The sequence below is a fragment of the Diuraphis noxia genome, unplaced genomic scaffold, assembly GCF_037042655.1.
Source record: "Diuraphis noxia isolate RWA-SAM2 unplaced genomic scaffold, SU_Dnox_SAM2 contig0001, whole genome shotgun sequence".
NCBI lineage: Eukaryota > Metazoa > Arthropoda > Insecta > Hemiptera > Aphididae > Diuraphis > Diuraphis noxia.
The window spans coordinates 32,410,400-32,470,474 of NW_028301711.1; the positions used below are offsets into that span (position 1 = coordinate 32,410,400).

At 26.7% G+C, this 60,075-nt stretch overlaps 2 protein-coding genes across 3 annotated transcripts; one reads left to right on the top strand and one right to left on the bottom strand.

Annotated features, from left to right (window-relative positions):
• Nucleotides 1-14,586: 14,586 nt before the first annotated feature.
• Nucleotides 14,587-51,758, bottom strand: LOC107161354 (sodium-dependent dopamine transporter-like). 2 transcript variants are annotated; one of them, XM_089216946.1, is made up of 15 exons: nt 51,606-51,758; nt 25,250-25,702; nt 24,902-25,159; nt 24,691-24,825; nt 22,866-23,190; nt 19,800-19,933; nt 19,539-19,678; nt 19,359-19,462; nt 19,105-19,229; nt 18,892-19,004; nt 18,605-18,745; nt 18,408-18,507; nt 18,241-18,341; nt 16,930-17,097; nt 14,587-16,835 (listed from the first exon to the last, which is right to left on the bottom strand). In XM_089216946.1, exons 2-15 carry the CDS (start codon nt 25,686-25,688, stop codon nt 16,734-16,736), a joined length of 2,385 nt encoding a protein of 794 aa, XP_089073072.1. In that variant the 5' UTR covers nt 25,689-25,702; nt 51,606-51,758; the 3' UTR covers nt 14,587-16,733. The 2 variants fall into 2 exon arrangements, with proteins under 2 accessions (XP_089073072.1, XP_015363213.2); XM_015507727.2 differs by lacking the exon at nt 51,606-51,758 and adding an exon at nt 25,833-25,895.
• LOC149060562 (uncharacterized) lies at nt 31,752-40,408 on the top strand. Its single transcript, XM_089217306.1, has 7 exons — nt 31,752-33,376; nt 38,333-38,514; nt 38,605-38,775; nt 39,044-39,322; nt 39,437-39,684; nt 39,763-39,922; nt 40,008-40,408. The coding sequence occupies exons 2-7, from the start codon at nt 38,337-38,339 to the stop codon at nt 40,142-40,144; spliced, it is 1,173 nt and encodes a 390-aa protein (XP_089073432.1). The 5' UTR covers nt 31,752-33,376; nt 38,333-38,336; the 3' UTR covers nt 40,145-40,408.
• Nucleotides 51,759-60,075: the final 8,317 nt, after the last annotated feature.

Consider the following 60,075-nt stretch of genomic DNA (forward strand, 5'->3'; position numbering starts at 1 on the left):
ATTTATTATGGATCATCTTAAAAATAATGAATAATCTGCATTGCAGGTTTCAAGTATAGGTAATAAAAATATGTACACACAGTTATAATTTTGTAATATTATACAATAATGTACTCATTTTAAATATATGTGATTCTTGATATGATCTTTAAACAGAGTAAAAAAGAATAGCCAGGGGCGTATTTAGAAATGTCTTAAGGGGGGGGGGGCACAAACAAAAAGTTCAAATTTGCGTACATGGGGCGTAGAGTTGTAAAATTTCTCATATAATAAAAATAAGTATAAAATACGGCGAATGGGGGGGGGGGGGGCACGGGCCCCATGTGCCTCTCCCTTAAATACTCCCCTGGAATAACCAATAGGTTATTTGAAATACAATTATTATTTGAAATTTCATTTGAACAATGTTTATTTTTTAATTAAAGAATCCAGTTAAATATTTGTATATACACACATAGTAAATGAAACAAAGAACTTTAGCTAAACAGCGATTAAATTTAAAATATGTACTTTGGTACGATAAAAAATACTTTTAGTAACTTCTATTGCCATTATAATAACTGATGTCTTAAAACGACGACTATTCGTTTTACAATTCAAAATTTCTAAATATAATTTAATAAAAATAAAAAATCGGTATTCTTGTCTTATGTGGTTTACCACACGTTTTATGGTTCTATGCGTTATAAACGGTCTACCACATGTTTTTATATTTAATTAAAATATCAACAAACTTAACAAATAATAATAATAACAAAAATAATGTTATATAGTACAGTGAAACCTCCTTTAACGGACACCTCTCAATAGCGGACACCTCCAAATAACGGACGGAATTTTGGGAACGGTGAAATGTGTACTCACTGTATTTCCCCTCTTAATAGCAGACACCTCCAAATAGCGGACGACATTTAAGCGACCGAGAATGTCCGGTATTTAGAGGTTTCACTGTAAAACATAACTCAATTGTACACAAACGTATAAATCGAGCGCTGTTTTATACAGTAATACATTACTAAAATTACTTACATAATATAAAATATGATAATAATTTTTAAAAAAACAATTCCGGTAGACCACGAATATAATATATAATTCTTGGTACACAACATGAATACCAAATATTGTAACACTCCCTCCCCCCCACCCTCTATTACGATGTTAATCAACACAGTTTATCAATAATCATATAAGTATTAAGAATAATACATAATTGGTAATAAATGTTGTTACTATTATTATACATTATTAATAATTAATGATAACAACAACCTAGGTAAAAAATATTTTAAATATTTTAAATAAAATTATAAAATATTATTAAAATGTTTCAATATACTTTGTGTACAACAGCTTATGAGATAAAAATCAATTTGTATTACATTTAGTAAAATGTAATACACATAGAACAGTTATTATTACATTTTACATATTATAACATTTATTAAATATCATATTTTTTCAATAGTAGTGTTCGGTCAGCTCTTAACTTATACCCAAGTCAAAACACAAAAATAAAATTGTATTTAAGTATTTATGGAATTTATTTAATTATATTATATTCTTTAATATTAATAATATATTCACACATTCCCCACAACTTCGTGATCGCCATTATGATTTAAGGACAGTTTTAATAAAACTCGATATATACGCAACACTATACTTTTCGGCAAAATTAATTTTATTTTTTACTGTAAGGTAAGTGGAAAAAACCAACTGTAGACAATGTTATAGTTATGGTAACGGCATTAGGGGGTTAATATAAACCCCCTTCCAGAATAAAAAAAAAATCACGATTAAAAATATTTTAGTGTTTATAAAAGTTTAAAAAGCAAAGGAATATCAAATTATTGAAAATCCAAAAATTATCTATTATTTTAAATAGCTCTTTCACATTGTCTCACCAATTCAAAAAAATGTGTTAATATTTTGCAAACTAATTTATAGAATTTTTGTTGTTTTTTTTTGTGAATCTAAAATGTATTTGCCCAGAAAAGTGTTTAGTTTCTAATAAAAATGTTAGGCCTCAATAGCCTAAATAATGTTTTACTATGATGTAGGCAGTATGGATGTTTTTTATATATTCTAATTTTAAGTTGAACCAAACAATTCCGATTTCACATAATGTATACTTTCATGAGTTTCATCAAAAAATGTACTTGTTTATGAATAATAATAATAAATTAACCATTAATTAATGATAAATAGCAATTGGATTTCAGCCTTTTATTGGATATTATTGAGAAACTCAATCAATTAAATATATCATTATACAGAAAATATAAATTAATAACTGATGTATATGATCGAATCAAAGAATTTCATACAATAAATATTGTTTTATTGAATCTCAATTTAAAAAAAAAGCGGGTAAGTCGTGGATGTCGCTCTGCTGTACAGTAGGTTACTGTAATGGATGGGATTAAATTTGAATGCAATGATAGGTATCATTGTATTCGAAAAACGATTCTGAACGAAGATGATTTGTCAGTCTAGGATATAATATATTTAAATATTGTCATATATTCTATTTTGAAACAAATATTTTATTTTTCAATTAAGACGCATTTTGCATATGGCATGGTTAATCAATTAGTGTAGTCATCATAATTCATGATACCTTATATTATCATAGATATACATTATACATATACCTGGTTTAAGGATAAATCGTTATCATTACGCGATTTCATAAAAATTTAAAACTCAAACGCTCAAAATATTTTTCCTATAATGACACTTCAAATTTTCTCTATAGCTATTTGAAGCAAAACTTATGGAAAACTTCACTCAAAGAAATATCTTGTGTAGAATTAATAAAGTAGGTTTGTTAATTATTAACACACTAATTATTGTTGAAAATAAAAATATTTTGTTAATATAACAAACTGATTGTTCATTTAATAAAATCTTTGACAACTTCAATAAACTTAATTTGTTAATAATATGTATACAACATTTTTAACGAAACTACCAATATTTTATAATTTTAACAAATTGTTTTAGTTATTTTAATGAACCTTTTAGTCAATTCAATTGACCCTGATGTCTGTTTATTTCTATATATACACTCACTGAACATTTAACAGACATCCCTGTTAAAACAAAAAACATATCCATTGTCTTAATCAATTATTTTAAAGATTTATTATAGAACTATTTATAAGGTTTCTAATATTATGGAACATGGGTTTTTCTCATAAATCGTTGATAACCGATGGTCGGGCAGTCTCGGTTCGCGTCAACCGATCACAATGGCCCAATACAATTTACGTTTTCGTATTTCTTTCTTCTTTGTCATTTTTCACATGCACTCCGTGACCGATGTGACTATTTTGAAGTTATCATTTTAAATCATTGTTAATTAGTGACTTATTAATTAGTGTTTTATTATACAAGAGTAGTGAGTGCAAGACTTCAAGACAACTTTGACGTAACAAAGTTACGAACGTTAGTACGTTACTTAGTTGATCACTAACGACAATATTTAAGGTACGTATAAAATTCTATATTAAACTATATTATTACGATAGAGCCTAGAGGACACTAAATATACTCGTATAGTGATGTATAGAAAACATCGTCTGATACATTTAGTATAGGTATAATATATATTTTTTATAAGTTTTTTGTTTTTCATTGAACTCTCAAATTATAAATTAGTTCATTTACTTTGAATATAAGAAAACTTTGTCTATATCTATCATAATTTAGAATGATTTGTTTTATATGTAAAAATGATTTTCCGTTATTATCAACACTAGTGGGGCATTACAAAGTAATACATTTATTGAAGCCGTCAAGTACATATGAATGTACTGAAAATCAATGTACTCAAATGTTTCCTAATTTAAATAGTTTTAAAAAGCACATTATACGAAAACATACCATAGACAATCTAGAAGGTACTGTTCCCAAAAAATTAAAACTTAAAGAAGTTGAGAAATGTGGTGTAGAAGTTAACAATACGGTAATATCTCAAATATCTGATGAAATTAGTACTAATAACGCCCCCGTAGAAATAGATAATAATTGTACATTGGTGTGTGAAAATACATTACCTCCTAGTACAGTGATTAATATTGAGAATGCTATAAATTTAATTTATCAAGCCGGTATTAACTTAACAATGTCATTACACAATAACAGTAACTTCACAAGAAAAGATGTTGTGAATATACAGAAAGAATTTTCTCAAAGTTTATTTAAACCTATTGCTGATTTGTTGAAAAACGTTGTAAATGATGCAGTTAAAGACCCATTAATACTGTCTTCTTTTCATACTATTATTTCAGCTATTTCTACACCATTCAAACTATGCTATTCGGAATATATTTTAGATAAATGGTTAAAAAATAACAATCTATACTCTGATATTCAGCAGTTCACTATAAACAATGAAATCAATTTAGTTTCTTCTCTTGGTGAAACCAACTATAGTGAAAATATTACAAAAGGAATATTAATGCCAATACAATTCCAATTTAAATCATTTTTTGAGCATAACGATAATTTACTTAAAACATTAACAGAATATGAACATTTAACCAACACCTCAGATGACAAGGTTTTAGCACATTTTGTTCAGGGGGCGTTATGGAAAGATAAGATTGCTCCTTATCATAATAATATTGTAATACCATATTTTTTATATGTGGACGACTTTGAAGTAAATAACCCATTAAGTTCTCACTCTTCTTGCCATTCCATTTGTGCTATATATTATAGTTTCCCGTTAAGCGATCAATCTAAATTATGTAACATATTTATTGCAGCCTTACTGAAGTCAGTTGATATGAAACAATTTGGTAATGACCTATGCTTACAAAAATTAATTCATGAGTTAAATAAACTTGAAGTTGATGGTATACTTATTTCAACTAAAGAAGGTTTAAAAAATGTTCATTTTGTATTAGGTTTACTTGTTGGCGATAATTTAGGTTTGAATAATATTTTAGAGTTTAGCAAGTCATTTTCTGCAAATTACTTTTGCAGATTTTGCAAATAAAATAAAAGTGTTACTCAAAAGTCATCCGAAGAACCAATTGGTGTTAAATTTTATAACCTTAGATATAAATACAAACAATATTATGAATTTTGAACTACAAAATAATTTGCAAATATTCATGGTTTTGACGAATTTTTGTCATTATTTGAAATTCAAATGATAATAAAAATTTAATTTGAATTTCCGGTGGACAATTTTTTTTGTGATAAAGATTGACAAATTTGTAAGGAATCTTGTATTAAATTTTCAAATCTTAGGTATAAAAGGAAAATTTTTTATGAATTTCTAGAATAAAATAATTTACAAATTTATTTGTATTAATTTATTATTAATAATTAATTTATTTACTATATATTTCTTTTATTTTTCAACTGCTATTGTAAAAATATGTTAGGAGCCTTGTATTAAATTTTCAAATCTTAGATCTAAAAAGAAAAATTTTTATGAATTTCTATGTAAGATAATTTGAACATTGCCATAATTTTTACGTATTAAGTCAATATTTGAACTTCAAATGCTAATAAAAAAAAATTGTGCCTATGTATTTTTATAATTTTTTAATTACTATAAGAATAACTTATGAGGAACTTTTTATTCAATTTTCAAATATTTTGATAGGGCCAAAAAGTTGTTATCGACACTTCAAAAAAAAATTTTCAGACAAATTGAAAATTTCAGTCGTCTATAAATATCTCAAAAAAAGTCAAAATATTTTGAAAATTAAATCTTGTAAAGAAAATGCCAATCCTAATAACTGGTAAAATTTTCAAGTATCTAGGACTTATACTTTTTGAATAATAACAAATATTTAAAATCGTTTCAGGATAAATCGTTATCGTAACACTATTTCGTAAAATTTTAAACGCACTTAAAATTTGTCCTATAATTATGCTTCGAGTTGTCTCTATAACTACTTTAAAGGAAAAGTTATGGAAAACTTATTTTTTTATTTTTAATCCTTAGTTATAAACAAAAAAAATTTTATGATTTTCCAGCTTCAAAATTATTTGCAAATTTTCGCATTTTCGACAGATTCCGTAAAAATTTGAACTATAAACGCTTATAAAAAAAAATAGTGCCTATGTATTTTTATAATTTTTTGATTACTATAAGAATAACTTATGAGGAACTTTGTATTCAATTTTCAAGTATTTTGATAGGGCCAAAAAAATTTTATCGACCCTTCCAAAAAAATTTTCAGAAATATTGAAAATTTCAGTTGTCTATAAATATCTCAAAAAAAGTCAAAATATTTTGAAAATTAAATCATGTAAAGAAAATGCCAATATTAATAACTGGTAAAATTTTCAAGTATCTAGGACTCATACTTTTTGAATAATAACAAATATTTAAAATCGTTTCAGGATAAATCGTAATCGTTACGCTATTTCGTAAAAATTTAAAATTCAAACGCAATTAAAATTTTTCCTATAATGACGCTTCGAGTTTTCTCTATAGCTACTTGAAGGAAAACTTATGGAGAACTTAGTGTTGTATTTTTAATCCTTAGTTATAAACGCAAAAAATTTTATGATTTTTCAACTTCAAAATTACTTGCAAATTTTCGCGTTTTCGACAGATTTCGTAAAATTTTGAACTATAAAAGCTTATTAAAAAAAATTGTGACTTACGATTTTTAATTGCTACAATAAGAAAAACTCATAAGGAGCCTTGTATTAAATTTTCAAGTTTTTTTGGTCGTCCAACATTTTTTTACCGACACTTCAAAAAAAAATTCTCAAAAAAAGTGTAAATTTCAGTGGTCTATAAATAACTCAAAAAAAGTCAAAAATTTTTGAAAATTAAACTGTATATAGAGAACACTAACATAAACATTTGGTGAAAATTTCAAGTATTTAAAGTGATTATTTTTTGAATTACAACCATATAAAAAAATCGATTTGGTCGAAAACTGATTTTGCGTAAAAATTTCCGTTTTTCTGTCATTTTTTTTTTGTTTTTCTCGATTTTTTTGAAAACCGTTGGAAAATGTTCTCTTTTGACCTCTATAATGCACCAAGGATCTTCAATTTCACATCGGAAACCACCCCCAAAGTTTGAAATCGAAGCATTATTTCGACTAGTTATGCTGTACACAGACACAAAAAAAAAAAAAAAAAAAAAACACATCATTGTAAAATCAATACATTCATCACTTCGTTCAGAATCTAAAAAATGAAGCTCAACTCTTTCCATTATTAAATGAATTGAAAAATTCAGAGCATAAAAATTATATTAAATACGCAAAAGAAATAACAAAACATACAGCTACTTTTAAGATCCGTTCCTCAAGTTTATATAAATACGTGCAACACCTACATATTTTATGTTTGAAATGTATTCATCTCTTTTTCATGTTGATGTCGATTCGCTCCTAAAGTATTTACCATGTGGAATCAATTGACTACAATACAGTAATTATGAACTAAAACACAATTTTATGCAATCAAATTGAAATTTATGTAGCAAAAAAAAATTTCAATTATTTGAGAATTCTGGCAAAAAAAGTTGTAAATGCTTTTAGATAGATTTGCAAAAGTTAATTGAAAGAATTGAGAAACTATAAATGGTTCACTAATTAAATAAATTTAAATTGCAAACTATAATTATAACAAATAATAAATATAACAAATTATTATTATACTATTTATGTTTATATATATGTCATAGTATCTATTAATAATAATTTATCCTATTTTAAATTTTTACTCAAACATTTTTTTGAAATCTACAATGGAAAATGGAAATCGGTTCGTATTTTATTTGTTAAATTTTATGCATTTCCAAAGTGGTTTGCAAGATTATTTAGATTAAATAAACTGATTTTATAATAATTAAATATTAAAGAAATAAGAATAAATTCAACCGAGGATAAATAAATGAGTTACTTTAAACAATTAATAAAATAAGGAAAATACAAAATTGAAAAATATACTGATTTATTATTTATATTATTATTATAATGTGTTATGTATTGCATACTCTACAATATTACATTATATTATATTATATATTACATTATTGTATGGTTATGGTATATACTATATATCCACATCACTACAATAGTATGATAAAATATTGTAATGTAATAAATAATATTATTTTCAGTTTTAGTAAACAACTATTTTTTACAAGTAATATGCAATAAATGTACTATAATATAGTATTATAATATTATTATATTGTTGCAAAAAAATATTAGGGTATTCATATAATAATTAACGATTTGCTTGTAAAAAAATTTAATTTTCTGATTCATTCTTTAAACATACTTAATAATTCGCAACGATACGTTAAAACAACACATAAGTTCAGTTATTTGTTTATCGTAGTTTAAACATTTACATATTGTTGATAACTGTTAAGTAAAATGTAGTACCTACAAATGTACAATGGTCAATGAATATTGAACAATTATCTATTGGCTAATAGTTAAGTTTTCACAAACATATATAATGGAAAAACTAAGATCATGAAAATAAATTGAAATAATAATGAGAACTTTTAGATAAATCGTAAAAAGCATGAATTCTTGATTTTCATATTACAAATCGATGAAGAATAAGTAGGTAGATAAATACATCCAATAAATTAGTTTTTTTTTTTATTAATTGTTTGAGGCATCAACTGCATGGACATTAGCCGGCGTTACATATTTAATTTACATTAATTTCTTACATACTTGCTTAATTTCTACTTATTACCTATATATATAGATTTACATTTCAATCTACGTTAGAATATTCAAATCCGTTGACGCAGTTCTGTTAAGTTGACGAAATTGAAGAGTTTTTTGGTCGTCTCGGGAGTGGGTGATTAAATTAGTTTTATTTAATGCCGTATTAATTAATTTAAAATAATAAAAATAAAAAATTCAATAAACACAATAAAATATTAGTGCAAAAACACTAATTCAAACACAATATGATTTGTTTTCCGATAGTCTGTTCGAATCAAATAACAATAATAAGTAATATTACTATAATATTCGAATGAAAATCAACAAAAATAATAATTGTAATTGGATGAATTGATATAGGAACATTATTAAATTAACATAAAATCTACAATGACAGATAACCCGAGTTTTAATATTTTATAGATTAGAAACAATAAACTTGTCATGTTTTTCAATTTCAATCGAAATTCGCTACCAGGGATTCAGGAAGAACCTGCACTCAGAAAAGCGCGCGGCGAATATAGTCACGAATATTATTTTATGCGTCTTACAATACCAATAATAATAACACCTATAACGAATGTTAATAAATAATTATTATCATGGCGTATGGATATATATTGATTAGCGCATTTAGACTTTAGAGCAACGTCGAAAGTGATCTTCGATCCCAGCTGCTTCTGTGTCATGTGTACCATAGCCACTTACAATGTATGACACGAAAATAGAAAATATGTTCTATCTAATATAATTATTTTCTCGCCATTTAATCATATTTTCTGATCATCGATTGACAGTAATTATTTCCCTATACTTTGTATAGTTGTATATTACGCTTATAATAGAATTCAGAAGCTATACTATTACTCAAAACATATTATTTCCATGTCAATAACATTGAAAGCTTGATAAAAAGTTTTACGTAAGTTCTCAAAACAGTTCGAAAACATCCAAAATGTATATTCAGAATTTTTTATTATTTTATGCATTAATGCATTTGATAAATGCATATTATATAAATTACATAATATATTAATGTCGACTAAATTGGATGGTTTAACACAAAAAAAAAACCCTTCATAAATTTTATTATTTCGTTTTTCTTAGAAAATATCAATCATCGCCGAAACATAAAACTTTTCCCCATTACCTACATATTTAATATAATAATAATATTATCATAATACTACATAAATATTAACTATAAAAAATCTTTTAAAATTGAGGAAGCCACTGCCCAGTTTCCCCTCCGGATCGTTTTTACTCCATCGTTGTATGCGATTTATCATTGAATTCAAATTTTATACATCCATTTTAGTGAATCATCATGACGAAATTCAAAATGAGCCATGCTATATCATCGGCATTCTTTTTTTTTTAATTTCCGCAATATTGTTTCTATCAAAAGCGTAAGGTAGAATGTACATTGCGCATACAATTACAAATCACAGCTTAAGTACGAAAAAAATCATATTATACTAATAATTATTCGATTTCAACGTACTATCAGCTACCTTGTGTATTCAGTATTCGTGTACCTATAATAATATGTGAATAATGCATTTTAAAATACGTAAATTAAATAATGAAGTACACGAATGTAATATAAACATATATATATATTAAAGAACCTGGTATTCTATAGTATAATCTACAGTAGAAAGTGTTGAGGTACACTATAGAATAATTGGACAGAGTGATTTAATTAAATATTAAATGACTATACGGAATATAATGACGAAAGTAAAAATTAATGAATCATGGAAAAAAGTTCTTCATTTATTTTTTTTTCTAATGATATTAATTGTAATAATATCAACACAACTTTGGCGTTTTTGATCTTACCGTGTTGAACTTTCTTCAATATCCTGAATCAATTTTGTTTTAGAATTAAAAACACCAATTTCCTTATTTGTATTTGATTTTGAAGTTGTAACAATATTTGTCGGTTCTAAATGGCCTATGTTGCCGCTGGATAATTAATAATAAAAAATAAAAAAATATTTGTCGATTTTAAATTTTAAATTAAACGGGTGTTGTATAAAATATATAAGTTGGTAAGCTACCAACTTAAAAAAAAAAACCCACAAACAAATACACAAAAAATAATCCCTACCGTACCAACCCACACCCAATGGCCTATGTTGCCGCGAGTTCTCTCTAATAAAAAGAAAAAAAATAAGTAAACAAGATAAAATATATTATAGAACAGTTTAAATGTTTAGTAGCATTTGGTTTATTTTTAGGTTGTATCTTGTATGTATTTAACGGTAATTAAAGTTATGTGAATGCGTTTAATTTATTGTGATGTCTAAAAATGTTTTTAATTATTTTGTTATCTGTTAATAAATATAAATGTTTTCTTTTTTCGGTAAGGACTAATATCAACTATAAAATCAATTTTTATTTCATCGGATAATCACAGCACACGGATATTAACAAATGGCGATATTATTGATTATTAATTCTACTCCGTAAACATCTAAACTTGTGTGACTCTCGGACTCCGTGCCATTATGATAATAATATATGGATGATAATAAAATATATTGGCCTATATAAATATATAAGTGAAAATTATTGAGAAAAATACCACGAAAAACCCTTTCGTAAGCGAATATTAAGGATTTGGAATGTGTGTGAACGAAATTAATCACGTAATTTCAATGTTTTAAACGATTCTCGTTCTTGTCCGACAGAGGTACGTTGTAGTGTAAGTACGTGCTTACGTGCTCCAGGCCACACCTGCGAAATAATCGAAATTCGGTACCAGGAATTCAGAATGAAAACGGGCAGTCCGCGTGCGGTGAGTAGTTGTACGCCGCAGCCGAGTCGGTGTGCGGTACTGGTGCAGACGACGTAAAATTTGAATGCAAATGAGACTATTAATTATTATTATAATGATAATGTGATCGAAAGAGTTATGATTTTATGAATAATAAACGGAACAATGTCATTTTTAAAAATAAAAAACAATTGTTGCAGATGTTTCATCTTTGTTTTCACATTATTTTTTATCAGTTATTGACGATTTATTTCATTTTTCTTTTCTAGCGTGGAATATACTCACAAATTAACAACTAACGTAACTGCAATAGGTTTATCGTTTTGTAGTTTTATCGTAAAATAAGTTTGAATAGTACATTTAATAAGATCATATTTTTAAATCGATTTTAAAAGGAAAACAACAAGAGAAAATTACTCGAGAATATTACTCTAAAACGTATATAATTATAATTTATAATACATCGTGATCCCGCAACACTTTCGCGGTCACATTAGTAATGTACGGGTGGAAGTCGTTTCGGCTTTTCTTCTTCCAGTAGCAAAATACCAACTATAGAAAGCCTATTTTTGAAATCAAAACATTTAATGTGCGGTTTTGTACAATAAATTGTATACAAATAATATATAAATAATAATAATATATATATATATAAAATAATAATATATCGGCAAAATATTAAAATATTGTGCATCAGCTTATATTAATGTTTTTGAACCGATATCGTTCGAAATTTTAGTTATCGCATTGAACGGCTTGATGCAAAAATATGCTGAATAAAATATAATAACCGTTCTTGCAGGGATTAAAATTATGTGTAGTATGAAATTCCAAGTGTGTGATATCAAAATTAAAAAGTGTGTAATGATTGCCTGTAATACCTATAGTAACTTTTCTTACAGTTTTTTCTTCAATGAATCGACCATAGGTAATGTTTTCAAGTTCAAGACTTTTTATGTTTATGTGTATGGATTAAACACAATTTTGGGGTGGGGCAGATCCACCCCCACGTAAAGCTCCAAGTTTTATATTAAGTGTGTGATACGTAAAATAAATATATATGTTAGACTTAGCGTTCTTGTAAGTTGTAATATTATTATCATATAAAAAAGAGGACCCATATCGTTCAAGAATATAATACATTATTATTACAATATATTTGAAGCACACAATTAATAATTGACAGCGTTTAAATTGCTTAAAATCATTATACAAAGTTATTTTAAATAATATTTTTAAAAAAATCCAAAAATCTACATCTTAATATCCGTGTATTAAAACATACCTATATTATAAATTATAATATCGGAACAATATAAATATTATTTAAATTTTTACAGCAGTCCGTATAAATATTGGTAGATACTTGAATCGTTAGTAGCATCGTTGATACCCCCCCCCCCCCAACGGAAAAGCAGCATTTATTAGCCACCACTCTGGTGAATATACACAAATAATTACTGTACCGTCATTATTATCAATATTTTTTTTATTTTTTTTTACTTTCCATTTGTATCAATTTAAAAACATATTATATAACAATAGATAATCTCTAGTAAGTATTGAAAAAAATGACTCCTCTGAATAAAACATATAGGTAATAACAAATAAACTGGAGATTAATTTTTTATTTTTTAAAATAATACATTTACAAAAATATTATGTTTTAAATAATCGTTAACGATTTATGTGAACGAGCGCTCATGTATAATCTATATATCTTTATATTATATAATATATAACTAGCTATTATTAAAATCCTACCTCATATATGTCTCAAACTGTGTGTTAAATTCGTGACCTGTGATTATACTAGCCATATATATTTTAATACATTTAGATAGATATGGTTAAAAAATACTAAGTAATAATCTTACAACGATATTCAATTTAGTTTATTATTATGTAGTTTTATTCGTTTTATCGAGAAAAGTCTGACAATTCAAGTATTCAATTGAATGATATTTATTGAAATGCATTTGGACATACAACATTTTTTTTTCTTCCTTCAGGGGCGTACACAGATAAATCAGAAGGTTTTCCAATGCTTGAGCATGCCACTACGCTGTCCATGTGAGAAGCTTGGATTTTACAAATTCAGTTCACACACTTGTAGAGATCGTGTCCTTGTGCTAAGTCGATTGGTCATTGCAAAGGTGAGTCGCATCGGAAACTGCAAACGTATAAAAAAAGTTACGGGTTCCTACCTAGTATTATTATAAATATTTACTTCTTAAAAAAAATCAAGCATTAACACATTGAGTGCTCGCTAACTCACTGATATTGGACATTCCAATATATATAGTCAAGTGGTCAGTAAAAAAAAAACCTTGCAGTAAAAAAATCTCTGCAGAAACATGTAAACTACCACAGTCTTATCAAATTAATTTTTTGAATTAAACATCTGCAGGCATTAGCTATTATATTATTTTATCCGTCGTAAAAATGATTGTTAAAACCCCATTGCGAAATTAGTAACTTATTCATTTTGTCAAAAAAATATTCATTCTAAAGATAATAATTTTTAAAAATTATTTAAAAAATATATAAAACTGTCAACCGATTGTAGACTAGTGTTGGATCTAGTACTTACTATATTTACACAAATTATTAATGTTGATAAATTTATATTAATCACCAACTTTACATAATATTAGAAAACAAAGTCAAGCTACTCAAAAAATATTGTATGGATTTTTATTTTGATCCATTAAATTGTTCAGAAAAATTATTCATTGGATAATTTACAATTGAAAGGGCCCCCTTCTTTCTCATTTGAAAAACAGAAGTTTGATTCACCTCTAGGCACTCCTTAAATACTACAAAAACTTCAAGAATTCAGAAAAATGGTCTATGAATATATTATTTTAAAACTTCCAAAAATCAGAATAGTTTAATTTTAATAAGTAAAAATGGAGGCGAGCACGCTTGGTGAATCACCCTATAAATACACATTTTAAAATTTAAGCAATTATATATTACCTGACAAGTTATTGAAAACTGCAGAATGACGACCATCCATCAATCGGGATTCAAAATAACGAACAATCGTAAATACTTCCAATGTTTAATAATGTTTATTTTGTATTTTATATTTTATTAATAACACAACTTAATATTTTAAGGGTATAAAGACACGAATAAATTGTTATACTTATAATATATTCTAATATAATAATAATGACTTTCTAAAAGAATACTAAAATGTATAGATAAATTAACTACGATAAAGATTAAATTGTTTTACATTTAGTGACAACTTTGGAGATTTAAAAAAAAGTATTTAATTTAGTATACAGTAATACAGTATTAAATTGTTTTACAATAGTTTTTAATTTTCTTTAATGCAAAAAAGTAATGGAAGGTATTTTCTTTGACAACGTTTCTTTGTGCCTATCTAATATCTAATTTGTTAGTATTTTATACTAGTTCAACCAACAAATTACAGCTATAATGTATAATAATATCAAATTCTATTATCTATGTTAACATTTACTTAAATAGTAAATACATAAAAAGGTAACTACTAAGAAGTGTAACACATAAATTATATAAATTAAATGTAACAAACAGTTGATTTATATAGTGTATATTGATAAAAATTGTATACGATAAACAACCAATCTGTACTATTATAAGATATTATTGAGATGTAATTATTCCGATTACTCTTATTTATATTATTTTGTTCAATAATACTTATCAATTAATAACTACCTATTACAAGGGTAATGAAAAAATAAATTAAACCAAAAATAAGTATTTTGACATTAAATATTTATAGATTAAAGTAAATATTGTTAAATTACTAACATATTGATACTAACAAAAAAATCAATCAATAAAAATATCTGCAAATTATATAATATTTAGTTACATTATGACATGTTAGTATATAGTGTTATAATAGCTATACTAGTGAGTAATGATTATTATTAATAAAACGATCTATAATAACATTTTTTAGTGAAAAATTAGTAAATTGTAGAAAAACTTGTTGTATTAAAATACCTACATTATATTAGTTATATATTTATGTAGTGTGTATGTATGTAAGTAATATTATTCTATTATAAATATTGTGACTTAGATAGTTGTTTTACATGTCTTACTCAAATTAACCTCAATCAATGTGTGGTAAATGGGAATATTCAATGTTTTAAACGTACCTATATAATTAAATAGGTATAACAAATAATACTTTAGTGACTAATTAATTAATATATCTAGGTACTCATACATTTTATCTAAATAATCTAATTAAAGATGAGTAATAATTGTGCAAGTAATTACATAGTTAATTTGACACAATTATTAGTTTATACATTTTCTTATGAATAAGGTGTGTGTGCTTGTGCGAGTGCGTGTGTGCACGCGATCGTGTGCATGTGTTTGTGACGTTTGTGTGTATGTATCGCTAATGACAATCGCGTATCGTATTAACTATTATAGGTAGGTACCTACTATACACTACAAATATTACAATATTATAGTATCATAATATACATGTATAATTATAATTGCGAGTAAATTGATTGATAATATATTTATTATATATCTGTTGAATGTATAAAAATAATTCACCTGAGTACTTATAAGTATTGGTATATAAAGATAATATAAAGATTAAAGATATAACTATTTAAACATATGGGTACCTAGTTCATATAAAGTAAAACGTTTTACAACTTCAAACTTGGCAGTTTTGCATATTAACAATATATACAGAGCGTCCAATAATGTTGCATCACCTATTACTAAACTTTTAACAACAATCGAAACATTATTTAGCTTACTGTAAAATGTAAACATAATATATATATATAGGTAATAGATACGTAATAATATTGTTGCGAGTGATAAATTTTACATGGTATACTACCTAGGTACTTGTAAGTACGTGCTAAATGCCAAAAGTAACTTATAAATTAGTCTACCAAATAACAATGTTTATAAACTATAACGTTTATTAGGTACGTATATTATGTTTCATCTGACTATAGTTAGATTTATAAAATTAGTTATAAAATGAGTTGTAGTAATGTGTAAAATTTTTAATTCTGTTAAGTCGTATCATTGTGATTATCGTATATTATCGTACTTACCTAACTATTGTCTATTTTTTTTTTTATATCCGAGTATATTAGCAATAGCAAAAATGTATTATTAATTAATTAATGGAACACAAAGCGATATAATTATAATTATTAAAAAAAAAAAAAAAAACATGAATACATTATTTTATATGATAAGTTTTACTAAACATATAGCCAATGCTTCAGACGAAATCTTATACATTCGCCTTTATTCTTTTCCATCGATTCTCGCTCATTCAGAGGCGTGATATTATATGCCAGTCTCTATATTAAACCATGACAATGATGCAATTTGAATTCATGAAGATATGAGATATAATCATGTAACGTGCGTATATTTTCGTGATATAAATTTTACCTTTTTGAACGAACCACTTGCTCTGCACATTTGCACTATAGCCATACCAGGTATCATAAGTATCGACGAAAAGGCTAGTGTCCAGCCCAACCATTCAGCCCATTCTGGATACATATAACCATTATAACTCAGCGGTTGATGATCGATCAAAGCAAAAGTCACTACTCCCTAAAAAAATAACGATTGTGCGATATTTACACACTGCTTTTTTTAAAAATTGTTAAACGCTATTTAATGCAAAATATTTATTATTTAAGTCTAGTCTTCTTTGGAGTCAAAAATCTTCAATCGTGTTTCAGCATAATATTTTTGCCAAAACTGTTATAGCCAAATTTTATATTTATATTTAATAAGAATTATCATGATTACAATTATTCTAATCTAAAATTAAGTTGGAAACAGTAGCGATTTCGACAAGACTTCCTTGAATTAGGGAGGGGATGTATTTAGTCCATGGTACGAATAATTATGTACAAAAAAAAATTGTTTTTAATATTCTGACCGAATATTTCCCAAGTCTAATTTGGTATAATTATTTTTGAAATATTTTAAAAGTTTTGAAATATTTATTATAGATACATTTTTTTGAATATTGTTGTTTAATATTTAAGTATTAAAAAAAATCAACCAACTCTCAAGGCGAAGTAGCGATATTTCTGCCACTCTTCAAAACCACCACGGTTAGGTAATCAATAATGTGATTTTAAAGTTTTATTTCAAGTATACCTAAGTATTTAATACTATTAAAATAGTACCTATTAATATTTGTATTAAATATTACGCAATATATTATGTAAATTTGTATGGATTTAAGATCTAAGTAAGTTTATAATTAGAGTATTATCATGTTTTATTATACATGAAACATGATATTACGTTAATTTTTTCGTGTAAAATAATAAAAACAAATTAATTACCAACGTGTTTCCATTGCAATTTAATTTTACTAATTTTAGCCTTTAGATTCTATAGTTTGGAACGTAATAAATTGTTATGAAATTCAAAAACACAGCTGTCACTAAATATACTTTAGGTGATTTACTTAATAGGTTGTACAGTATTTACCAATGTAATCGAATTGCTTGCCAAATGAACAACACAGCTCTGTCATTCACGTGCCAACCAATCGATATCATACCTACTGCTCATTTACAATAGTATAGCCATATAGTCGCTATTTTAATTAGTTATTCCTAAATTTAACACACACAACTAAACTAATGCTTACATATTAATTAAGCTATTGTTACGTGTATGTATTTTAAAATAACTACGAATATTACACAAACGTATTATATTTTATAAACTCACTATAATAAACAATGGGCTGACGAATTTCCAACACAATCGCCAATATAACCCGGGACGGTGGCCGATCATACTTTCCACGTCGTCGCAAAACTTCTCCAAACCTAATTAGACATTAATAGAAAAATGGTAATCTCTAAAACGATTGGTTAATTTAAACATATGTTTACCATAAAACCACGATACAGCTATGCATTCGAATAATGCCGAACACAGCAGTGATATACCAGCAGCATACGTGTCCAATAAGTGAAGCATATAAATTCCACCCTAAATTAAACACACACACTAGCATAGAGTATCGTTCGTGTAAAACATTGTAGACGTTTTGAATATATTATAATCAGTATATAGTATTATAGATTACCGGTGTCACGTTTATCAGAGCCACGCAAAACGATATACCTATGACTGCAAACGTGAAACGTTCGCGTGGCCATTTACGGTTCTTAAAGAAGCCACTAAATTCATCCATCAATCCAGTAATAACGCATTCTAATCCACCCATCTAAACGAAACAAGCAAATATATATATATATATATATATTTGTGTGTGTATACCACCGACTAACAAAATTAATGTTCAAGTTCATAATAGTATAGGTATTTATTATTTTACGCATATAGATAAATAACACGATATTTAAATTTTACCGCCGAATCAATGCCCAAAGTGATGGACATGAAAAAAAACAACATGGCCCAGATATTTGATCCGGGTAACGTTGCTACAGCTTCGGGGTAAACTTGAAACACCAGACCAGGACCTAAACAAATCGCGATAACAATAATATATTAACAATGCTACTATGTAACGTTTCGCTATGGCTTCGAGCCGATAAATGCCAAACAAGCGTCATAACTCACCCTCAGTAGCTACCGAACTTATGGGCTTATGTTGTTTGTGTGACATGAAACCCAAATAAGTGAATATAACAAAACCGGAAAAGAAACTGGTGAAGCAGTTGACGGCTGTTGTAATCAAGCAGTCCCTGAATGAGAAAACACGAATTTGATGTGAGTGTAGGTATTGTATGATATTTCACATCATACATACTCCCAAATGAAATATTGCATTTATTAACTTATTAATTTATTTATGAAAACAGTTAGGTACGTACGTGTAACAATTGTTTTTTATATTATTGTATGACGCGTACGACAAATGGACCCCGAATCCTGCTCCCACCGAATAAAATATCTGAACGGCTGCGTCCACCCACACCTGACGGCAAAACAATCAACTTATTTATAGTACACGCCTTAACATGTTTCCACCGGAGTAAATATTCAATTGTTACTTGTGTATCTAAAAGGCGGTACAGTTCGGGCTGTAAATAATAGGTTATGCCGGTTAGCGAGCCAGGTAACATGAGACCTCTAATCAACAAGATTGTCAATACTAAATACGGTAGTGTGGCCGTGCCCCAGACGACAATTCCTGAAAATTAACGTGCACAATATTTATTTAAACGTCAAACAACGCAATGTCGTATATCGATTCGGGTTGCTTATTATTTTACAGCGTCTAGGTCCTAGCTAGGGGGGGGGGGATTACTTACCGGACGACTTGACGCCTTTGAACAAGCTCAAGTACAGCATAACGTACACGATGAACACACACAGCGCCAGTTGCCATTTTGGATAACCCAGTTCGTTGAGACCGTCGCTCATTTGCATGCCAAGCACGCCACGGCTTCGAAAAATAAAATATTTATATTTATCTAATACTATTACCTATGTAATATACGACGGGCAAAGCACAGATCAACATTCAAGAATGTATATGTTCAAATTTACAGTTAGAGGGGTTTTAATCAATAATCGAAGATTTGTGTAGGTAATTACTGTAGTATAGTAGCGATTATGTATAGGGACGAATATACCTAAGTGGAGGATCTGTCGTAACACATGGTGATATTTTAATTTGTTGTTTTGAAATGTGACGACATAGAAATAAGACAGTATATACATTATACACTAAATAAACGCAAGTTTAATCGGAAATCGATTGATATTAAGATGATCGTGATAAGAATTAGGATTGATAATGTGTATATTAAATGACGATATTATATAGATATGTGTACAAGGTATGAAAGAAATTTTTATATTTATATTAGATATATGGTATACTAACCTGTTTAACCTATTACAAACATTTCTGTAGATATTATTTTATTCTTTGGGGTAGTCGTTATAATATATTTTGACTTATTGAAGATTTTTTTAATTATAATATACCTATTGTAAAGCACATAGATCATAATGATCCCAATTCATTGAAAAGTTTTTAATATATCCATTATTCAGTCAAGTACATGAAAATAATAAAAAAAATGTTTCTAGGTCTCAAACGAGTGAATTAATCTAAACGCTTCGATTAAAATGATTGTAAAAATGTATAGATTCAAATATTTCTATAATTTTATCCCTAAATTTCGGAAATAAAATCAAAAGTTTGTTTATAAGTTACATAATTATAAAATTATTTTGTCTCATTTACACATTTAGTGGAAATGTTCTTTTTATATTGTGTAGTTACCTATATATGGGTATATAGTGGTTTTATGGAAGTGATCGCATTACTATATACAAATATATAAGGTTGAAAACTGACATAATCTATAGCAGTAGTAATCCATAAAAAACATTTTCGTGAAAAAGATTATCAATTTATTACAGAAGATTAAATTTTTTATCTTAAAGATAAACTGCATACCTGAAATCCAGAATTATGAAATTACCTAATAAAAATATTATTCAACATTTCCGGACACAGTTTCAATTCAATGGTGTTGTATGGCATTTTGATTTGTATTAGCACTCAAACATAATATTATTTTATTTATATAAGAAAAAAAAATGTAAGAAACTGAAAATATAACATTTTTAGAATAATAGATTCACCTCTTTCAACGTCGTATAAGGTATAATTTATATAGTATATGAAACCAGTAGTGTAAACGTAGTCGTAGGTACCCAATGATACTAATACCATTTAAAAAATTCGTAAATACCTAAAAAAAAATGCTGATTATTATGGAGATTTAAAAAATAAAATAGCTTACAACTTCCTAGTAATTATTTTCATGAAAATTTTTTAATCAGTTTTTCTTTGATCAATAATGTATGTTAAGAATTTTTACTGTTCCAATAAAAATATACGGTGAAAAAACTTTTAAAACTTGACTTCATGAGACTCTGCACTCTAAAATTGGTTCCAGATTCCTCTGTAATCAACTCATACGATTATAATCGACCTCGATTATTTATTCTTGGAATTCGTTATTTATGAAGTATTTAAAACTTTCAAGGCATCTGCAAGTTTTTCATCTAACGATACATATGCTACGCCATTTGTTTATTTATTCAACGATGATATTTGACTATAAACGCGTGAATTTCAAATATTAGATTTTTTTAGATTTTAATTTCTGGATATTCGTATAATTTATGGCTCAAATTTGTTCGCGTGGAAATGTGTCAACACATGCGACGTGTTACTGTACCGTAACAATAATCTCAACAATCCAATAGTAAACTGACTAAATTAAAACAGTTTTTTTCGTTTTGTAGTCATAAATTGTAAAACCTATCTAGTAATATAAACAATTTCTCTCCAATATCATTCAGTTTTTAAAATTCAAAAATCATTTGATGATACCTACTGTTCTATATAGAAAATTAGAAATTGTACCTATACATATAAATAAAAAATCCACATATCACATGATATATTTATTTATTTAATACAACAATCGCTTTAACCCACTAAACAAGGATTTGAACTTAAAAAAATATGCCGAATATAATTATTAATTACAATAAAATAATTTATATATTTTATGATTTAGATAAAATGTTGTTATTTGTTAGTGATACCTAGCGAAAATAATTAAAGGTATTATTTTATTTGGGAAATAAATTATTAAACAACTTTAAAAATCAAACTTTAAAGCGCGTTTTGGCGTTATAGGAGAGTTATCGTTTTAATTATGTTTTATATGATTTTTAGATTAGAGAAAAAGCTAAGTTTTAGAAAATTAACCTTCGTTCAACATTTGAAATTAAATTCAAATTAGGTTGGTATAGACATAATATATTATAGTTATCACTTTAGATTTTGAAAATTTTATGTGACTGAATAAAAAAATCTACAAAGTTACCTATAATCGATTTTTCTTGGCCAATAAATTATAGTTATTTTTGTTAAAAAAAAATAATATTTAAATAGTTTTAAACACACAAAACCTATACGAAATATTGAATTAAAAATAATTATATGAATAATTTATGATGGTCGTGTAAGTGGGGTCTGAAGGTACCTATTTTATATATCAATTCACATCTTATACAAGTACCTACAATATGATGTACCCAGTGGCGTGCGCAGGGGGGGATGATGGGGGATATATCCCCCCATGGGCTTTTTTTTAGTCTTCTAACGAGTGGATTTTGGATCTCTAGTTCATCAACATAAACATAATACAATTTTATTTATGACATCCCCCCATACCAAATTCCTGCGCACGCCACTGGATGTACCTATATATGACAATAGCGGACTGTCGTTATAATATAAGTGGATAAATGACTGAAATAAGTACAATTGAAATTGTTATTACTGGAAATATTCAGCAGCCGGTGAACTTTGGTTGTTGAAATTACTGCCTATCATCGAAGTACCATCGGACATCGGCAGTAAAGTCCCATTTGCGTGCATCCTGGGTAGATAATTATGAACATGATCCGATTGGTTTAAGGCTGATTCCCAATCAACTTTCTGTTCAACGCACGTATCTGTATTCCAGGTATTGTTACAGTGCACCCACGGCAACTGTCCCGAGCTGCTGGTTGTGCTCATTGCCAAAAAATACAGCGACCAACCAATAATAACGTTATAGTAAAATGACACATAAAATGCAACCAGCACAGCACAAAATCCAACTCCTAAAGTATAATATTTAAATTAAAAAATTATATTTAAAACCAAGAATTATGCAGATTTAAATACCATAAATTGTTTAGGGAAATTATTGTATAAGAATTTATAATATTTTTGTATCGCTTTCAATAAGTCGCATGCACTATCTTCAGCGATCTCTAGATGAATAGATAACTAATAAGTAATTTATTTTTAATCATTTTCACGCAGAAATACATTATGTTACTACTTTGAAATTAAAGTTCTAATGTAAAAATATTGCTCTTTATTCTCTAAAAAAAGTACACATAGATATTATTGTAATAGCAAGTATATAACATAAAATTTGCTTTTGATAGTAAACGCTACAATTAATTATATTAGATACGTATATAGCTATAGTCGGTATTTTTATGATGAAATTCTTTTTTTTAAAGGAGGAAAAAATAAATACTTGAAAGTTATTTTATTTTTTATGTTTAACGGAAAGTGTAATTCTCACATTGAATAACTAAGTTAAATTTCAACAATAAACTTTGATTTTATACATTGCCTTGCTGTATTTATCATTATGGGTTATTGTCACCCATGATGTGGAATTTATATTATAGTTTCATGACTTTTTTTATTATTTATTAATAAATATTATATTTTGATTAAATGCTTAAATTATGTTGATAGTATTAATATTATTCATCATTTTTTCCCAAGTAAATATAAAAAATAATTATTCACACGGAAAAACAAAGGCGAAATGTGTACCATTTATTTACCTTTTAAAATACTCAAATCAGCCTTTTTCTTTTTAATGCAATTTTTTAGTAAAAATTATTTTTTTTTATACAAAAGATACCACATCAAAAACAATTAAAACTTTTCTCTAGAAAAGTTACCGGATAATTTACAAAAAAATATTCAGAAAATTCCATAAAACCTCTCTATCCACAATATCTACAACATTATCATTACAATGTGGCTAATACTTCCAAATTTATTGTGTACAGTTTCAATACGAAAACTTTTGGCAGTTTAACAATCAAATTACATAATGTGTCCCTGTGTTATAATACTTTGATTAAAAAATCACAATCACTAATTAATAAATGTTACTAGAATATACTATTTTAATTATAGAATATATAAGCAATTTAGTTTCAATGTAATAAATCTAATGGCTATAAAATTCTGGCCGAGAGTATTTTAGACGTAGTTCGGTGCTATTTTTAGACTAACCAGTAATAAATAATTTACATACCTATTTATCAATAATAAAAGACTTAATTTGTCATTAAAAAGTCTTTTTCATTGGGAAACTTTTAAGCCAGATTTTTAAAAGGTATTTATTTACTTTTACTGGTAAAACATATTATATAGTCATTAATAGAGGTATAGGTATCTATAAATATTATGATCATATGAACAATAAAAAAATAGAATTTGTATCGATTTACAATTTAGATTTAATTCAGATTTAAAACTATTTTTACTTGTGCTTACACAAGCAATATTTTACTTTAAAAATGTACCTTTAAAAAGAGGACATACGTTCTTCCACACACTTATTGGCCCCTGTCTATTATATTGACCTAATATGAGTTCCATATAAAACAGAGGAACTGCACCAAATATCAACATTAAAAAGTATGGTATTAAAAATGCTCCTGTAACACAATTATTAGTAATTAATGTATTGTACGAATAATTAATAGTCTTAGAATATGTCATTTATTTTCAAACCTCCACCATTTCTGTAGCAAAGATATGGAAATCTCCAAATATTCGCCAAATCTACCGCAAACCCAATAATAGATAACAAAAAATCTGCATTCCTTTCCCAAGTTTCCCTTTCACTGTCATTGATATTGGTGTTTGGTTTTTCTCTAAAATCTATTTCGTCTACTATCGAGACTACAGCGGTAGATTCAGAAATTATTTTTGAGTTCTTTTTAGTGTCATCTGATGAATTAGCCAGTAATAACCGTATTTCAGTATTTTCTAAAATTATTAATTTTTAAACAATACAAATTTTTCTTCGAGGTATTAGATAAGAGAGAAATGTTACCTAATTGATTTAAAAACACTTACTTTTTTTTTTTACTTCTACTTCTTTCTTGTTCTGTTTTCTGAGCATTTTCTTTCGCACTTGTCTGTCTTCATCTTGATCCTCTTCATCGTCATCGTCATCTTCTTCAATATCATGACTTTTACTAACATTTCCATCATCAGCCGGTTGGTGTAGTTCCTGTTTGTCACTATAATCATCTTGATCATCATCCTGGTCATAGTACTGATCGTTCTCAGCATCTGTCTTATTTTGACGTTTGCGCCAGTGACGTTTGTTATTACTGGACATTGTATTTGAAGATGATTTGAAAAATTGCCGAAATTTATTTATTGATGGGGCCCATAAATTTTTAATTCCAGTCGTTTCAACGCCAATATCGTCGTTATCACTGTCCACAATTTCGACGCTGGTCATACCGTTGTTGAACATTGCTGATGTCTTCGCTGCAATACTAGCCATATTTAAAGCTGTCCCTTAAATAATTAAATATTTAAAAAAAAATTAATATGTTATAATATTGGCGACAATATGCACATTAATCATGAAGGGGTAATGGTATTTTCACGGGATAGACGAGCGAGAATTGGCGAAGAGGACACTTACGAACGTATTATAATTTAATAATGGAGACGCGCGTGAACATCCTGCTTCCATTACATGGGTTGGACTGATGGTGCAGAGTAATATGTCTTAAATATTTTTTAAATTTTATTATTCCGGTCGTCGTCGGTGGCGACGGATTCCCGAGATTCCACAACCAAGATTATCGCAGATATGAGGAGAGGGATATCCCGTTCCACCCCTATCGATATCCCTTAAAAGGTATGTGCGGCACACACTATATACCTACCTTTTACACAGATACGCACACTTGGGCACGCGGTCACACACAGACACACACATACAGTTATAAGTGATTCGATGAGACACCGACGGCGTTTATTGCTTCTCGGCGGTCGCTAATGATTGTTCAACGAGGCATATTGGCTTTGGGGATGAAAAGTGGGGACAAAAGTTGAAAGGGCGAGAGGCCAGAGGAAGGAAAAAATAAGTAGAAGAATGCGACGGTGGCATGAACTGCACGAGCAAGTCAAATACCTAAACGTGCACGAATCATCACCGATGATGATTACCGTCCGTTCCCCTCTAAACGTTTATGATATATATGTGTGGTGTGTGTATATATATATATAGATATTCCCAATATACTTCATATATATTTCTTACACCCTCCCCCTGATAACCATACTTCTACTATACGAGAGTGCTTTCTCTACTAACTATAATGTGGTGCCGTATATGTTCCCTCTCGGCGACGACGTCCTTGGCATTTTTATGCCAACGGGTAACGTGGGACCGTCGACGATTTATATTAAATACGCATACACGATACACCCATCATCAACGATGTCAACCGATAATATCGGAGTCGTCTTGTCTCTTCTACAATAACCACTAATATTATAATGGTGTTTAATAAAAAAAATATATTACATATATTTGATACAGGAAAAATACTTAATGCAAATTAATTCAAAAATAAATTCTACGTTCATATGTCGTTTGTATTTGATAAAAGTTGTAAGTATCTTATAATATACAAATATTTAAAATGTGTCCCATATGTATGTATTCCAGACATAATAATCCGTAACCGTTAACACTTTAACAGTCTATTTACAGATACTTTTTTTTAGCCAGAGCACAACAATTTTAAAAATAAAACAAAAGGGTTATATAAACTACTGAAGTGACAGCGTTAGTATTTAATAGCAATTATTCTGACAAATTAACCAAAAATCAAGAATATTTATTAAAAACAAAGCCTTCATTATATTATATTGGTAATATATAGGTAATGTTTTTTAAATGACTTTTATATTTTGCTCAAAAATTACTGAGAAATTAGAAAAATTTAGTTTAGTACAATTATATATACTATATCGGTGGTATGTTTCAGTTTTAATTGGTTACGAATACATTTTTTTTCTGCACTAATATAGTTCAATCAATAGATAACTTTGGCTTCATACAGGGGCGTCTTTTGGGATGGTGGGGAGGTCAGGGTGTACATTTGCACCAACTTTTTTTTAAAACGCCTTCTTTGGCCTGCCAACAATAAATATGAACGCCGACCTAAGTGTTATATTATATTATATATATTTTATATTTTTTCAGTATATAAAAAGAAATATATTGTAGGTACTAATGTGTTTCATTTTTGCATTTGTGCATTTGTGCATTTGTGCATTTGTGCATTTGTGCCATTGTGGTCTGACCATAGACCTATGGTCTATGAGTTCAACAATATTATAGTTGATAAAAAGATAACAAAACCTTAATAATATCATAATATATTGCTACTGAATATGTTATAGTATACATTTCTCATTACCTACTAGGTAGGTATCTCCCTACTCGTTATATTGTGATAATAAGAAAGTAACATAATTTATAATTCCCATCAAAAGGGGAAAAATTGTCTAAGAATAGCATCCATAGTTATTATTTGTTTACATTTTTAAACTTGTCAATTACTTCCCACCACCAATTTAAGTACATTGAGTGCACGATTTAAGATCTTTATCGAGAAGGAAGTGAAATTGTTTATTCGAATATTCGTGTTAAACATAATATTTATTTATATTATACAACCTGACAACCCCGTCAAATATCAGTATTTTAGTGGTTTCAGTTGTTATAAATATTTATTCAACTGATAAATTATTACCTATTAATTATTAAAAGTTTTTTATACTTTACGAGTGTATTTTCTATTATGAACGAAAAAAAAGAAAAGGAGGTGCAACTCGATTAAGAGAAACAAATAAAAAAGTTTTATTGACAGCTGGTTTAAACTGTCATAGTTTATTAAGTATGTTCTCTACAATATCAGAATAGCAGAAACCAGATAATTTTGGAAGTATGACTAAAATGTATGAGTAATGAGTCTTCATATGCTCGCAGATTGTGTGGCCTATACTAACATGTACTTTAAAGTTTAAACTATGAAGATACATTTTCCATTGCTCTTATCTCTTTAGTTATAGTCAATTCAACTTGTAAATTATTATTCAATATACTTAGGTACCTACCTATTTTTTCATACATACCTTAGCTTTATTAGTGGCTTTATTTATTTATAATTTTTGGGGAACCCAGCAAGGTTAGGTTCGGTTAGGTATTTTATTATTAAGGTGCATATTATTATCCATATATTTATTTACCAAGTATATATCCCGCTGTTCACAATATAAATATAGGTAAATACATTAAATGTACCTAAATATAATTCTTCAAATATAGTTATAATAATATTGTGATATTTTCATACTAATATTAGTGACATATTAAATAAAATTTCTATAGTTTTTGTCACCATTTGACCCCCCCTTACCAAAAAAAAAGAAGTTTTCCATGTAGCCCATGTGGCCTGGTAATGATTTGAATGGCCTGCAAAAATTTTGGCACCAACAATAAAAAAGTTGAAATGACGCCCCTGGCTCCATATAGAATCTGTAATGTGCTATGTGCATAAATGAATATATGATATGCAAAAATGCAATATAATTAATAATAAATTCATTTTACTATAGTATATATAAAACATATGAGACAGCTGAATAACATCATATTAAAAATTCCTAGATATATAGTTATAAATTTCACATACCAATATTCAACGATATGATAAAAGTGTAAATGTGTAATAACAAATAGTTCATAGGTAACATAATATCTGTTTATTAATTTACTATTCACAACCATTATTAGGTACAATTAGTTTACATTATTACCACTACTAGATTTATAATATCTAATGAAAATTAATTTCACATAAAACGATGGTTTAAATTTAATTAAACTTTGGTCTAGTCCACATTTAACTTATTAAAATATTAAACAAATTGCAACAAACATTTCATAGATATTTTCAATGTAAATAATAATAACTAATATTCAATAATAATATAATTCTTAAAGATAAAAACATCCATAACAGTTCTAGTTAATAAAAAGTAACACTATAGGTATGCTATTAGGTTAGTTGACCAATAGGCTTATAGCTATTTCCTACAACCAATTCTAACAGCAACTAAACAAATCTTAGAGCCAAAATCTGTGATGGATCAAATTCAACAACAGCACATTATACAAAAACTGTACTCATAAAAAAAATCTGAAAAATTACCTTTCCGTTTTTGGAAAACTAATTGAAATTAAAAGTCGTGATAAATAATTCCTTCAACTTTTGTTTTTTAGAGGATGTCAATGTAGTATTTTTTTTTCTCTCAAACCACGCGTAACATAGATAAAACATATTTAGGTAAAAATCATTTTTATGATTTTTGAGAAGTCTTACCATAAATATTTTATATTACAGAAGTTAGAGGAAAATTTTTTTAAATGGTTCAAATATTGGATTTATATTTTATTAATATTTTACTTAAAAATAATTTATATTGGTATTTATAATTGTTTAGAAACAATATTTAAGCAAATGGATATTTCATACTTTCATAGTTTCGTACTCATAAAAATACTATTTGATTTTCTCTATAAATTTTGTAATAGGTTATTTGACTCTAGGAAAAAATTTTTAAAAAAATATTATTTTGTATGAATGCGTTTTGTCTATGTTGCACATTATCTTGAGAGAGAAAACTAACAATGCGCTGACATACGATTTAAGATTACAACATTGTTATATTAAAATTATATAAAAAATAAAAAAACAACAGATACTTTTTCATTCCAGAATTGATAATAACATAATTTTTATACTACACTATTATTATCTTTCAATTGTATTATACTTACATTATTTATTGAAAATGCGAAAACAATTTCGATTAAAATTAGGTACAGAATAATTGTCCTCGCACACACCGCATTACATTTAAACAACGATACTATTATTGTGATCTATACCTATAAGATGGAATTTTAAACTTTCTCCAAATATTTACCATCCATCAGATTGCAAGTCATTTTTTGTTTCTAATAAATAGCATCTGGTCAAAGTTAAAGACGATGTATATATATATATATATATATATATATATATATATATATATTATGATAAAATAAAATAGCAAAATTAATAATATAAATAATATCTAATGTTTTCTTTTTAGCGGGTTAATTTCAACTAATCATTTCCCACACAGCAATTTTAAAATATATAAATTTTCACAATATTTGAAAAAGGTTTTACTGCCAATATTTGTTTCAAAATATTGTGCAAATATTTTGTAAATATTTGATCCACAAATATTTTCATCCAAATATGATGAACGTATTTTGAAAACGTTATACACCAAATATTTTAAAATAGTATTTCATTCAATCTTTTGAAAATATGTGATTTACAAATATTTTCACCCAAATATGATGAACGTATTTTGAAAACATTATACACCAAATATTTTAAAACAGTGTTCCATTCAATGTTTTGTAAATATTTGATCGACAAATATTTTTACCCAAATATGATGAACGTATTTTGAAAACGTTATATACCAAATATTTTAAAACAGTGTTCCATCGAATGTTTTGATAATGTTTAATTTACTAATATTTTTACCCAAATACGATGAACGTATTTTGAAAACGTTATACACCAAATATTTTAAAATAGTATTCCATTGAATCTTTTGAAAATATGTGATTTAAAAATATTTTTACCCCAATATGATAAACGTATTTTGAAAACGTTATACACCAAATATTTTAAAACAGTATTCCATCGAATGTTTTAAAATTGTTTGATTTACAAATATTTTTACCCAAATACGATGAACGTATTTTGAAAACGTTATACACCAAATATTTTAAAATAGTATTTCATTCAATCTTTTGAAAATATGTGATTTACAAATATTTTTTCCTCAAATACGATGAACGTATTTTGAAAATATTATACACTAAATATTTTAAAATATTATTCCATTCGATGTTTTTAAAAATGCTTAAAATTGTTGGTAGTGATATCGCACGCGTGACCTAGCAGAAATTTTTAAAAAAACGTACCTAATACCTATGAACCTATAGGTTCATTTATAGAACATATAGGTATATATAATATATATTATATACCTATGTTCTACTTTTACCCAATCGATAAATCATAAACATGTACGATACATTATTGAGACTGTCCAATTCGTACGATAAGATAAAATGAATAACCTGTATATATAATAAAATATAATAACCTATATATAGAGATACTGTATATTTATACCTAAAGGTATAGTATATAATATTAATATAATATACTATACCTTTAGGTATATAATTATATGTATTATATATAATATTATATACTGTATAAGGTACTACGTATTTTAATGTTTTACGATTTTTTTATATGCACGTTATTTTATTCATTAAAACTTATATTAATAGTGTATATAATTGTAATCATATTATAATTGTGTACCCATTATATATTATCTAATATATATATATACCTATAAATTATATAATTTATTATTTCAACTAATAATGAGCGAGTTGCGAATATTATTCAATTTGATCAGACAAGAGAGACATCATAATATTAGTATTATACCTAGTATAATACCTATACCTATACCTATAGGTAAACATATTATAAAGTAGTTACCGCTATTGAATTTTATTTTGTATTTGGCAGTATTAATTCTAAAATTATATATTTCTCTGTGAGCATGGTATTTATGCTTTATTTATAAAATCTATTATATTATTATATAAATGCAGAAAAGTAGCGTGTCGACGAGGCGTATTTTTTAACCCTAAGGCCAAAACTCAAAAGTTACTGCAGGCTACAGTGGTGGAAAAATTTGGTAATAGAACTTGTTTAAGTCATGTATCTTAATCTTACAAAAAGACTAGCACCACGTTTTTAATTTTTGGTTCATTTCCCAATTTTATAGATAGTTTTTTGTGTTTCTTGAACATTATGAAAAATGGACGTATATCTGGTTTTTGCACCGGGGCCTTCAATTGAATTTACATATATTGTACCTACATTTGTACACATATAAAATAAACATAATATATAGTGTACCTATATAGGCATAATAAATAATAATAATGTATAGTTTAGGTTTAAATATAATTATGTGGCTACATAATTCATAATTATTATTTATTTGATATATTGTTTTTCTGAGTGGTAAGAATCTATATGCCTATAATAACATAATATAGTAGCTATATTATATTATATTGAATTTTATAAATCAATGATTTAAATTTTGTGTAAAGTAAAAAAAAACTATGATGTATATATAAGTATATATTACATAGGTACCTCCTTAACATAATATTTGTATATTTTAAACGATTTTAACTTTTAACCTAACTGCTTTTATTTATTAGATTTTAAGAACACACCATAACTGCAGTACCTATACATAGGTAAAGAATACTGGTATACTGAATTAGGTACCTACAATGTGGTGTTTATAATATTATGTTATGTACTATGTAGGTTTCTGGTATGTAAAGTATGCAAACAGCACCTAATTCAAGCGTTTCCAAATTTTTTTAACACCTAGCTATTGTATATTTGTATAGGTAGTAAATAGTCGTTGTATAATAGTCACAGAAGTATTAAAGCTGCGAATAGCGACGTTCATAGACGGTTGACGCTAGACGTTATCATGATCGACCACACTCCCCCCCCCCCCGCATACAGTGGATGACCGAGACGTTTTGTTTTTATTTTTCTGTACTATAATAATAATAAGTATCATGGTTTTTCCAATCTTTTACGATTTGACGGCCGCTGCCGCCGCCGCCGCCGACCCAGCCACTCGTAGCCGTCGTAGAGCGAGAGGCAAGAGTATGCGATTGTCGGAAAGATCTATAACTATCTCACTCCCGCCCATGACTAAACTTGTTTGTAACAGCCGTAATACTCTTATTGTCGTAATATTACTTATTTTAATTTTTCGTTGACTGTAACATAGGTACGATTTACGATTTATTTCATACCGCTTTATTATTTATGCCATGTTATTTAGCCACGTTTTATCATAAACTCCTAACCGATTAATCGAAGTTGTCTATCGACTGCCGTCAAGCTGGAAGTTGAAGATTCAATAATATATTTTATATATTATTAATATTGAAGCTCCGTCAAATTAAAACACGTAAGTCATATTATCATTTACATACGTAACACTTAAGGTACTATATTTTAAATTACACGTCTTAATAATAAAATTAATATATTCATTTCCCACACTTTATCCGGCCAAAATTAAAAATATATAGGAAGTGGTCTATTATACTATAATATTCTATCGGTAATTTGAACTGCAGTTTTTAAATTAATATGAAAACTCATGGCCCAAATCCAAATGCTTGTAAACTCTATACACTGACATGGTGTTTTTTTCACTGTCAAAATTAAAAGTCTTGAATTGGCTAATTAATATTGTTCCGTGGCTCGTTGAATTTGGATTTTTCCTACCACATGACACACCCCTAGAACGGTGGTCCAAACCTGCTAATAAACTTCCCACCACTGTGTGGACTTCTTCGTTGATTAGGTAACAACTCGAGTTGTTTTATATTTAGATCTATATACTCATATAATAAAAAATATGTACAAAAATATATATACAAAGGTGTATAATTATGTACAAAAAAATCAACTGTCAAAATGTGATTATTTTTACTCATAAAATTGTACCTACTTGTACTTTACTATTTTACTCATTATCAGGGCTAGGATTTATATGCAACAGCATGTTTTTTTTGCGCCTTCTGATTATTGATTTTGTCAGTAATGTCCATGAATCACCTCATGATGAGATAAATGGTGGTATTTTTATTTTGCATGTTTTTGCATATTTTGGATGAAAATCATATCATTGCATAATAGGTATATTGAATAAAATGAATATTATTGCATATTTTGATTTTAAGAATGCGAAAAATGCATGTCTTATAGTATATATTTCATAAAACTTGGTTTTTTTGTCAAACATAAATTTTATTTTTATAAAATATAAATACAATCCTATGGTACAATAGGTATGAGATAAATAATTGAAAAGTTTGACATTCATTTTTGAAAATTTAAAAAAAATTATGGTCGTAGCATGTAACACACGTAGTGAATATGAATTATAAATCTTATTTCTAAATTTTTTTTTTTCTCAATTATATTATATTAAGACAAACAGACAATCTCTGATGTATTTCAACAAATAAATATTTTTTTTGTAACTATATTTTTGTGTTTATCTTATAAAAATTGAAATGCATATTTTTGCATATTTCGATAAATAAAATGCATACTTTACCATTTTTTATTGCATACAAATCCTAGCCCTGCTCATTATAGTAGGCAGTACAAATAAATACATTTATTTCTTACCTATTGTATATAAACAAATTTACTAATTTATGATTTTTTTTAATAAAATAATTGAATACAAAATTAAAAATATCAAGTTACCAAATAATACGAATATTACCAACTATAATATATAGGTAGGTAGGTATAGGTAGGTACTATGCATAATGTTTTATGTTATAACATAAACGGTCATGGTTACTTATATAGGTAGTTTAAGTTGAAATTTTTAAACCCAAAAGTCCCGTTGTGTTTCACCATTAGTTCTTTACATTATTATATATATTCACCAAATAAATACATACACTAATTACAGGCATAAATGCTAAATAATTAACAGTTTTTCTAATTAGTGAAATATTTTAATCTTGTTTGTATAAATGATGTCATAATTCTTTTAGATAAACTGGGGTAAATGTAAACGGTTTTGACAATGTTTACTTACATTAACACTCACACATATATAATGTGTTCTACACATATCTTGCAATGTAATTATATGTAAAAGTTTTAAGCAACCATATTTTGGGGTTATATTTAGTATAAAAACATTATCCAGTTTACAATTTTAAATTTACATATGCCCATTACAATTTAGAAAATAAAAGAATGGGGAAAAGTAAATGAATCATCAGTATATATTAATTATTTCTTCAAACTGTTCTTATGTGAGTTTTTACATTTTCCCTAAAATGTATAGTAATATATAGTAGAATTATTGGGGCAAATGTAAAAAACACAATCCATACGACAATAAATTGATAGGGAAAATGAAAATAAAGCAGAATAACAATTAATTAAGGTAAAATCGATGTATTCTTAATTAATTGTTATTCTGCCTATAGGTATATTATTATACACAGGTATAAAAAAAACATTTTGTGTTATTAAAAATATTAATAAGAATTTGAATCTTGTATTAAAATTGTATTATCTATTCCTAGGTTATTTATATATAATTATTAAATTTGTATTATATTTATTTTATTTGTTTAATAAGACTATAGTTTATTATATTTTAATTATATATGTACTTATCTCTCTCTTTTTCATATATATTTTTGTTTCATCTCTATTGATCATAAAGTATTCCATTTCTTTGGCATTATAAAACATTATACTTGAATATTCATACTACCAGTAACATAATTTATATTTCTTAAATTACAAAATTAAATATATTATGTATGAATAGTAATTATATATTATATAGTATAATTATATATTATATACCTAGTATAATTATATATTATATAGTATAATATATTATAGGCTTTCAAATATTTAACTAGGTACATAAAATGAAAGCAGCTAGCAGTTATCGAACAAAGCGGAGAAAAATACAACAAGAGATGGAAATATTAGAAAATTTACTTGATGTAAATTTGTCAAATAGTTTAGAACCTCAATTTAATATTTCTCCAATTCAAGAAACGACCCAAGAAATTATTACTTTCAATGAAAGTGAAATTGATAATTTTGCTTCCAATAATTTGTATTCCTCAAAAAAGGTCCCTCCAGAAGATCCAAGAGAAGACGGTGCATTGTTTTATAAGGATTTGCCTTCAAATAGTTCAATAAATTATATTATTCCTAATGAAATGAATTATAGCAATGCAGTTTTAAATGTTAATAAAGATGACATCAAAAAATCTCTTGGTGAGTGGGCTGTTGATTGTAATGTTCCTCAAAGCACAGTAAACAGGCTTTTGAGTGTCTTAAAATATAAAGCACAACTTACATACCTACCAAAAGATTGTCGAACATTATTAAAATCAACATCTACAAAGGTTTTAAATATAAGAGAAGTAAAACCAGGAATATACTACCACTTTGGCATAAAAAAAGGTATCCAAAGATATTCATCGATTTTGTCTACTAATGAACAAATAAAGATTGCTATTGGTATAGATGGGCTTCCAATATCAAAGAGTAGTTCAGGTCAGTTATGGCCAATTTTGGGATATATTATTCCTTACCGAAAATATATTTTTCCAGTAGGAATATACTATGGAAATGAAAAACCACAAGACAGTAACGATTTCCTTTTAGACTTCATTACAGAAATCATAGATTTATCAATAAATGGGATCGTTATTAACAATGAAGTAAAAAAAGTTAAAATTGAACTAATGTGCTGTGATGCACCAGCGAAATCGTTTGTACTACGTGTAAAGGGTCATTCTGGTTTTTTTTCTTGTACACGCTGTGTACAAGAAGGTGATTACATAAACAACCGTGTTTGTTTTCCTTACGACAAAAATGGAAGTATGAAAAGATTACATCAAGACTATGTACAAATGAAGTATGAAGAGCACCACATATCATCTACCATATCATGTGTTGCATTAATACCAGATACTGATATTGTACATTTATTTCCTCTTGACTATATGCATTTAGTTTGTTTAGGGGTCACAAAAAAATTAATAAGTCTCTGGTTAAATACAGGGCCAACTAATGTTCGTTTACCAAGCTGGAAAATAAAAAACATAACATCTTCACTTAATAAGATAAAAAAATGTATAACAAATGATTTTGCACGAAAGCCAAGAGCAATTGAAGAATTTAAACGATATAAGGCAACAGAATTTCGTCAGTTTCTTCTGTATACTGGTCCTATAGTATTAAAAAATATTCTCCCTGATGACTGCTATCAACATTTCATGGTATTTAGTGTAGCTTTAAGAATTCTTTTGATTTCCGAACAAAGTTCTAAATATTTATGTTATGCCCAAAAACTTTTGGAGTACTTTGTAGAGCGATTTCAACAAATATATGGATGTCACTTTATATCCCATAATATCCATGGTTTACTTCACTTAGTTGATGACTATCATCTGCATGGACCACTTGATAATTGTAGCGCCTTCACCTTTGAAAACTATATGAAGGAATTAAAAGGAATGCTTCGGAAGCATGAAACACCATTGCAGCAAATTGTTAGACGATACGAAGAGCGTTGCAATAATGAAAATATTGAAGTTACTGAACCCTCGCAATTCACATTTAGAGTTAATGAACCCGATTGTTTTTTCCTTTCAAATAGTGAAGATATTGTTCGTATTACTAAAATTAGTTCAAAAACTGACACCATAGTTGGTCAGAAATTTGAAAATAAAATAGATTTTTTTTTAAAGCCTATATGTTCTTCAAAACTTAATATATACAAAATTAAAAATTTAAGTGAAAATAATAAATTATGGAAAATAGCGGATATTAAAACTAAAATGGTTGTTTTTGAAATAGAAAATGAACTTATAGCCATACCATTATTAAGATAAATATTATTTTTGTTTAGCAAAAATTAAGTTTGTAAAAAATGTTCACTCTTAAATTTGACAAAATATTTTTATTTTAATATGTTTTATAGTTTCATAGTTTTATAGTTTTATATTCAATCAAATAAATTGTTTATTCATTTGATTCTTAATTTTTAGATTTTAAGATTTTAGAATTACCTGTATTTGAAAAAATGTAAGATACTTAAGTACATAATAAGTAAATAATTATATATGTAAGAAATTAATACAAGCTATTAGCTATTGGCTTCAATTAGGTATAGCTGGTATACAGTATTGAACTGTTGTTGCTAATGTTGGCTGTAATTGTAACTTAAAGAAAACATTTAAAACCATAAATGGTAAATAATAGGACGTTTTTAATATATGTTGCTATACACTATGTATGAATAAATTATTTGATTGTATTTTCAAAATTAATTTTAGAATGGTTGTTTTAGTAAAATGTGGACTGTTGTTTGCTTCGAAGACAACAGCATAGCAGCTGTACCTCAATTTTGGTTTGAGAGAGGAGTATGCGCATGGCCCAAAAAATCACCGAGAAAATGTATAGAGCGACGCCTAAAACCAAACGAAGTGGATTTTCAATACTTAAAAGCAACAATTATTAAAAATAACATAAGTATGAAATAAAATACTTATTTATTTTATTGAAATTTGTTGATTTAAATAATTTTATTAACTATATGATTATGATTTGAACTTTTTTTAGGCAGTCTTATTGATGCCCGTTCATTTGCTAAAGATAATTCCGAGGTTTCTTCAAATGAAATTTATGTGTTTGAAGAAAATAAAAAAAATCGAAACAAAAGTATTCAACGGTCAAGTGCTGGTTCATCTAAGGAATTCATTGCTCCTAAACTTCCAACGGTTTCTTCTGATGGTAACTATAATAGCTATTTAATAATATAATATATTATCATAGGTTCCTTTAATAATATTAAATTTCATAAAACCGGTTTTTTAAGTTAAAATCAGTTAATTCATTCAATGATGAATATATTATATATCTAATTTAATTATAGCATTTTAATGTATTAATTACAGTGATATTATGTGTTATTAAAAAATGTAGTATTCCTATTATTGTAATTTTATATATTCTCGTATTCAATATAAAGTCACTAAAACGTAAAATGTATGCATTTCAGAATCTGAAGATGAAGAAAATCCAGGCAATTCATGCTATCCAGATGCATCATTATCCCAAACTGATGAACTATTTGCCAATAATAGTCCATCAAACTCTGTTGAATCTAACACTAGTAAAAAAAATATTTCAAGATCAAATTCAGATATTGATGAAGTACAGGAGTTTGTTAGTAACAAGAAATTAAAAGTTACTCGTGACACAATTTCTGAAACGCCTAGGCGCCTATCTTATGGCTTCACTCCAAATAATAATAACTGTGAAAATGAAAGTGATCAAGGTATTATAATATATATGTTTTTGTTACAGTAAAATAACTAAAAACCTAATACTACCAAAAGTATTAATGCATAGGCATTTTCTTTATACTTATAAATGTTTATTTACTTTCCAGCTTTTAAAAAAATTGTAACCAGAAGCTTAACTTGCATGAAATATGAAATTGAGGTAGTTCAAAAACGATTAGATTCTATGGTTACTTTAATAGAGAAAATTCATGATAAAATTGAAAATCCATCTATATCTTCATTAAACCTTCATAATGTAATAAGTGATATGGAAATAATTAGTATTGACAACAACGAGTCTTTAGATGTTATAGAAGAACGATTGACTAACGATAAACCATTCAGAACTCAAATGGTAAATATTGAATGATTTTTTTAAGTTTATTGACATTTATTAGTTCCAGAAATATTTATATTAATTTAAATGTTAAAGGTACTAGCATTAACACGTCTTATGGGAGATACCATATCAGAAACTGTGCGTAGAATAATGCAAAAGATTTTCACAGACAAATTTCTCTCCAATTATTCATACATTGGTCATAAGGGAAAATTAAAATTATCTAATCTACAAAGCTGTTCTATAATATTTGGTAAATATTTAAAAAAAAATTATTTAAGACTACATATTTTATTTATTTACTTTAAATATTTTTATATGTATTGTTTGTTATTTAGAGGCAGTTCATAAAATGAAAAAATATCATGATATACCTTTTAAAGATATTGAAAAACCTATAAAATTGTGGATGGCTCAAGCATCAGAACGCATAAAAAAAAGAAATGAAAAGAATACAACGGACAAAAGTGGATAATAATGTGACTTAACAAATAATTTTGCATTTAAGTAAATTAAATTATAATTTCAACTAAATATATTTTGTTTTTTTAAATGTTTTTTTATGAGCTGATTATTATATAGCTAGGAAAGCCATACGTATACCTAATATACTTATATATTTTTTTTAAACAATTTATTATTAACTGATTATATAGCTAAGAAAGCCACATTTCTATTTTTAATATTATATACATTTATTATTATATAGCTAGGAAAGCCATATATACCTATACCTAATATAATTTTATACTTATATATATTTTTTTTAAACAATTTGTTCTTATAGCTAGGAAAGCCATACGTATACCTAATATACTAGCTTATATATATTTTTTTTAAACAATTTGTTATTAACTGATTATATAGCTAAGAAAGCCACATTTCTATTTTTAATATTATATACATTTATTATTATATAGCTAGGAAAGCCATACGTATACCTAATATAATTTTATACTTTTTTATCTATGTTGAAGAAAACATTGTAATAAACTATTATAAATAACTATAGATACATATAATATTAGTATATATTATATAGTATTTGCAAATTATGTATTTACACTCAGTATTTAATTGGATTTTAATATACATTTTATTAGAACTATAACACAATTTTTTGAAATCTAATTCCTGTTTTGTACTAAAAAATTATATAGAAAATTGTAAGACGTGTAAAAATTTTAAATATTATAATATTATAACATCTTCACAATATTGGAGTTGATTGTTTTTACAATATAGAAGGAAAATATTATCATATACCTCCATATAATGTTATTACAACATTAAACTGAATATTTTTACAATCACCACCAATAACATATTAAAAACATTTAAATACAATATTCTGAAAATTACTAACATGTAATGTTCTTGCAACAATTATGAACAATATTCTGAAAATTACTAACATGTAATGTTCTTGCAACAATTATAAACAATATTCTCACAAGAAACACATAAAATATTTTATATATATTTTAAGAGATCATTGTGAAAACATTTGATCCTCTGCCAAATAGTGATCTAATAATATTGTGACAATAATCAAAAATATTCCTCGAATATACATCAAATGTTTAAATTTAAGAATGAATATTGTTAAAAAATTGTAAAAATATAATTTTGCTGTGTGGGTTATTAAATATTATACAAAATATAAGAAAAATGTCCTTTAAATACAAAATAAAAGTTTAATAACAAAATAAAAAATAATATAAGCCCATGGAAAAATCCTGAACTCAATAGAAAAGATGAAACCATAATAAACCGCCTCCGAATTGGTCACACACACTTAACACACAGCTACTTGATGAGTAAAGACGATCCTCCACTATGTGAGTCATGCAGCGTAATTTTAACCGTCAACCACATTATCACTGAATGTCAAAAATACAGCCAGTATCGAAATCAATTTCACATATCCGAACAAACCTGTCAAGCACTTGGACCAAACCCAAAGGATGTAAAAAACTTAATATTATTCTTAAAAAAAACAGAATTGTACAATTTAATTTAATCTAGAAAATGTATACTTAAAATACTAAAAATGTAACAAAAAAAAAAATTATTTTACTAATGGCCTAGTTGTCGATGTACTTTGATCAATAAAAAAAAAAAGTTTAATTTTTAATATTTTAGTTTGTCAAACAAAATATGCTTAATTATAATGCAATATTATAGGACATTTAACATAAAAGCAATTAAATTTAAATCTGTGACATAGTAATCATGTATATATTTAATTATTTTGTACTTCACGATAAAAATTAAATTAACATTAAACATTGTATTACAATTTATTAACTAAAATCGGTTTACTATTGAAATAATTATAACTTAATAAAATACAATTATTAGTTATAGCTATCTACTATGAAATATTATGGTTCCTTGAGAACTAATATAAATATATATTATATATTGATCGTTCATTTGAAAATTAAAAAAATTATTTTAATAAAAAGTTTTAAAAAATATACAGATACACATAATTATTCCTATGTATGAAAAAAACAGGTTACTCGCTATGTCTTTATTAGTAAATGTCGAGTAGGTATAATGTATTATAATTCCATGCCGTTGAGTTAATAATATGTTAAATTTAAATTAATTAACAAATCATTGTATACGAAAAAAAGTATTCTGAGTGAAGAAGGCAGCTAGTTTATCAGGTTATACATAGGTTCCTAATTTTCTAAGGACGGATTATCTTTTGTACTTATCTTTTAATTTATATTATCTAAATTTAATAATATAATTTCAACTAAAAAAATACGTACAATTATTATAAATTATAAGCCAATAGCGTCAAATTACTTACAATTTACAAAGGTATATCACTATCACACCATGGAAAGGTGTAAATAGTCTTGGAAACTTTTGATCTCCCCCTTCCTCCCAATTTACCATCTAGATTAAATTTTACCAGAACAACCATTAATCTCAAAGTTTGAAGTAAATTAAATGTTTGAAAGCTTGATAACAGGGTTAAAAAATAAATAAAAACACACATCATTGTAACACAGAGCTCCACATTGAATTTAAAAAATATAAATAAAACCTGAATTCAAGAATCTACGGCTACAAATTTACTGTTTGTGTAATGCATATATTATATGGTAGCGCTGCTTTAATTTATTATTAAAATATATAATATACATAATATGGTATTATTTTTAAAATTAAAATAGTTTTTTTTTAATTAACAATGATATAATACAGATTGGCATACATTTATTTTCCAATAGAACTTGAAGAATACATTCAAGAAATAAGAAACCAGCTTTATAGACAAATATTAAAAATAAATTTAAAAAGATCTACCGATAATTTATTATTTTATTAATTTGTATGTCACGAATGAAACTTTTAAAAGCATGCTAGGAATTCATTAAAATTAATTTCACTATTAATACCAATTTGCAATGACCTGCACCTTAGGAATTATAATGTTATTAATATGTATTGTAGTTATATAATATAAGTAAACTAATTTTATTTTATAAGCTTAAGTAAATACTAACTATAGATATATCTTTTTCTCCGAAAACTCATCTTTTATGACATGGCCAAAACATATCACAATGTTAATGTTATAGTAGTAGAAGTGCAATTATATATATGTTTACTATTTAATATATAATTTATAGCATATATTATTATATCCTCTAAATACACTATCGAATATCATTATACATTATAATTTTTTGATCTATTCAACTATATGTATTTAGAACTATAGACTATAGATAATATAAAAAGTACCTAAAGGTATAATTTTCTAATTTATTCTAGGAAAAATTTATAATTTCACTAAAATTAATAAGGTAGAAATGTACCTAATTTATAATTGATGTCGAAAATATTAATTTATTTTTTGATATACAAAAACATGTAAAATTAAGCCACCTATGAATTTTATAATATTAAATATTAATTTATAAACATTTTAATGAATCTAAGTAACTGTTGATAGTTTATCAAATTAATAGAATTTATATGTCTGATCTACAATTTTTATACAAAAATAAAAAACAATTTTAACTAAATAATGTTTTTATCGGATATTAGTATGATATCCTTATATATATATATATATATATATATATATACCCCTCAAACAATCATTAAATTCGAAAAAAACAAGAATAATCTAAATAAAATATATAATTATTTGATTAGCTACCAACAAATATTTAATTAAGCTAATGGCACTGAAACAAAGCTCAATATATAATATATTCATTACATATAAATATAAGAACATCCTATAGAATAAATTTATTAATAAAAGGAAAAACGGGATTGAACATGGAAATATATAGTGAATCTGTATTATATATTAATTATAGTTTATCTGTGATCAAATTATGTAAGTATTATTTTTTGTCAACAATAATTTCTTAACGCTTATGGTACACATACTTTTCTAATAACATTTTACTAACTATTTATTTAAATGTCTTTATGTATGTATAATTAAGTAGATTTTCAAATATTATAATTTAGCTTTTTATTTAAATCTAAGTTAGAATAAAACTAAAAACGGTAATAGTGAAGGTCCATTAATTATAAAATTTGAATAGGTAGGTACTACCATTTGTTAGGTATTTATACCAATAATTATTTATTTCACTATTCACGAGTAAAATCATATTAAATTAAACATCAGACGTTTATTAATTATACCATTATAAGTATTATTATAACTCTATCAATTACTTATAGCCTATAGGATAAGTCTTTTGAAATAGAATTTAGATTGTTTTACATTATTATTTTTTATTCATAGTTTGTTTTATATTAAATTTTTTTTATTAATACGAACGTTGATCATATTTCAATTACAACGATTTATGCATGTATTCTTGTAAACAAAGTTATATTCATATGAAATAATAGAGGAAACTTTACACCAAACTCTGAAGATACCAATTGGCGTCGTAAAAGTTCTGACAGAAACTGGTGAATCAATCAACATACAATAATAATCTCAAACATGATAATGAATCACTGTCGGCAATGTCAAAATAGTACAAGACATTATTATTAATAAAGTCGTTGGAGCGAAAAAGCCCTTTAAATGTTTTAAATACAAATTCGGTAAGTATGAAAGTATGTTTTTTGATGACTACAATATTTCGATGGTCTATTGCACAAGTGTGGTATGTTCCATATCCATAAAACTATACGTCTATACACACAATTTGTTTACAAAAATGAATAATTAGTTGTTATATATAGGTACATTGCATTATATCTAAGCAATGTCAACAAGCAACTTTACATAATAGAACATAATATATAAAACAGTAAAACACGTATACCTAAACACAGAAATCTCGTATAAGAATCTTTACTAAACAAATGTATTTATTGGACACACGAATATTTCATATATCACATGGATAAATACCGTATCGCGAAGACTGAACCTCTATTTGCTCAACATGCAATGTAAGTACAAATAATTACAATCAAACATATTTTCGTCTACTATCCAAATTTCACAGACGCAAGAAACGAATTCCACATTCCAGAGAATCTGTGTGAAACAATCGAATCATTTTCAGATTTAAATAATAAATTAATCTCTTATTAAAAAAATATTTTTATCGATAAATGTGTAGTTTGCTCTAAAATATAGGCTAATAATAAATAGCCAATAGGTGTAAAAGGTTAACGGAAGTAATTATTATTTTTGTTATTATTATTATTGGCCAACCATTATTTATAATTTTCGAATGATAATTAACTTCTATTATTTAACGTAAATTTATTTATAAATTATTTTATACATTTACCTATTTCGACTACAAAAAATGAACCTTTTAACAAAGTTCAAAAGTCTACAATTTCTTGCCCTAATTGTATTATATTGCAATAGAAGTGGTTTAATGTATAATGTATTATGTATAACACAATATATATATTAAACTGATAATCTGTAGCAAATGCTACTAATTGCTCTTTGCTCTACTATGATAAAAATTCAAATGACGCTCCTGGGAAAATATTTATTTAAACCGGGTCGTAGTAATCACATTTCAGTTCAGAACTATAGTAATTAGTTACGCATTATATTAATTTTAAATCTGATTAATAAACGCATTCAAGGAACGAGTATTATGAGTTTGGTTTCTATAATTCATAGAAAAAACTATTAAAATAAATGTCTAAGTGCTTACCTTCATGATATATAGAGGAAAAGAACAAGGTACACTAACATGGTTCTAGGTTACAGTATGAAGGCCCAAAGATGGGCCGCTATTCTAGTAGCGAGGTGTTATAGGACCGTGTCCGACATGGCTGCCCAGGTCCTGGCTAGGATGCCCCCTGCGCACTTTCTGGTAGTTGAGCGGAGTAGAATTGAGGGTCGCAAGCAAGAGGCCACGACGACAGCAGTCATCAGGAGGCAGGAACGAGAGGTTACAGTGCGCGAATGGCAGAGCCTGTGGAACCTCACTACGAAGGCGGCGTGGACGAGGAGATTGATTCCGGATATCCGGAGGTGACTGAATCAGTCAAGGCTCGGGAATATGACATTTCACATGGCCCAAGCTCTGACGGGGTATGTTTGCTTCCAACATTATCTGTGAAAGAGGAGGAGGGCAGCTGATCCCCTCTGCTACCACTGCGAAGAGCCGGAGGACACAGTAGAACATACGCTGTTTCATTGTCCGCACTGGGCGGAGTGTAGGCACGGGATGGAGCAGTGCATAGGTCGGTGACTACGGCCCGAGGATGTTCCTGATATCATTCTGGGGCCGGAGCAGGAGCTCTTCTCAGATGACAGGTTAAGGAGAAAGTGGATTGAGGCATTGGTGGATAATCAGAGGATAGCGTTTGGCATGATGGTGGAGACAATACTTGGGCTAAAGGAGGAAGCAGAGCGCTCCAGACAGGCGGGTGGACAGTTAGGGTAAACTTTAATATTTTGTGGGCCGAAGGCCAGTTTTTCAGGGTGGTTAGAGCCCCCCGCGTATGTAAAATAACTACGATAATTGACGGTGAATAGACGATACGGGACCGGGTGGCAGTATTGTGCTAAACATTTCCCACCCGTTCCTAGTTTTTTGAACGGAAAAAAAAAAAGAAAAAGGTACCTATGAAATATGAATTACGATATTCTAAAGTTCGTTATAAACTAGTGAGTATAGTGGATAGGTCTAATAGATTCAATTATGAGTACCTAAGTAGGACGTAGGTATATTATTGCAATAAATGTTGTCACATTGTATAAAAATATAAAATTAAAGATATCTTAAAACAATAGTGTCTTAAAATTAATATAGGTACCCTGAAGAAATCCATACAAATATTATACCTAATAAGGAAAAAAAATTGTTAGAATTATATAATATCAATAGTAATGGCAAAATAAAAAACTAATACTTATATAAATTGATATAGATATAGAATTTTGACCAGCACATATCAAAAATATAATGACAAATAAAAAAAAACTGGTAATATTTGTACTACCTACCTACCTTTAGGTAAGTCGAATCTAATATTGAGTTGTCTCTATTATCTTGTTATCATTTTATAAGATAGTTAAAAGTGTGAATTAAACATAAACATATTATGTAGTAATGTACAATATAGAGCTTTAATTCATTATTCAGTTATTTTTGTCAATCTATAAAAATCGAAGTCTTTAACTGATAAAGAACTTTGGTTTGTCGTTAAAGTTAGGTACCTACTATTATTTGCAATACCATTGATAATATTTTGAATCAATAAACAATGAGCATTAAACACTTTTAGCGGTGATCGTCGATATAATATATTATATTAAAATATTATACATCGTTGTACGAAATAATAAAAATTATTGCGATGATGAAATTGAAGTAAATTAGGTTAATTTAGTTTATAACACTATTATAAAAATTACATTATACTAATTCGTGGAATAGAATGTCGCACGACTGCTAAATCCAATATCGTATACCGAGAATGTTTGATAATAAAAGATAAAACAAATCGTAATTAAATCAGATATAAGTACATTATAATAACTACAATATTATGATTTACGCAAAAATCATTTGAAGTATAGTGCAGTGTTTATATATATATATATAGTATCGTATTGATCCGTTCATCATATATATATATAATATAGGTAGATATAATATATATTATTATAATTACACGGTCGTACAGTGTATAATAATATTGCGGATATGTATGACATATACATTCGATCGTCGTTTTTTTTTGACAAATTAGTACAAATTAGTCGTCTATAATAATAACGAACAAAGCGACCTCCGCAGCTGCAGTAGGTATATAGGTATACAGCCGAATAGATATCATATAATTATTATGCGTGTATACGCAAATCTAATGAAACAAAACATAAAAATATATCAATTTTTCTCCAAAACATCAAATACTACAAATAGCTCGGTACAATATGTAACGCTGTCATGTGTATATTATTATGATTGTTATTACTACTACGATGTACAGGTGATGTGTAGTAGAGGACCGTATATTAATATAACACATTTACGCCACGTGTTGGCGGTAAGGACTAAGGAAGATGTGTAGGTAGGTACACCGATATACACTCGTCAGCCCGCGGCGGGTACTTTCAGAAGGCCTCATCGGCAGTTCGTACGTTATTATACTATAATATTATCATTATTAAATGCATATACAGATATATAGGATATACGACGCGTGATCATCGTTTTGACGTACTCACATATTTAAGAACATATTATTATGATTATTATTATCGAAATCGTTTCGCCATTAAATTGTCACCCATGTACCACCCGCAACAATATATACTGTCTACGAATTACGATTTACGCGTTTGTGCACATTATAATAATGTTAAACCATATTGATCAAACATATAACACACATCGCGCGCTCCGGGGTGTTGACAAATCGTTTTTTTATCATCATCATTATTATTACATTATCACCGCATTAATATTTATACATTTTTTTTTTATACATATATATATATGTATATATTATTTTAATTACTTTGCAGTCACCGCGATGCGCGATGTACGGACGGGTAGAGATACCTATACCTAGGTACCTACTTACCTATAACATTTTGACTACATATCAATTATGATATTATTATTGTGCATAATACCTGCCTGGGTATATATATATACCCACCACTAGGTATATTATAATGTATATAACGAGAATTAATATGGTCATGTTGAACGTGGTCCTTATTGGTGTGGATTTTATAAAAAACACACACAAACATTATGGCACCAATTATTGCAGGTACCAATACGTTGTTGTTATAATATATAATAATATGCATAATAATATCGCACACGATTGCCAAGCTACTCGCGTATAGCCGTATAGGTTTATGGCATGGGGCGAATATTATATTCACGTTTGTGACATAAGCCGACCAGCAGCAATCACCGGCAGTGTTCATATAATCGAAAATCGCCGTGGGACACATTTCGAACATAATAATAATCATGTATATATATTAAAATACAAACCAAATACTAGGTATCATGGTAACATATTATTACGTGCTCGCAGAGTGTAACTCTGATATTATATTGTGTTCTGATAATCGGAACGTGCGCGAGTGTGTGTGTGTGTGTGTGTGTGTGTGTGTGTGTGTGTGTGTGTGTGTGTGTGTGTGTGTGTGTGTGTGTGTGTGTGTGTGTGTGTGTGTGTGTGTGTGTGTGTGTGTGTGTGTGTGTGTGTGTGTGTGTGTGTGTGTGTGTGTGTGTGTGTGTGTGTGTGTGTGTGCACGAAAGAGAAAATATACAAAACAAAAACATCGTTCTGCAGTGGTAAATAAAAAAACGTTTATCGTAACAATAATAACTGCAATATATTATGACGTGTAGTAGGTGCATGGGTGCATCATATTATGCCGTATATGGTTCTGAAATTATTAATATACGTACATATATGCATCTATATAATATAAAATATAATAAATTGATGATATATAGACATATAGTATACACATACCTACGCAGTACACGCACTTATATAATATAATATTATGAAAACGACGGCCAAACGTTACGATTTAAACGTTAATATAACATAAACAGTAAATTTTAATAATATATATATAAAACTTTTATAACGTCATTGTGACACTTGTCGTAAAAGTAGTTATCTATGTACTATTATACTCGTATAATTTTTTTATTCGACTTCTTCGGCCATTTACCGGTTAGAAATTTCTCATTGGGCAATGAGTATAGAATATAGAAAAACAAAATATGTCATATTATCATATAAAAAAAAGCTTTAGTTTTGATCAGTTTTAAATGAAAAATTAAACATTGTTTATGGTGCATAAAATATAAGCGGATACATAATAACAGTACCGATGCATTTGGATTTTTTGGATCGTGTGGTAATTGGTGATAAATATTATTGGCCGTGGTGTGATAATATATGAACTTAATTTAAAAAAAAAAAAAACGGTGATCACAATCATAACATCGTCATTTCCCTATGAAAATGTTAACTTAAATACAAAAATAATTTAATAATTGCCTTACACCAATAGTGGAACTATTTTAATTCAGATTTTTTAGTTTCAATAATCTTCAAATTAAAAGCATATTGTACTCGTTCAAATGCTACTCTTAATGTTTGACTTAACAATATACTTTACTTATAAAACAAAACGCTTACCACACAGTTTCCAATGTCTATGTATAAAAAAGAACTTTGAACATTTTAAATACCATAAAAAAACTAATATTAAATTAGTTAGCATAACTTATTATTGTTATGTAAAATATTCACTTTGCAAAAGTTGTGAGAATGTTTGTTTGTATCTGATAAATGTTTAAAACGTTGAAAATTAAAATGTTAGTTTTATTATTATTTTTTAGTCTTTTGCATAAATATTAGTTAGTTCGACAAATCCATGATACAGATGTAGATTATATTTACCAATGTAAATAAAACCAAAAAATGATTTAAAGCAAATAGATTTATTTTGGTTTTCTTAGAGTTTAGCTTTCAAAGTTTGGTTATGAAAAATATACCACAATTTAATTTAAAAATAGTGATAAAATCTTTAAACAATTGACAGAGAGACTGTCGCTATTGTGGTGAATGAGGTTCATAGACTCTATTTATTTTTAACTTTAATCATCTTAGTATCATATGTTTCTATTAGTATTTTTAATTTTATTGAAATTATGATTCAAAAAATAATGGTTATAAAATCATGTGAAAACCTAAAACAACAGTAATATATTAAACTAAAATTGTCTGTGATAATAATGAATTTTATAAGAAAAATCTTCAATATTTTAATCAGTAAAAATGTTGTATGTATAAGATTGTAATTATTATTTAATAAAAATTGTATTAATTGATTAGAGCTAAATTAAAAAAAATGTTAGGTTCAATTTATACTTGCAATTTAAATAACATAAAAATTTTAATTGTTTATATTATATTTAAATTTTTGAAGCACTCAAGCATTCAAAAAAATGTTATCAAATTCCCCCAAAAATGTTTCATAAAATCTTGTATTAGAACTATCAATTAAAGTATAAAATTCGTAGATAGCTAAAAATAATTATTTCATAATTTATTTTAATCAATTTAGAACCAAATGTACCTACCTAAATTCGATTTACACACAAATATTAAGAAAAAAAAAACAATAAAGCATTTCAAAAATTAAAATATAAACTTCAAAATATCATACATGCTCAATTGAGTAACTTAAATAGATACATAATTATACTATGTTATTTAAATTAAATGCCATTAATTGTTTTAACAACGCATTAGTGCGGTTTATTTATTAGCAATAATTATATAATTAAAATATTGACTTAGAAATAGTAAAATTGAAATTAAATACCTGTGCATGTTACGCTCAATTTAAAAAAATCAAAATAATTATTTTATATAATTGAATGACTTACCTAGTCGGATGTTATAAATGTGTCACGACAATATATTAAAATGGTTAGTTTTTTTGAATATATATAGTAACTAATCAAAGTTAAAAAGCACTATTAGGTACGGTTAAATCTACTATTAAAATGCATTATTTCAGAGACGACCGCCCCATACGAGTCACGGCGACGGAAAGAACACTCAGACACCCAATGGCAACCAAGTTTACTTTGCGCCCCTAACATCGGAAGAGCGGAAAAACGCGCCACCACCAAACGGCTCTCGTCTACTTTGCGGATGTCCATACAGTATTTAGAGTAAAATTGTAAAAACAAATATTCATATAATAATAAATACACGTTTTATGTAAAGATATAATTTAATTAGAACTATTTCTTTGTAAGAAAATAAAATTTAAAAAAAAAATAAAAACTATAAGGGTTTGTCACAGGAATGAATTCTACGAATTTATTCCAGCGATCGAAACGAATAATAGAATATATCACATATAAATAATAGCCTTAACCTCACAATACTCATAAATTGTAATCATACGAGTATATTATATTTGTATTCAAGGAACCGTTGACCCGGTCACAAATAAGCGTAATAACAATAATTAGATATTAGTATTCATAAGGAAATCCGCAGTACAAGTGACCAGTCAAAATCAAAGGAATCGATGTGATTTATAAGGAAACTCGGATGATGGCAGAGACAGAGTGTATCATAGCCATTAACACCTGAGCACCTTCATGCGCCACTAATATCAACTCTTATTGTACACTTTATAAATTTTGCTTAATTTACTAGAAATAAACTATCATTTGTTCACAGTTGAAAATTGTCTATCAACCATTATTTAAAAAAAACCACTTATATAGCATCTGGATCGCTGACAGCTCGTGTGCAAAAGATTTCTTAAACGTTTATTTGAATATATACGATGATATTGTAAGGATGAGTAATATATGCAGTGCTGCGTCTATAATTCTATATCATCAATTATATCTTATTTCTTTTTCAATTTATATTATTTTATTTTTATTGTATCCATTTAATAATGCGTCTGTTAGTTAAATCATCACTTATATTCTATTATATAGTAGCATCCTATATTATATGCTATATATATTATATTTTATCTGCTGTAGCTTGTGTACACGGGATATATGTTAATTATTATATCAAAAATATGTAGCTTAACTTTATGTGAAGTATCAACCATGTAACATTTATTTAAGAGAGGCATTAAAAATTAAAAACATAAATCAAATACCTACAACAGGTTTTAAATTTTATTTTGTTGTGGATAAAAAGAATAAAAAAAGCGTTGAACTGAAACCAAAATAAAATGTGGTAGTTATAGGTACCTATATACTATTGTATGTGCCCGCCGTTTAATTTAAATAAAATAATTTTTCCTATAAATCAGTCTATTAACAATCATTTGTACAAAGATATACTTTTCTACTACATCATTTTGAATAGGTAAAAAAAAATGTTTAAAATATCTAATTTGAATGTTATGTTTTTCTGTGACAAGAAAATAAAATAGTAAAAAAGGCGCAGAAAACGACATTTATCATACATAATTAAACATTCTATACTTCTATAGTCTTAAGTTTATTGTTTTAGATTATCGTTAAATAATTATTTGCAGCCCTGTAGTGCGCATGATACAACAACTTTAAATATTGGAGTTGCAATGCGATATAATATTATGAAGTACTAAAGTCTAAAATCCTTTAAAACCGCTTCTCTCTTTTGAAACAATAATATAAAAATGAATTTTTTTTTTGTAGAAAAATAATTGTATTTATACACAGTAAAATACTTAACATATTAATTTTGTATATATTTTTATAAAACGTAAAGCATTGTAGGATTTTTTTTATCAAATATGTAGGATTATTAACATTTTGAAGGGGTTTTTAAAAATAAATAAGTTTCATTTTTCAATATTAAACAATTTAAGACCCATTTCTACGTACCTATTTAGAAACCCAACAAACCTTGATTGTCACATCGATTTTGATGGCTATTTGAAAAAAATCAGCATAGTTTTAATTTTATTATTATTAGGTGCACGACTTCATTTTAATAAACATTATGCCTTGAAAAAGCCATATTTCTAGTTTTTAGTATTTGCATACCTACATAGGTACTTAATGAACCAAAACATACATTAATATATAATTGTGATCATTCAACATTTTTAAAACGACAATTAGACAAAGAATAAATATTTATTTTATATAGCAGGTACACCTGCTTTAAATAATATACTAGATATATCGTATATCACCTATATAGTATCTACAATAAATTTAGTATCTATGGTATCAATTAAACCGTTCCACCGATGATTAATTATAATTTAAATGACTACGCACCGTTAAAATAAAAAAAAATAAGCATACTTACTTTTAGTTTCTACTCAATATATTATGTAAAAAGGAGAAAAGTATAGGTAACTGCTCTACAGAAGGTACCTCGTCATTAAGTAACTGTTATAATGTATGTATTAAATTTGAATTCAATAATAAATCATTACACACACCTACGAAAACGATTCTGAGCGAATACGGCCTGTCCATCTATATATATTATTGCTAACTACAATAAGTAGGTATACGCTTACAACTTACTTAACTAAAATTTAAGATTTATTATACTATTATAGTAATTCATTTTACGATTAGTATTACGGTGAGTTGATTAAACTTTTACAGAAATCATTGAATTTATTATATTATTAGTATTTATTTAATAATTATAAATTATAATACTATTGGTAATAGCATATATATTTAATTTCAAATATTATTATGATGAACTTTTGAGTCATTATCACTTTACAATACAACGATATGAATAAATCCGTGGTATAAATAGACAAATAATATAAATGTTTTAATTTATTGAATATAATAGCTTTGTGTACCTATATAAAATACAATTATACGTAGAAATACAAAATGTAAAAGAAACATATTTTTGAATTATTACAAAATCACTAAAAAATGTTTTCATCGTGTAAATATCATCGTATTTCGTCAAATTTAAATTTGAAATATTTATGAAAAAAAGTTGTTTGTTTATATTTTTAAAAATTTTTGGATCCGTTATTATTAATTTTTTGGAGGAAATTGTATTAAGTTTTCAATACTTATTTAGCTGGAAAATTGAACATTAAATACATTTTTATTACAAAATAATTTGCAAATTTGATAAAATTTGTCAACATTTGAACATAAAAAAATATAAGCATAAAAAAATCGTGCTTTTATATATTTAATATTTTTAAATGGCTATAAAAAAAACGTATACGGAATTTTATGTTAAATTTTCATGCGTTTTTAGTTTTTACTTATTGCAAATTTTTTATAGATAGCTATTAATTTCTATTAAGGGGGCTGCAGCTGAATTTTTCAAAAGTCAAAACTAATGTAGATTTGACCAATCTAAACATTAATTTTTTTTACTATAATGTTTTTCAATATATTTTAATTCCTTATCTTAAAATAAACCTTAAGAGGCTGAAGGGAACTACAGTTAATGAAAAAAAGTGACTTTTAGACCAATAAGCTAGAAAAAACTGGAAGAATTTGGTTTGACAGATTTTAATTTTGAAAACAGATTATGATTGTTGATCAACAAATTCACAAGAGAATGATCGAAACAATTTTGAATATTCCAATTATTGTTATTGTCGTAATGAAAAATATCAATACAAAAACATCATATTTTTACGATATTTTTATTTTTGAATATCACTGCTGAAATAAAAAGTATTCAAAATTACCTCGATCATTCCCTAGTAATCTTTTTGATTATTCATAATCCGTTAATTATATTATATTTATATATTTATATATTAATAAATAAATAATATTTTATATATTATATTATAATTATTAAAAAAAATTAAAATCTGTCAAACCAAATTCTTTCAGTTTTGTCTAGCTTATTGGTCTAAAAGTCACCTTTTTTTATTGACTATAGCCTCCTTAATAATAGAAACAAATGAAAACTAATTATAGATGTTAAATGTTAATAAATATTTTTAAAAGAAAAAACACTGGAAATCATATCATGCAATTAAAAATGATTATACGTATAACAATTTCGAGAAAATTGCATGTATTTACAGTAATTAATTTTTGAATCATCTACAACAAATAAAAAAATCGATTTCTTTTAAGATTATATATTATAATATATACTTATATTACTTTGCATAATAATTACAGTTTTTGACAATTTTTTTTTTTTTGTTTTTACCTCTGTTATTTTAATAGGTATTAACTTAAAAACAATTTAAAGTGGTTCCTCTAAAGTTCACATGGAATAAGAAAAAATTCAAAAAATCACGTTTAAAAAGAATTTCGTTTCAGAAAACGAAAATCTGCTTTTTGTTCTAACGCTCTCCAATTAATTTATACAAAAATTATCATATATTAACTATATCAGTGGTTTCCAACCTATGGGCCGGGGTTAAGCCAAGGGTCTGGAAATTTTAATTTTAATCAACGATTTTTATATGATTTTATAAACGTCTACATTTCTTCAATCGTTTTATTTATATGTATTTATATTTTATACCATGCTAACCTAACCATACTTTTTCTCTGCCGGACCCCTAAGAGAAAATAAAAATGATCGCGGACTAATCTTAAAAAAATAAAGTAATATGAATATATATTTTAGTATTTTCGTTTTATAGATAGCTACTTTGTGTATTTTTAATTTACGTCCCGGACCACAGTTTGGAAAACAATGTTTTATACCTACATATTAGGTACCTAAGTGAGCCCTAATATGTTTTTTTTTTACATTATTGGTGGTCCACATCCACACAACTAAAAATGTGGGAAACAGCTGAACCATACTATACTTACTCTTTTTTTTCTAAGAAAACTAGATAGGTTATAAGATACAAGAGAAATGCACGAATGTAAAAAGGGTTTAGTAACCACAAAACGGAAATGCTATATATCAGAGGTATTCAAACTTGTTGGGTGTTCACAATATGTTTAAGGCTCCCAAATTATTATGAAAAAATTGAAACAACACACGGATACAATATGGGAGATATGTTATATGGGTGATAATAACAGTGACTTTAGTACTAGAAATAAAACTTCAAATGTTCGAATCGTAAGGTGTGTCGTTTTCATTTCAATAATGATTGCAGATAATATTTATAATAATTATACAGGACCTAGGTATGATGTTGGTTTTCGGTGCTTTGACGCGGCTCCCTTTGCAAACTCTCGCGACGCACAGTTTGAATGCCTCTGCTATATTATATGACAATGTATATTATAAATTTATAATCTCATATTATATGGCGATGACGATGACAATGGTTATAATATACGAGTAACATACATTATAACATTATTGTAATGATAATATTATTATAAGTGATAATATTATTTTATCGACTGCGTAGGAATTCGCTAATTCGCTATCGATAATGCAGTTGCACTTGACAATAATATAGACTTAAAATAATAACTTCTGATCAACATTTTTTTTTTTAGAAAAATAACGTCTTTTTTAACCACTTCAAAAATAATGTGTAGTGTGTACATATATATTTGGCTGTCTGTCTATTATCTGTCAACTGTCTGTCTATTCGTCTGAGAAAAGCTTTGCAACGGATGAGTCGATTTATGACTGGGTTTTCACAAGTTATTGCACTCGAATTACTTTATAAATAAAAAAAAATGTAGATTGGATATAATTTTGCACCTTTAGGTTACTCGTATTTTACATTTGATAAAAACAACTTAATTAAATGTGTTGAAAATCTATGCAGCATATTTTTAACAGAGTTTAAGAAGGCCAAATCAGAAGATACCCAAATTTTAGGATTTAATATTTTAGTTTTTAATGTTTATGCCATTGATTTGTAAATCGATTATAATGATTTGCAAAAATAGTAATTTCGTTTGTAAAAAATTCGATTAAGTTGTTGAATAATAGTTTAAACACATTTTTATATGCTAATATTATTTTTAATTGTTCGTTAACCTACTAGTTTTAATAGATATACAGAGTGTAACACTGTAACAGGTCTATTTGACTAATAGTGGTTATATACATCAAGTGGTCATTTTAAATAATGGTAAAATATATGTATTTATTATTGATTACCTATCTACCTTTGAATGATAGCAAAACATTGATTATTATTTATTAGCACTATTAGCAGTAAATAAATTTGAATTTCACAATCTTTGAAAATTGTTTAAAAATCAATGACGAAACCAAGTTTAATATTTTAAACGCCAAAACTATTTTTAAATACTTATTTATGAAATAGCTATCTTAGATTATAAGAAAAATAATACAAAATTTAAATTCTTTGATTTTAGTTTTAAAATAATAAAATATAATATAATATTTATAAAGGTTGTTGCACGAAGCTCTAGAAATCATTACAAAAAAAAAAAAACTTAAAAATATTGAATAGAAAAACGTTAAAACATTAGTCAAATAGACCTGTTACACCCTACATAGGGTTGAATGAGTACGAAGAAGGTATTTAAATACTTTTTGTTGTAATAAACATAGTTTTTTAGCAACTGAAATTTACACTTGATATCTACATATCCATATTATTTTTATTTGTTGTATATTGTTTATACCTAACTGGTATGTAATATTTACATTTAATCAAATCAAATATTTTTAGAGATTTCAATAATCAAGTAAAGAAATTTCAGCAAAGGATCATTTACAACTTTTAGCATTCAACATATAAGCGTATTTGCAGCGTATCTATATATATATATTACCGATATAAGTCTAATAAGACATTGTCCTACAAAATATCGTTCAACAAACAGTCAATTTTATTTGACAAAAGATTGGACAGGAATGATAAGTTTGCTGATTTTCTACTATAAGCTAATTGAATAAATTAAAAACTTGATGAATACCTAGTAATATGGTCCGATATCCGTGAGGAGCAAATAATTTATAAAATAAAAAATGCTAAGTGCAAGAACCTCGTCTGAACTCATTCAAGGTTATATTGTAAATCTATATACATATTTGACTTATCCTGCTGGCTATACTTATGATACTTTATAGTTTATACCACGATAAGTGGCGGGTACAGAAAATAAATATTTAAACTGAACAAATTATTTAGAAACGAAATGAATATTATCTTTACAGTTATTATTGTACTACAGACAGGTTACAAACTAAGGCTGAAGAAAAAATTGAAAAAATCGATTAATAGGGTTCTGGGTTGGTATACAAAATTATTGAAAGGATTTTTCTGCATTATTTAATTGTTTGTTGAATAGGTAATAGGTAACACATTTTATGTTGGAAATAGTTTTATTTTTAACTGTTTTTTCACTTTGTCTCTTTAAATATTATAATTACCTGCCTATTCTGTTTCAGTAACTGATTTCTGTATCAATTATAAAATAAACAAACATTATCATTTTTTGTTGACAAAGAACCCACTAGTTGACAAATTAGTACTTATAATTTGTTTTAATAACAAATAGAATTATATAAATAATAATGATCAGTCTTCAAATATTTAAAATAAATTCTTATTAATTTACTGAAATAGTTATACTAGACATAACCTATATTTCAGAGTTTAACATAGTTAAGTTTATTTTGTGTTACAAAATACTGAAAACTAAATACATACAACTGTATTGTTGATTTAGGTAGGTAGGTACTATTATTAAGTAGTCGTATTGACTATTGCCTATATTAATAACACTAACAACTATTTACATAAACATATACAAATTCCTATTTCTATGCAAAGTGGCATGGCATTATCTACAGTACGCTTCAAATATCACTTCACTTGAAAGGTTTTTTCGAGGCTAGACATTTTCCATAATATGACACATTATCAAGCCAATGTACAATTTAAATAGATTATTTTTAACATAGCAGCTTAATAATATACACTAACTACTTTAAGGAATTATTTCACTAGTTACTTATTTAATAGAATATCATGTAAATATAACTTTCTGTAGCGAGGGGATTAGGTGAGATATAACAATCAAAAACTAAATATATTTCATAAAAAATATTATCAGAATGATAAATACATGGCTCTTTTATTAAGTATAACATTTAAATTATTTTGGTAGAGTAGAAATTAAAGGTAAATTGAATAAAGACTCTTACAGCAGTTACAATAAAAAGGTTAGGATAAGTTCAAAAAAGTGAATCGATAAATATTAGCCTGCAGGGTAAATCATTTATAAAGTTTTATATTATATTATCGGATTTCAAATGTATTGTTTTCTTATTTTATATTTTAAATTGTCTATATATAATATATATAAATATTGTTCAATAATGGATAATGGTAATAATAATATTATTATTATGAATTATAGTATATTATTAAAAAATAGTAGTAATAATGATATAAGTATTGTAATATGTTTTTGTATTCATAATTTATTATATAATACAACATATAAAATA

What these genes read in the sequence shown, in the direction of transcription:
- LOC107161354 (XM_089216946.1), bottom strand. Translation starts at nt 25,688, where the DNA reads ATGGCTAGTATTGCAGCGAAGACATCAGCAATGTTCAACAACGGTATG. An exon ending in AAGTTCGGTAGCTACTGAGG is followed by an intron (nt 19,005 to 19,104) that starts GTGAGTTATGAC and finishes CGATTTGTTTAG; the next exon opens with GTCCTGGTCTGGTGTTTCAA. An exon ending in AGCTGTATCGTGGTTTTATG is followed by an intron (nt 18,342 to 18,407) that starts GTAAACATATGT and finishes ATGTCTAATTAG; the next exon opens with GTTTGGAGAAGTTTTGCGAC.
- LOC149060562 (XM_089217306.1), top strand. Translation starts at nt 38,337, where the DNA reads ATGTGGACTGTTGTTTGCTTCGAAGACAACAGCATAGCAGCTGTACCT. An exon ending in TGAAAATGAAAGTGATCAAG is followed by an intron (nt 39,323 to 39,436) that starts GTATTATAATAT and finishes TTTACTTTCCAG; the next exon opens with CTTTTAAAAAAATTGTAACC. An exon ending in AAGCTGTTCTATAATATTTG is followed by an intron (nt 39,923 to 40,007) that starts GTAAATATTTAA and finishes TTTGTTATTTAG; the next exon opens with AGGCAGTTCATAAAATGAAA.